Raw genomic sequence first — 72089 nt, forward strand, 5'->3', positions numbered from 1 at the left:
TACCTCTGACATAACCATAGATAGGATTTCTTGGCTCTTTTCTAGATAGTTTGCCTTCATGAAACATTGTCATGAAGCCATAGGCACCTCTGTCCTAACAGCCTTTTCATGTAGGGTCCTGTTTTAAATTTGAAGCTTCTCTGTCAAAAGACTCTTCACACACACACACACACACACACACACACACCACAGTAATCAAATACCAAAATATGTCAGTCCCGGTTTGCTTTTCTGTTACTGTGACAAAATGCTGACCAAAACCAGCTTGGGGAGGAAAAAATTTTATTTTAGCTTACAGATTACATACAGTCTAGCATCGAAGGAAACCAAAGTGGGAGGTAAAGACAGAAACTTGACTTCGTGATTGGAAGCATAGACTACAGAAGGGCCGCTTACTAGCTCGTGGCTCCCTGACTTGCTCAGCCAGCCTATCTGTCCAGGGAAGGTACACATCTACAATGGCTGGGACCTCCTATTTCAATTAGCAACTAAGAAAATGCTCACAGACATGCCCACAGGCCAATCTGATGAAGGCAATTCCCCAATTGAGATGTCCTCTTCCCTAGTATATGTCAAATTGGCATAAACTGTGATGCCTTTCTACAAGGATCTGCCTATCCCCCACTTCCCATGATGAAAGTAGTTCACTGGGCAATGTAACTGCCCGCAGTTACATCGAACGGGTTACCTGGAAGGAAAGCTGGGGATGAGAGAGAATAAGGAGCCAAGACAAAATGGTTTTTTGATCAAGGCTCGAAGTTTAATGGGGGTCTCCAAATATAAAGGTGGGGGAGGGGGGTCCTTTCCCCAAAGGCTGGAAACTTGTCTGCAGAACCATTGCTCAGCAGGTGGCTAGTGCCTCTTTGGAAACTGCAGGTCCTTGAAGAACAATGGGCTAGAGCTCCACCCTAGGTGGGAAATAGTGGTTAGCATTGAGGTCTGAAGTTCCTGCTCAAAGACTGGGGAGAGGGCACAGGGCAACACTATGAAATTTGATAAAGAGATAATTTAAGCATTGCCAATATACATGTCCCCACCACTTAGTTATTACTATAATTATATAAGTTAGGCTATCCATAAAATGCATACACTGACGCTTCTCAAATTACAATAGGGTTACTTCCCAATAAACCTATCATAGGTTGGAAATATGTGACAAAATGCACTTACCAGATCCAGCCTACTGAATCTTGTCACACCTTGGCAACATACCACACTGCAGAGCGACAAGCATTTCCATGTGATCATGACTGACTGGGAGCTGTGACTGCTGCTGTCTAGCATCCTAGGAGGACATTGCACCATGCATGTCACTTCTGAAATCTTTATAGAGTTAAAGGAAATCCTTATATTAAACTAACAATATATGGGGAATCTATAAAATTTACGTGCCAGGTAGTATATATTGTATGTGGCTTATAGTATGTGTGTACATTTGTACACTTGTGTGTAGTAAGAATCAATATGAACCTATGTTTAATCTATGGTGGTCTCTTAGATCTCCCAATTAAAACAGTCCCTCTGGAAAAAGAAGAGAGGCCAACATAATACAGGAAATAAATGAAACTCAACAAGCTCCTGAAAGTTACAAGATTTACAAAGCCCCTCTCCAAGGTTGTGAAGCCTGTAGGTACTGGCGGGGGAGAGAATGCTCCCCAACCAGATCTGACGCCTTCAGGCTGTGTAAAGAACTCAAGGTGTACAGAGTTCAGTGATCATCATCCATACTGGGTGGACCTCAGTTATGCAGGTGCCTCTGAGTCACCCATGCTCCTGCTACCACATAAACTCACAGGTTCACTGGACTAGACTTGAATGGAATCATTCCTTTGGTCTGCTGTCCAGCACTTACCTGGGGTGAATAGACACTGACTCATGTCTACCCAGGAAAAGCCTCATAAAAACTATTGAGTACTTTATATGTATTGTTTTATTTAATTCTCACAATCACTGATTAAATTAACACTGTTATACATCCCATCTGTGGCAGATTAAACCAGACCACAAATTCTCTGGCATTCCTTCCTGGAGAGTATGAGAGAGAGGTCACCCCACCCTGACTCTCTGCAGGCTCTAGGTTTGCTTTGGTGACTAGCTTTATAAGGAAGTGATGTACTGCTATTGCCAGGCCCAAGCCTTAAGAGCATCCTCCTCTGGTACCCTCACTTTTGGACCCTGAACCTCTACAAAGGGGTTCTCAACCAACAAAGGGGATCAAATGGCCCTTTCACAGGGGTTGCTTAAGACCATTGGAAAACACAGATACTTACATTACTATTCATAACAGTAGCAAAATTGCAGTTATGAAGTTGCAACAAAATAATTGTATGGTTGGGGGGGTCACCACAATGTGAGGAACTGTATTAAAGGGTTGCATACTGCTCTACTGTAAGACAACCTGCTTATGACTCCCCAAGAAAGGTGCCCAGCCCAGCTTCTAATCAATCTCCATCAAAGCACCAGACAATGAGGGAACTCGTCCCTGATTCTTTAGAACTAATAGCTGCTACCTGAGTGCCACCAAGTATGAGTACCAGCGAGTGTCTGCCCAAATGCCTGACATACAAACTCATGCAATTCAGTACGGTGGGTGGGTATTTTGTTATTCCATTTAGTGTTTAAGTAATTGTTACACTGCAGCGCGTAACTGGAATTCCCATCTCCCAGATGTAAATCACAGTGAGTAAAGTAACTCTTACTGGATCAAACACCTAATTAACAGCGCAGCTAATATTCCAACCAAGGCAGCCTGACTCAGAAGTCTATAATCTTACTACTCCATTGAATTCTTTTAAAATGATAATGAACTTTCAGAGAGAGGGGCAGAGATAACAACTTGATTCTCCTTAGCAGCTACTCTAATACCTGACTAATGAAGAATCTGTGCCTAAGGCCTATGTTCCCCCTCTCCCGCCCCCTTCTATTCAGCTGCCTACCTATTCATGCATATTTTCACATCCTTCTGAATTTTAAAATGTGATGAGTTCCTTCAATGGATTTGCCTGCATTTAGGACAGCGAAGGAGAAATTCCCGTTTCTCCTCTGTCCTTGGTGTTGATCATATCAGCTAATACTGGGTAGTACCAAAAGGGCAGACTAATTCTGGGCTTCAGGAAGTTGATTTCCATGGCATTAAATTCAGCTTAGCAATTTTTCAAGGAAGCAAAGGCCCTAGGGGCTTGGAAGTTTCTATGATAAGCTATCATCCCATCTATTTCATATTAGAATGAATTATTTCCTAGAAAGGGAAAAGGGGTGGGCAAAGAGGAGACTTGATGACCTTCTTTTCAGACAATAGATCTGTACCTATAACCTTTCTGGAGCCAAAAAGGTCAGGGGTCAAGGACCCAAAGGAACAGATCAAATCAAGGGATATAGACTAATTAAAGACTACAGCAATGTGCATGCTGTATAGAGACTATTGTTTCCAAGACATAATAAACAGCATTATATGTGACATCAAAGGAAGCCAAATTTCTGTGCATTATTTTGTTGCTGAAGAACATTTTCCAAACAAAAGGATAACAGCCACATGGCCCAGCCTAATTTTCTGAGGGTTGCTTCTAAAACATTATCTCTGACCCAGACTAATTTTTTTTAGGGTTGCTTTTAAAACGTTTATGTCTGCCTATAAAGAATCATCATATTAAAGAAAAGGATCCAAATGACAGACAGACAACATATAGTTCATGAGCAAAACATTCCTAGATATGGTCATGTAATTAATTCTTAAGTTTTGTGAAATCTCTGCATAAAACACAGATTCTGAGACTTTAGAGATTAACCAGTCAAATGATTCTTAAATAGTAATGCTCAAATTCTTTTCCACTAAAAATAAAAACATACATCAATTGTGATGCCAACATTTATGAGGCCCTAGGTTCAATCTCAAACAGGTGAAGGATTAATCCTCTAAAAGCCTCAGGTGAACAGAAACATTCTGGACAGGAAAGTTGACTTCTCTGGTGACATCCGTAGGCTGTTGATGTCTTAGTTACTCTTCCATTGCTGTGAAGAAACATCTTGACCAAGATAACTCTTATAAAAGAAAACATTTAATTGTGGGCTTGCTCAAACTTTTAGAGGACTAATCCATGACCATTAAGGTGAGAGGCAGACAGGAATGGTGCTGGATCAATAGCTGAGAGCCTTACATCCTGATCTGCAGGCAGCAGGGAGGGAAAGAGAGAGGAGGAAAGGAAAGGAGAGGAGGGAGAGAGAGGGAAAGGAAGAAAGCAACAGAGAGACTGAGGCACAGTAAGCTTTTGAAAGCTCAAAGCCCACCCCACCCCCACACCAGGTAACACACCGCCTCCAAGGCCACACCTATTAATCCGTTCTAAACAGTTCACTAATAGGACTGAGCATTCAAATAGATGAGCCTATGGAGGCCCGTCTGTAGAGAGCCTCATTGAGGTGCCACGCCACGTGGCAGGAACTTGACATCAACCCATGTGAAGTTCCTCTCCCAGCCTTTGAGCAGGAACTCCTGTGTTAGCCATAATCCCCTCCACCTAGGGTGGAGTGCTCAGACCAAGGTGAAGCCTATTGTTCTTCAAGGACCTGTAGTTTCCTGAGAAACACTAGCCGCCTGTGAAGCAACTGAACCAGTTCTACTGAGAATCTTCCAGCCTTTGCAGAAGGGTTTTCCTCTGCCTATATATATTGGGAAATCTTCATTAAACTTTGAGACCTTGAATAGCAGGTGTTATCTTGGTCTCCGTCTCTTTTTGACACCTTCCCATACATCTCCAGCTTCCCTTCTAGGTAAGCCGTTGATGTAACTGCGGGCACCTACCCGCAGTTAGGTTCTGGGACCCTCGTGATAAGAATTCCAACATCCCTCTTTGAGTAGCATTTACCTTTGAGACTATAGGAGAAGTGACCTGTAGGTAGAATCTCTATCCCCAGAGTTCCCCTTCTTTCCATTCTATGTCATTCCAAGTCTTCTGTACCCCTGTATTTGCAGCCTCCACTTCTTTGGAGAAACTGTGGTCCTTCAGTCACTCTGATGAACAATTCTGCTTCTGGAGATGTGCCTGACTGTCTCATTTCCATGTCACCTCTATCAGATCCCATCTAATATTTGGTGCCAAAAACCAGGAAGGCTTTGAGGGTGCTATACCTCAGCTTCTCACTTTCTTTCAGGGCAACCATTCCTTTCTCTCTTTACCCACCTCCTTCTCTTTCCTGAGACCCAAATCATTGAGATCAGGAGTACTAGGCAAGCTCACTGCCGCTTACTGGCTACCAGTCAAGACTTGAAACCTTTGGGTTTGGTGGGCCATGGAAACTCAATTTGGGTCTTTCCCCCCTCCTCTGCCTTCCTCTGAGTGTCTTTCTGTTTTTCTGTTTGTTTTTGTGTCTTTCTGCCCTTTGTCTTTCTGTCTTCTGACTTCCAGAGCAGACACTCTCTCTCCCCAACTCTGAGAGCCTGCCCCTTTTCTTAACTGATTTCTACCCTCTTCTGTGAATTAGGCTCTCTGAGCCTGCCTCTGTTCAATCCTAGGTGGTGACTTAGGGAAGAGCCATAGCCTCCCTCTCCCCTGCCTTCCTAGATGGGTTCCAGACAGCTTGTGCCCTTTGGCATGCCTAAAATTAAACTTCAAAGCTTTGGGTCTCTCTGCCCTCAGACCCACCAGTCCCATTTCACTCCCCATTAATATCTGGTCCGTATATCAATTAGACAGCAGGCACACGTGGCCGGAATTCAGTACTTTTGACTTCCAAATACTCACAGCCTTAGAAATATCACTAGACAAAAGGCCTGAGGTCCCACCTTCAAGTGTCTTTTCAGACCTCACCAGACTCTTCCCCACATCCCTTCATGGCTGCACTTCAGGCATTGTCAACTCAAACTTCTAAACCCAATTCCCTGAACTGTCCTTCAGATAACCTCCCTCCCTAGCAAAATCAGAGCACATTAAATTATGTTAAGAAATTTTCCGGCACTTTTTAAGCTGAGATACTGGCTCTGTCTGGGACTTGGCTTTTCCACTCCACACTCAATGTCCTCCACACCCCTGACCTCAGGTCTGCCCTCTGACACTGTGACTGGGAAAGAAAGGCAAACAGCCTGTTCTCTCCCTGTCCTGGATGGAACTGGGTCAGTACCATTCCTTAGGAAGTTACTCTTCTGAAATTCTGGGAGAAGCCTCCTGCTGTGGTTCTAATTAATTTATCACCTTCTTATGGGATCAACTTCTTAAGCTGAGAATTCCTTCTTGTTTCTTTATTTTTGCATTTTAGCTATACTTGCCTAGGCCATTAGTACCATTTTGTCGTATATCCATAGTAACCTGCCTAACTAAAGTGTCTTTTTAAAGAAAAAGATATAACAATCCCCATTTGGTTTATAAAATAGTAGATTCCCCCCAGGGATTCATGCCTACAGGGAGGATGGGTTCATGTTACCATGTAGCTGAGCTCCCCTTGAACAGTGAGCAACCATGTGGTTTGCTGCCATCTTGGCTGGGGGACTTTATCAAGGTAGGAGCAACCACGTGACTTGGATGCCAGTGATATCATAAAGAAGGAAAATGCCATGTGACTTCACCACCATCTTGGTTAATGTTGCTATATGCACAAGCCAAAATGGCAGCATCCTTAAAACTTCATGGTCCCAATGAGTTTCTCTGGGGATCTCTTTTATATTACTAAGGAGAACATATGTGACCTCCAAAGTATTTATTCTGTGACCCTTTGTTAGGTATTGGTTCTAATGCTGTCTCAATTCAATTTGTCTCCCAAAAGGCCAGGTTCCCAGACTCTGAGCATCTCCACCCCCAGCTGGATTTGATTGGCAATAAAGAATTGCCATACAGCCAATGGCTGGGGAGGGAAACTGAGGCAGGACCTGGAGATTTGTGCGGGCTGGAGAAGGAAGAGGGAAAAATCGCCATGACTCAGAGGAGAAGGATAGGACATAAGAACTGCAGGAGAGAGAGCCAACCAGCCACGTAAGAATTCGGGTAAGTGACTACTGGCCACTTCCCAGATGGGGCCTGGGGTAGCAGGGCAAGGTTTAGGAATGTCCAACGAGCCTTTCATTCTCAAATCCAGATTGCTCCTGGACGGGTGCGCACGTGCAACCCACCGTGAGCCAAAGCAGTGTAGCCCTTTACCGCTGCAACCCTAATGCTTTGTTTAGTTTTAATTTTGATCTAGATGCTGCATTTATTCATAGGTGTCTGAAGAGTACCTAAAAGGCTCCCCCTGGCCACACGCCTACACCACTTGCATACTGACAAAGAAAGTTTACACTTTGAGATGCACAGGTCCCAAAAGAGACTCAAAGAGCAAAGCGGCAAGCGTTAAGACAGGATTCTGCCAGCCAGGGGCTGCTATCTAGGCTCCTCTGAGTCTCAGCGGCTGGTATTTCTGTCTGGGATCTCCAGGTTCATTTTCCTCTAACTGAGATTAAAATGTTCTTTTGCCCCTAAATATTCATTTGTTCTATACATCTCTGCTTTTGCTTCTGGCCAATCTAACAAGATGTTTACTAAAGATCTCTGTGTTGTTTCCCTGTCACAATTTTAAATATATATAACATAATCCCAACAAGCAATAATGTACAAAAGCTTGGTTTATTAAAATATATAGCATAGATAATTATGTATATACAGACTGTCTACATCTGATTATGGTTTGTTTAGGTTTTTTTTTAACATCATGTATTTCGTACACCAAACTGATATACAAATGATTATGTAAACTTAAGTTGCTAACTTAGCCCAACTTCATTTTGTTCAAAGCAAAATTAAAATTAAAATAATAATAATAAAAATAATGGCTAACTACTGAATTTTTCCTTATAAAAATTATCAGGAGTTTTTAAATTTAAATTTTTTAAATCTGCTTTTAAGATCAAGACATATGTAACTATACAATCCTGACCAAAATGTTATCTCCTTGATCTTTATCCCAAATCTGGTTCTACAGAATAGTCCTTACAGCTCGAGGGTATAAACCAACCTCAATGGATGATAGCTTCTACTACAGATACACTTTTCCTATTGGACAATTGCTTCCCCCTTTAGATAACAATAACTTATATCTGTACTTTTAAGTGTGTTTCATACAGAAATGAATGTATACAGAAACACAAACATTTTAAGGGTTTTGAGGTGCACTTTTGACCACAATGGCCTCTTTAAAAATAAGTGATCAAATGGTGGTGGGGGGTGGGGGTTCAAGATCCTTGCCTTATTTAGGCCTATGTAAAAAGAAAAACTAACAACCCTTAGTATCTGTCCCTTAGAACACAGGGTCTCTGTTCTTTCATAAGTTAAACAACCTCGCCATCATACCTTCAGCTATAGCAGATTATAATGATCCCAGCGGGACCTACTAAATGTTAATATGTCAGAAAAGAGATAAACAGGTCATCCCAGCCAGTTTTCTACAGAGACAAAAAAGGCAGAGAGAGAGAGGGAGAGAGAGAGGGGGAGAGAGAGAGAGAGAGAGAGAGATCTATGACACTATATAATGTCCTCATACCTACCGAGGAAAGGCTTGTCAGTGTTACTGCTTCTGGGGCGCCCACACCCCCATCAGCACCCCCTTACCAACCTCCTGTAATAACCCCAGTAAGCTCACTGGTCCCCAGGGTGAGCTTTTCTTTGTCACTGGGACCTTATGAAGACAGAATACATGTTGCCTAGAAAAGCCAATGCTAAGAAAACCTGCCACAAAAAAATTATATGAACTAGTCAAGGTCTTCTCTGAGGTTTGGTAAGCTAGGCTACAGAAAATTTCATACTTTTCCTTTGAAACGTTGGGCTTCTTAGAACATATATTCAGACTAGTTCTAAGGGCACACATCTGTGAGAAAGAAACATAATACAGTTGACCAGAAAATGAGCATGGAATCCACTTTATCAGCATTTTTAATATAGCTCTTAAAATAATATCTAAATATAGGCTTTCCGTACCAAATTGGAGACAGATGTGTTTCCACATAACATCCTGATGTTTGTCTATTTCCTGATGACCCTTAGACTTCTGGGGTGGACTTTTATTTTTCTTCCCCTCCACAGAATTCTGATCTACACAAAATTTAACCAGCTTTTTCTTCATTCTCTCAAGATTTTTTTTTGGGGGGGGGCAGGGGGAGATGTTTGGGTTTGTTGTTGTTGTTTTCCAGTGGTAAATATAGACCACTCTCAAAAAGTAAAAAATCCCTTACTGGTTTGGAATGAGAGCCCATATTTCAAACACTGAGGTATATGTGGTAACCTAAACCCAGTGCCAGAGGCAGCTCAAGGGCAGTGCAAGTGTCCATTTTATCTTCCCAAACTGGATGGTCAGCAAACACGCTTCATGTGGCTGGACACCCACAGTGACTGAGCTGGCCGAAGGTTGCCTAAGGAAAAGCTTAGAAGACATGAATCAATAAGAAGGTGAGAAGTTAGCACAAGATAGCTTCAGTGTGAGCAATATTAGCCTAGGCCTGACTCCCCTCAAATGACTTTTTCTCAAATACTTGAGAAAAGGCTTTGGCTTTCTTCACTGGGTAATCGCTGTCCTTTGGCATCCTGTTTATAGTCTGTTAACAGGCTTTCATTTTCCCTCAGACATCTTTTGAAAATAAAAAAGAAGGAGAAAAAAAGAAGAGGCCATCTTCATGACCCCTGTACAAATATCACAAATTCTAATTATGCAACTACAAACCAAGGAATTTTGCTGTAACATCTTTATGATGCCTTCTTAGAAAACCATTAATAAATCAGACCCTTTGAGGGAGAATGCATTAGGAAGGTTGTTAAAAGAAACCTTTGATCAATCTAAGAATTTTTGACAACACAGATAATCATCTTCTAATGGACTTCTTTTCGAAATTCACGTCTTTAGGATGGATTGCTTTTAAAAGGGAACACCTATAATTTTAGTTCATCAAGATCTCAGATACCCTATTTTGTTTTAAAGCAGACTTCAGGAATATCAAATACAATGTACTCTATTAAAAGTAATATTAGTATTAGAGTGAATTTGGTTTTTAAATAACAATGGGAAAATAAAGTTGTGTTCTTATAGATCAAGTGTGATTATAAGAAAATAAACTATAGCTTGTCATTCTTCACGGTTAACTTGATGGTGATTTTTTTCCTTGCACTATGATTAACCAACATGTTTGCACCTTCACAAACTGAAAACAAAGTCAGAAATTACAAGAAATTACAAAATCCTGATGAGATTGTGACCAGATGAAACAATCAATTCACAGACAGAGCCATGGGTTTTCCTTTTTTTTTTTTATTATTCGATATATTTTTTATTTACATTTCAAATGATTTCCCCTTTTCTAGCCCCCCACTCCCCAAAAGTCCCGTAAGCCCCCTTCTCTCCCCCTGTCCTCCCACCCACCCCTTCCCACTTCCCCGTTCTGGTTTTGCCGAATACTGCTTCACTGAGTCTTCCTTTAATGACTAGAATTACCATGTGATCCGCTACTCTGCTTGCTAATTGTCAGAAGAGATGAAATCAGGGACTGAGCAGAGATTTGCCTGCCAGTGGTCAAAACAGTGTTATTCAAAAGAGCCAACAGCTAAGAACAACCCAAAGTCTATCAACATTTGAAAAAGGAAATCAAACAGATATAGCACACACACACACACAGTCATAGTATTTTTAGCCTTAAGAAGAAAAGTTCTAGCCAGAAGAAAGTTCAGCCGGAAGAAAGTTCTAGACAAGGAAGGTATCTGAGAAGTAAATTGTCAGTGTAAGAGTTTGCTCTCCGGTGCAAGAAATTCTGACTCAGGCTACAACAGGAATGAATTTTTAAAACGTTGTATTGATCAAAATAAACCAGATACCAAAGGACATTGTTTAATTCAACTCATTTGAGTTACCCATAGTAGAGTTTAGGTAGACAAACAGACAGAGAGACAGACAGACAGCACATAGATGCATACCAAGTGCTGGGGGAAGGAACAATGAGGTAGGTGTTCCTATTTAATGGTCCCAGAATTTTGGTTTTTCAAAAATAAGAGTTCTGGAGCCAGATGTTTAATAGGGACCTAATAGTGTGTATTCACTTGACGTCACTGTGTACGGTAAAATAGTTCAAATGGAAATTTTTATATTATGTGTATTTTACTACAATATTTTAGAAAATGTGGCATTTTTAAATGATAATCAGTGAGTTTTAAATTAGAGCTTATGTAAAGGAAGCTCACATCCCCAAGAGTGGTGCCAGCCCCGCCCCACACAGCTAGCTCCTAATCACAGGCACTCATGCTGTCTGGTGCAGCTGGAGTCTCCAACTCAGGAAATGGCCTCATTTTCTTTTATCCTGGTGGTTTTGGTCTAGATCTACTTATAAATGACTGCTTTGGAGTAATAAGAATTTAAGAGAACTTCCTGATTTTTTTTTCACCATGACTTGGTCAGAACAAGAAACAAGACCATTTGAGGAAAAACAAGAAAGAAAGTTTTAAAAGGCCAAGAGCATCATCTCCACCCGGAGTGGACAGTCTAAACCAAGGGAGAGATCTTGAATGGACACATGATCCTAGGCTAACACCAGAGAAAAGAAAAGAAGGTATCATTGTGTAAAGTATCACAACACCTACACCTTTAATATCAGAGCCGAACCCACATCTACTTAAAACTGTGTCATGTAGTGAGAATTTTGCTTTCTTTAAAAACAGAAATCTTGTAAGACTCTATTTTCATTCTAATCCCAGGTGGGGCACATGGAGCTACTTCTGACTGTCCATAGAAGCACACCTTGTTTGCCTCGTGCTCTGGCAGGGGCATGATTTCGCCGGCTGTGGATAGCATCTGCAGCTGTTCCGGGGACTTTTCAGACAGTATATACATGCTAGGGCCCCGAGAGGCACGATCGTTGTTGGTGGTGGTCATGGTTTGTTAAGTAGTCATGTACAAAGAAGGAAGAAGAGGAGGAGAAAGAAGGAGGAGGAAGAGAAGGGGGAGAAAGAGGAGGAGGAGGAAGGAAGAAAGGAAGGAAGGAAGGAAGGAAGGAAGGAAGGAAGGAAGGAAGGAAGGAAGGAAGGAAGGCATAATTAGATATCCTGACAGTGAAGATCAAATTTGCTCCAAGGAATTCTAGACTCCTCTAATCAGCAGGAGGAAGTCTAACTATAATGCATCCCTTTTCCCCTCTATTCTTTTTTTCTCTCCTATCTAGTGTTAGGGAGTTGAAAGGGTGAAAGAAAAGGGGTGGAAGAAAGAAGAACCCACAAAGTAGCCAAAATACAGTGGCTACAGTGTAAGAACATGGGGGTACTCAAGAACCGCAAAGTGCATGGAAAACGAAAGTGCCAAGTCCTATGTTCTCATAGAGAAAAGATATGAAGCCTTCTGCAGCTGAGCACAGAGCTGACACTGACACAGCGGCCGAGCGCCTCAAAGGGATGTTGAGAGAGTGCCTCGTAAATATGTCATCAGTCTACATTAGAATTGTAAAGCTACAGACGGAAAAGAAATTGAAAGACGGCGTCACATGTGGGATAATAGTGTAGCAACAGGACGCATTGTCAGCGCTATACATTTGCACCTAAGTATATAAAGACTGTGATTTCCCAAGTGGTTACAGGTTGTTTGGATAAATTCTAAGAAGAACAATCTCTAATAGAAGAGAATAGTAGAAATGCAGCTGAAAACAGAGAAGGCAAATTGCAGTGCATGCTGATTCTAAACCCCCAGAGGTCAGAGAAAAATGGAGCCGGCTGTAAGATGGTGTGGGCCTCGGGATGTTATATGAACGGACAGGTTCAACTGTTCACAAACTATCACTCGGCACCAAAAGTCCTGAATTATGTAAAAAGCAATATTGAACCAGTGAGCATAAAAATAAGCTGAAAAAAAAATCCTGTGCCTGGTGATCACATTAGGCCTGGAATTGACAAAAGCCACCTAGGAGGTCCTAGCTTTAATAAACACAGCAGAAAATAGCCATTCCAGGAGCTACACACAAAATAAGCAAGGGCAGGTATGCAGTGACTGACGCAGGCTTAGAAGCTTCCACATTTTGAAATCTGCTTTAAAAATAATCTTTCAGGACATAAATTTGACATATATTGTAACTAGAGAAAGCACAGCAAGAACAAAAACAGTCCTCTGTCTTACAGTTGCTGGACATGGCTGGAAAGAGATTGGTGCCTTGGCAAGAGCCATTTCCAAAAGAATAACCTAATTTTTAAATTTGACATTGAGAACTGTGAAGGTATAGAACTCGTGTGTGTGTGTGTGTGTGTGTGTGTGTGTGTGTGTACATGTGCACGCATTAACTCAGACTGATCTTGAACTCAATACATTGAGTGTGACTTTGGACATCTGATCTTTCCTCTTCCCATACTGGAATTACAGGTGTGTACCAGCCTGCCCAGTTTTATGGTGTGCTGGGGATCAAACCCAAGCTTTATGGATTCCGGGTAAACTCTACTAATCGAGTCACATTCCAGTCCCACGTACTATTAGAAAGTAAAAGCAAAAGTATAACCTTCAAATTTCACCCTAAATGCAATTATTAACTTAAAGCAATTGCTTTGAGGAAAAGCAATTTTAAAACGTGGAACAATAACAAAGCAGCATTAACCATTTATTTTAACAAGTTGTCCCAGATAAAAATAACATAGCTACTCCTGAAAAAAATTATGAAAATATCCCATTTAGGAAACAATATGAAATTATGGAGGAGAGCATTAGCAAACATTATTTGAAGCTAATTTTAATTTTCTTGGAGATAAACATTGTTACACAAATTTCAAATGGGCTAAACTATTTAAACAAAGGAAATTGATAAATTACCCAGTATCCAATTGAGTAGAGATATTTGGCAGAAGTTCTTTTCGCTCTGGTCTCCATAAAAATCTTATTAATAACTTGGACTAGAGAGCAAGCAGTCAGTTATGGATATCAGAAGTTCTACTTTAAATAGACAAACATTGTGCTCAGATACACAAAGAGCTGCAGGGATTGGATCTAAAGCCAGAAAATTATAAGCTAGAGTCAGCCTTGAAAAATGCAAGCTACCATAGCATGAGAAAATAATTTGAAACTAATTTAATTCCATGAGAAAGTATGGCCGTTGGAAATGCCAAAGAGACTCTATAAGAAATAATAGGCGGAATATTAAGTGACTACTTTGTAAGATAGGAAGGAAGAGAGAGCCAAAGCCTCCAAGCACCATTTCCATTTGCCACTTAGGGCAGCCAGCCATAAGTAGATGCAAGCGATTAGATAAGGTGAGATTGACAGGCTTTTCCTCAGCCCCAGCCCAGCCATTTACAGCTCAAGCAGCAGGAAGAGAAACACACACACACATACACACACACATATGCACCCATGCATGCACACACGTACGTAAGTATGCATACACGCACGCATGCACGCACGCGCGCTCACGCACATACATATGCATGCACGCACGCACGCACGCACGCACGCACGCACGCACGCACTCGCGCGCACGATAGAATGCTAAGGCTGTTGAGCTGTTTCCAAGAAGCTTTTACATTCAATTTGCCTTAGTAGCCAAGAGACCGAATTATGAGATCCCTAACCCGCACTCAGCTCTCAGCCTCCATGTGGTTTCTTGGTCCTTAGAAAATAAGCTGCATTTAAACCAAAGAGCTTGCTGTAAACTTATGGAATACATTACTCTTTGTGGCAGAGGCTGAATCGATGTGTGTTTGGGGGGAGAAAATCTTAAACTCTTTGGGTTATTATTAATTAACATGGTCTTGGTGTTTTCAATTGTTAGACATTGTGCTAAGTACTTTACATAGATTATCTTTTTTAATACTTAGAAGAATTCCTCACAAGAGGCATAATCATTATCACCCCTTTATAGCCAGTCAGGGTTCTACGAGAACCTTGCATCTAGGGAGAGAGCTCAGTTGGTAAGGTACTTGCCTTACAAACAAGAAGACTTGAGCTCAATGTCCCAGAGCCAAATTGAGTTTTAACTAAAAGCCAGACACAGAGTCATGCATTAGACGTCATGCATCATGTCCCTGAGGAGGCAGAGACAGGTGGGCCCCTGCACCTCAGTAGCCAGCCTAAGCTACTTGGCAAGCTCCAGGCCAAAAACCAAGGTGGCACACACCTGTGTCCTCAGCATCTAGGGAGTAGAGGCAGGAGGATCAGAACTTCAAAATCATCATTGGTTATATACAAATCTGAGACCAGCCTGAGCTACACAAGACTGTCACCAAGGAAGAAAAAAAAAATGTCACCTGAGGAACAAGAGCTAAGAGTACCCTATGGCCCACACTTGAACATGCATACATGTGCACACACACCATTGCACAGAGGTGTGTCTCATGTTCATACAGAGACAAGGACACACAACTACTAAGTGGGATAATTCCTAGACAAAGTTCTGTGCTGACTATGTTCATGCCAACTTTTTTTGACAGTCATTTTGGGAAAGAAAAATAATAATAAATAATAATAATAATAATAGGAAATCTCAATTGAGAAAATGCCCACACCAGATTGGCTAGTAGGCAGCCCTGTGGTGCATTCCCTTTATTGATGATTAATGGGACTGGGCTCTAGTGCATTGTCATCCCTCAGCAGGTAATCCTGCATGGTATCAGAACAGGCTAGCAAGCTGTGAGTTGCACGCCAGTAAGCTGCACTCCTCCATGGCCTTGCATTAGCTCCAGCCTCCAGATCCCTACCTTGAGTCCCTGCCCTGCCCTCCCTTCATGACAGATTGTGATTGGCATGTATAAGCTAAAATAAACCTTTTTTTCCCTCGAGTTGCTTTTGGTTGTGGTGTTTTATCACAGCAATAGAAAGCCTAAGACAGTGTGCAACAGTCCTGGCCTGAGGACAACAGCACACTGTCCTTTGAGAAAGAACATGTCAGGGGATGTGGCATCACAGCTGTTATCATTACTGAACACCAGGTCGGTCAGGCACTTCACAAACAGCCCGCTCAGCCTTCAGTGGCGCTCTGAGACAGATGTTGCCTTATCCTCATTTTGCAGATGAACAAGCACACCAGCTTCTCAGTGCTGTGACCACATCTGGATTGCTGTCACCAGAAATGTGGCATTTGAGTCTAATCCTTAACACACAGGAAGGAAGAAACACAACCAGAAAGTGTGCATATGTTCATATCCTTGTGTCTTGTAGCTAACCACAGGTCAATGGTTCTCTTGGGTTGCTCTTTAGTTTAACAGTCCTCAGCTCCCTACCATTAACCTGCTCATGCTGTGACCTCCCTTGGGGATGGAGGGAGGCATGGAGGAGGAAACACTACCTCCTACACCACAGATGCCAAAGAGGCCTCCTTGTTTCTGTGCCATCTTCTGGTGGTGCACAGGGAGGGCAGGCTGAGAGCTAGGCTCAGCCCAAGAAACTTTTCTCTCAAAGCTCTGAATTCTGAGCATGTGAGGAAGGAAAGGATGGTTGCAGCTACATTCCACACATCTGGGCAGATGTGTATGTGGCTGCTTGTGCTGTAGCTCTGTCCCTTGATCTTGAGATTGTTGTTGCTTTGCATTTTCCAAGCATCTCCTTCTTTCCAGAAGAAATTTCAGCCCCAACGATTCTTACAATGAATATTCTCCTTTATTTAAAATAGACAGACTGCTTCTGTTGCTTGCAACTCGCAAGCCTGTGTGAAACTGGCCTGAGGGCAGAAAAAGACAGATATTAATTCAGCATTTAAAAACCATCCTTGTCAGAAGGTTCTTTCAAATGACAGGCCTGTCTTCCAGCCTCCCAGGCACTCAAGCACCGTGGCTTGGAGTCTCTACCAAGTCACACCTTCGTCCCCAAAATTCCTCCAGACCTTCCTTTCTTTCCACTAGCTTTAAACACAGATGTTCAGAGTCACGGTGTGGTCACTGATTTCTACACCCTTTTCTGTTTGCCTTGTTTGTCTTCTTCCAAGAGGAAGTCTTCTGAGGGACAAGGTAATAAATGTCTTTCAGATATTGCACATACAGGTACAACAGATATTTTCTACTCTACCCATAGCTGCCTGAATGAAAAGAGCTCATGAACAGCTGCACTGCCTTCCCTCCTCACCTCTCTGCCCTTCTAGATGCAGACTTGGAGCCGCACATAGCTGTGCACACACTGTCTGCTCTGTACCTGTTTTTCACTCACACCAAAAGACAACCATGAGTCATTGTTTGCCAGAAGTCAATGCTTTCCTAAAAGGAATAAAAAAAAAAAGGGCCCGTTAGCGGGATGGTGGTGGCGCACGCCTTTAATCCCAGCACTTGGGAGGCAGAGGCAGGTAGATTTCTAAGTTTGAGGCTAGCCTGGTCTACAGAGTGAGTTCCAGGACAGCCAGGGCTACACAGAGAAACCTTGTCTTTAAAAAAAGGGCCCGTTTGCAGAACTTCACACCCTGGAAGGAGATAGAGCAGGACTTATGAGCCTCGAAGAGAGCTGGGCAAAGTCTAATGGATGCCCCGTGCAACTGCTGCAGGAGGGTGGGGAGAGAAACCCCGGGCCTTCTCAACATGTCAGTTGTCAGTGATATGACTGTCCATGGTAAGCTGGGTGGAACACCTGTGTGTCTGAATCAAAACTGGGATGAAGACATCATCTGCATTAGAATGTCCCATGTTTCCTGGAAGTATGTAGTTCCATGTTCCTGGTAGTGAACAGGAAATATGACTCAGTTTCTTTCTTGACATCTTAGTCCTAAAAATGTCATTGGAACATGAAAATGTTCTCTGATATTATATAAATTCTAAAACATGTCAATAGAAAGATGCTTATATAACAAGAGTAGAATAGCATCTTGTTCTACATGGAACCAATCCCTTAGAATTAAAACAATAATAACATCAGTCACCTAATTGCAACAGAAAATTTTCTCCTTGCTTTGCCTTTTGTCTCACTACCATTTATTTTATTTTTTGCAACAATGATGACAAAGCATTGTATTTGTATTGTGGCCCATTGGGTAACTCATACAACCCAGTCAGTAGAAAGTTTTCCTCATTGATGGAGGTCCATGAGGAAAAAGCTCAGTACGGGAGACTCTGTGGCCTATGGTCTAGATCTCTCCCCTAAGATTTCCACACCTCCAGACTGTACTCTTGGGCTGATCTCCTGATGATAGGTTGGCTGTCTTTCTGTGTGTGCGACACTAGTCACTGCGTGGGTCCATGTGTGGCAGGAGCTCCTCAGAGCTGCTCTCTCTCAGAGTTGTGGATGGGAAATCTGGAGTTAGTGTTGTTAAGTGTGCTTCAGCATCTCCAGTGCCATTCCTCCTGGGGTCCTCCAGCCCACAGTCCCAGCCTGCATGCCCTCTTGGGCTGTCTGTCTTGTCTGTCCTATCTGGAGTCATGGCTCGCTTGGTTTTGAACAGAGCTGCCTTGCTTTACCTGATACAAAGCATCGATGCCAGCCTGCCCTCAACCCTCATGGCTCACGTTCAGCCTAGAGTTGTCACCGTCATTGTGATGGAATGCTTTCCCTAGCAGGTATCTCTGTAATGAGGAATTCTTGGGACAAACCTTAGGAAGATAACATTTTCTTTCCTTTATTAGAGGGAAGAAAGGAGAATAAAAAAAAGCAGTATAAAACGAAACAATTGTAATGATATAATTATATAACAATGTAACAATAAAATTGCAACATTACTGCCCTTGCACTTTGTTAGCCCTCTTAAAAATAGAGTGCCTTAGACAGCACTTGATAACCGTGATGGCTACTCAGGGACTGATGGCTGGTCATTCCACAGGGCGGATACATTGGACAAATGAATGACCTACAAGCCAAGGAAGATAGACCTCAGTGGGGTCAGATGCCACAAGAGTTTATCACACGACTCAGGATAATAGGTAATTTACAATGTATAAATTGGTATGGTGGTTTGAGTGAGAATGGCCCCATTGATTCATTTATCTGCATGCTTAGTGCCCAGTTGACTGGGAAGAATCACACGGTGAGGCCATAGGTCCTTGTTGGAGGAGGTCTGTCTCTGGGAAAAGGCTTTGAACTTTCAAAAGCCTATGCCAGACTCTCTCTGTCTCTGTCTCTGTCTCTGTCTCTCTGTCTGTCTCTCTCTCTCTGCGTGTGTGTGTGTGTGTGTGTGTGTGTGTGTGTGTGTGTGTGAAGCTCTTAGCTACTGCTTCAACACCAAGCCTACCTGCATGCAGCCATGCTCCTTGGCATAGCAATGGACTGACCCCTGAAACTGCAAGCAAGCACTCAACTAAATGCTTTCTTGTATAAGACTTGCCTTGGTCACGGTGCCCCTTTAAGGCTAAGACACTTGGTTACTTCTGGGATTTTCCATTTACTAATTTCAGACCATAATTGACCATGCACAAGTAAACTCAGAAAGCAGACACAGACAAGAGGATGAACTGCATTAGAAAATGAAGGAAAGCGGTCGTGGGAGTTAAGGGACTTTTACCATTTCTGGGTGTGGTGTGGCTCTATACTCTCAAAGGGCCTGATTACCGAGACCCCCAAATTATTTACTTTTATTTTACAGAGGGGGGACTGCCATAGGCTTTTGAAACTGAGCTTGAATTTGCTATAGTTAAGAATGCCCTCCCCTACAGTCATTTCTTCCCCTACCCCCACCTCTCCCAGTGCTGAGATTACAGGTATGCAGCGTTATGCCCAGCTAATTCCGTGCTGAGGACAGAACCCATGGCTTTGCACATATTAGGAAAGCACTCTACCAATGGGGCTATATCCTCAACCCTAAATTATTTATGTGTGCATTTTATTTATTTTTATTGATACAGTACATATGTATTTATGAGATACAATGTGATATTTTTGACTTACACAGTAAGCAATGACCAACTCAGAATAGTTAAACTTTTATAATTTCTTGATAGCAGAAACATTAAAAATCCTCTATTGTAAGTATTATGATATAGTTAATATATGATTCTTCACTATGCATACTCTGCTGTCCCACACAGTGCCATTTTTAACATAACTGTAACATTGTACCCATTAATTAAACTTTCTCCTTCTCCCTCCCCACTGTCTTACCACCCCTCACAATTACCACCCCATTCTCCATTTCCGTGAGGTCAGCCCCGATGATCACCCATGTGAGTGAGAGAGAGGGATGTGTTTGTCATTCTGCACCAGACTCACTTCCAGAGGGCAGGGGACCTGGGTTTGTTCACCAGCACCCACGGCAGGTGGCTTACAGCTACTAGCAGCTCCAGTTCCAGAGGAACCAACACCTTCTTCTGGCCTCCAGGGGCACTGCATGCACATGGTGCACATATGAACAAGCAGGCACACGTACAGACATACAAAGGAGTAAATTAATCTCCTACGAGCCAAGGCCTGAAGGTGTCTTTAACTGGAATACATACCCACAGCTTTCACTTAAACCCACTAGACACAGCCTTGCCTCGTGTCTAGTGACCTGTTCAAGGAGTGTTGTGTTGTTTCCAATACAAAACAAAGTTTTCAGATCTATTCGACTATATATTGAATTCTCTGGCTTTCTGTGTACAGCTATTGCTCTCCTGGTATTGTAAGCACACCATTGTGCTTGTCATTGTGAAGCATAATTTTGAAAGCATTATGGGAACAATTTATTAGGAAATTGAAAGGTGGTAAATTTCCAAAAAATGTAGGCGTGCACATGTGCATTCTCTCTCTCTCTCTCTCTCTCTCACACACACACACACACACACACACACAAAGCAGGGAACAGAAAGATAATCTCCTCAAGACAATAGCACTTAGGCTTTAAATAGCAGCACGCTGCCTTCTAATTTCAGTGTGATGTGTGCAGAATTCCTTCTCTTCCAGTGCCAAATCCTGAATGAAACACGGAATAAAAATCACGGCCTGAAACATGGTGATAGCATTCAATGCCCTGGCCACACGCTAGAAAGGCTTTCAGCTTTAAACCCAAAACTGCCACACTGCTGCTCTGCTCATGAAATTATTTATTCATGCCTTGGTTTATAAAGTCCTTTTTATAAGCTTTCTATCGGCTAATAACGGGCTGGAGCACTAATGTTCTCAGCCTGACAGATCCCACATTTACGAGCCTGAAGTCCGATCTTGGCAGAGTGGCTGCCTGGGGGGAGTGAGTCGAGCCAGCAGCTCTTGGTGCAGGGAGGAGGCTGTGGGGGGTCTGAGGTTGGAATGCTGCTGTGACCAGAGGGATAGCATGGGGGCTTGTAGGGAGGCTGGTGAGACTGTGGAGTGAGGAAGGGAGAGGGGGAGCCAGCACAGAGAGAATAAATCTGTCCACCACATACCAGCCATCATTCGTTAGCAGTACACACGACAGCAGGGCTGGTGTCCCTTGTGACAATGAAGAACTGAGAGGGGAGAGGGTGGGGGCTAACTGAACAAATTAGAAATAGAAGCAGATCAACACTGTACGTTATATACTTAGACCAAAGTAATTTGGGGGACTTTAATATGTATTTATTCACACGTAATTTATCTCCTAGCAAGGATAAAGCTAGGATGAGGAGAGTGGGTTATTACACCCATTCTAAGTCAATCACCAAAGCAGGACTGCCAGCTCCTAACCCCTGAATAGACCAACCCTTCCCTAGCTGTCTGACTTGACTAGTTCCTACTGTGAATGCTCAACACAGCACTGAACAGTCATGCATTTCTATAGCTTGCTGCTGGGGAGGCTGAGGCAGGCCTTCAGTTCAAGGCCAACCCCACAGTGAGACTTCATCACAAAAAAATGAATTCTCATAGTGCCAAACAACCTCTCTCTCCTCCCACTCACCAGTTATAGATTGGAATGGTGTGTGCATTATGTGGGGGTATATGTGGTGTATGTGTATGGCGAGTGTGGGAGTAAATGGTAAACGGTAGAGGTGGTGTGCAGGAGAATGCAGTAGGAGTATGGTATGATGTATGCGTGTATACATGTGTGTACATGTGTGCATGTGTGTACATGTGTATGCATGTTTGTGCATGTGTGTATGCATGGCGTGTGTGTGATGATGGTGCAGTGGTGGTGTATGTGATATATGTGGTGTGCATGTCATGTGTGTCAGTATGTGTATGTGAAGAGATGTATGGGTATAGTGTGGATGTGGTATATGTGTATAAGGGAGTGTGGGTTATATGTCGTATGTGTGTATAAAGATGTGCGTGTGGTGAGGGCATGTGGTGTGAGATGTACATGGTATATAGAGGGGTTTAAGGTATGTATTTGACAATATATGGTGTACAGATGTGTGTGTGTGTGTGTGTGTGTGTCTGAAGTATGTGGTATGTATGCTAAGGTGTATATCTAGGGTGTGTATGTGCATGTGCTCTGTGTGTGGATGTGAATAGTATATATGGGTGTATGTATATTATATATATGTATATGCATTCCATAGAGATTAAAGGTTTATTTATTTGTTTTTATCCCCTTTAATTAGTGTGTACAAAAAGCCTGATGCTGGAAAAACACTATGAATGCCATGAGAATATCTTCTTAACATTTAATATTAAAATCAACACTCCATATTGCTTATACAACAGTAAAGGAGGCAGCATTATGATAAAATATTGACAGTTGCGGGTTCCATTTGCTTTTAGTAATATTAAAATAATTTTAAAGTCTTACTGATAAAATTCCCTTACCATATGATAGGATGAGCATAAGTGTCCTACGACATTACTCAGCATAGCAGTTCCTCACCAGCGTGATACCAGCCTTAAACAGCCTGATCTTTGCTGCTGAGGAAAATGTTTATCTTGTTCTTAATGTTTCTGTGCAGTTAGATCAGTTCTCTGCCGTCTAATGGTCGCCCCTTGGCTGTGGTCCACTGGTCTTCTCTTATTCCAGATCAGTCCCGCCTTGAGCATCTATACTTGCTGCCCTCATCTTTCCTGTCTTTGGCGACCACTCTAATGATAGCTGCTCCCTCCAGGACAGTCCTTGCTTTCTTTGCTTTGGGAACATAGCCTCATCTAAGGTTGTCTAATTTCTAGGCTCATTAGCTTGTAGGCCTGTCTGTTTAGGGCTCCCTACCAAAACGCAGAGCCTTTTTGAGCAGGGGACTCTGTGGTGGTTTGAATATGCTTGGACAATGGAAAGTGGAGCTATTAGCAGGTGTGGCCTTGTTGGAGGAAGTGTGTCACTGTGTAGGTGGACTTTGAGGACTCCTAGTGCTCCAGCCCCACCCAGGATGGAAGGGACCCTCCCTCCTCCTGGCTGACCACAGAAGGAAGTCTCTTCCCTGCTGCCTTTGGACCAAGATGTAGAACTCCTCCAGCACCTCCAGCACCATGCCTGCCTAGACACTGCCGTGCTTCATGCCATCATTATAATGGACTGAACCTCTGAAACTGTAAGCCAGCCCCAATGAAATGTCGCCCTTTATAAGAGTTGCCTTGGTCATGGTGTTTCTTCACAGCAATAAAACCCCAATTAAGACAGATTCTTCAGTCTTTTCATATGCGTGGTCCCAGTGCCTAGCTCAATGCCTCAACAGCAGCAGAAACTCATCAAATATTTACTGAATCAAAAAGTCAGTCAATCAATGAGTAAGAGAGAAACAGAAAAAAGGGAGTGAATGAAAAACTAGGGCTTATGGAGACTAAGAAGCTTCACAAAATCACTCTAACAATCATGAGAGAGAAAGAGAGAAGAGAAAGCAGGGGAGGCAGAAAGACAGACAGACAGACAGGAAGCAAGCAGGATCCAATATTAAACTACACTGTTGTATTTTGTTTGCTGCACAGCCTCTATAACATATAGCATCTCACAGACCTTGTAAGACCCTTCCTTTTCTCTGGAATAATGACTTATAAATATTGTGGCATACAAAAATAGCTGAAACAGTATGGCATGTGCTGGATGAAATTTAAGAGGTCTAACAAAGGAATGGAAGGAAAGGGCGTGGTGCGAGATGACGCTCCTGTAAATAAACAGAGGTAAAGACTGTTCCCCCACCCCCACCCCCTGGTTCCCCCCTCCCCCCTCCCCGAGTCGCTGCCGATGCCTACTTATACCCAGCTACCCAGCACTGGTATAAATAAAAGAGAAAATGGATCCTCAGTGTGTTATGGTTAAAATATTTGTATACTACTATTATCATCACATTAAAAGCAACATAATAATTTCAGTGCCACCAAGGCAAACTGAAAATGACTTACTCATCATCGGATGAGTGGTAGAAGCAAAAATTCGCAACAGGAATAAAAATATTATCAAATAGCAAAGCAAGCCTGAAAAAAAATTGTAAAGGGAGTTTAATTGTTCCTTCATGAAGAGTCTTTACAATAGATAATTAAGGCTGTGAAATCTTCACTCTATTTCATTCAGCCTTGGGTCACCTTTGCAACCTATAATGGATATTTTGTGGGTGGCATGATTTAGCTCAATAAGGCTTCCATCCTCCACTAGGGTGTTGGGACACCAGCTGAGCAGGGTATTTCAGTGCTATGGAATTAGGCTACCTCCCTGGGAGAGGGCTGGGCTGACAGCTAAGAAGCCAGGCATGAGTTTCCAGTCCCTGCCCACCATTTACTAACTGGGCTAGATGGCAGATAGTAGCTAACTCTCTAAGCTATGGTTTTTCATCTGTGTGGAAATGACACTAATAGAATGTCCCCCAAGGAGTTGCAAAGATTTGGGAAGAAAACACGTGCTCGAAGATCTCGTTTCAGTGCCCAGCCGGAAAAAACCTTCAATAAGCAGTCATGGATGCTGACTGTAAGATGCAAAGGCAGAGCAATGGAGCAGAAAGACTTGGACGTGGACAGACCTGGGATAGCACGCACAAGGCCCCGTCTCATTACTTGTTGTTTATGGACTATGAGAATGCAAAGCTGTCATCCAGGAAGGAGTCCTGTAAACACAGTTTCTTCACAGGCTAGAGAGAGAGTTGGAAGACTAAAACCAGGATGGAACTCGTGAGAGGAATGTAGACTGTTCTTTGCTTCCAGGAAAACTACTGTAATGTATTTTGTCATAAGGAATCTTTAACTACATAGCAAACGTATTTAAATTCTAAACGGAAAAAAAAAAAGTTTCCCAGTGACAAACACAGACCAGAAGGCAAGCAGAAATAAAGATGTTTTCATGCATGTAACTGTGTGACATGAGAGTCACATGTAATTGTATGTGTTGCTGACATACCATGACATGGTCCATGATCTCAATAAACATGGCAGAAATGCTCATCAGAGTTGCAAAGGGGGTGGTAACTTATCTCAGTGGTTAGAGCACTTGCCTAGCAAATACTCTCTTTGGCCCTGCACTTGAGGGTCAAGGAAAACAAACATCACCCCCCCAAAAAAATTACAAATGACTTGAGATTTTGAGGTTTTTTTTTTTTTTTAACCTTACTTGAAAGTTAATCAGTAAGCCTTTACTAGATGCTGGAGAAGGAAACCTGACACCTGAGTCAGAGATCGGAGAAACTTTATTGATCACAGCAAGAGCAGTGGGCAGAATACTGGTAAGGTGGTCAGCAGTTAGTTCCTCGAGCCCCAATTCTAAGGGCATTTCAAGAGGATAAGATCTTTAGCCTGTTCTTAGAAGTTGCATCCCAGGACTAAGTCTGTTCTGGGCAAAGCAGTTTCTGCAGGTAGTGCCCTGTCCAGCCCAGCCTGTTCCCCAGAGATAGGCCCTATCTTTGTTACTATAAACAGTATGCATGCCTGTGTTAGCTCATGAGGGAGATGATATCTGCTAGACCGATCGCTGTGCAAACATCCTCAGAAACATCATCTAGAACAAAGTTCCCGGTGGTCTAAGTAAATGATCACCTCCGGAGGCAGAGCCAACAATCTACTGAAAGTCATCTTTCTTGAGACAGAAAATAGCCCTCCCGATCTGCCAGATGGCGTGGGACCTGAAGGCTTACACGGCTCAGCTGCATCAGCCGAGGTCTTCAAAAAGGGTGAATGATGATAACACGGACGAGGAGAAACGACTGGCAGTTTACCTTACGTCCACTAGATTGTCTACCAACATGCAGTGAAAATCAGAAGCCTGTTCGTGGCAGTTCCATCCTCGCTGTATTGGTCCATTCTAGAGAGCAGTGTTGTGGCTGGGACATCCCCACAGAGCCACCATATTAACCACATCTGCTTCCAGCCTTCTGGGAGGATAACAAATGTTATGCATCCCTTCCTTTGAAGGAACAACCCTGTATATTTAACATTCCTGGTTCCCTAGCACTTATCTCTGAGCACAAAGACATCCACATGTAGGAGGCTGGGCCCTCCCGTATCAATCACTAATTAAGAAACCACCCTAAAGGCTTACCTACAGCCTGGTCTTATGAAAGCATTTTCTTACTTGCAGTTCTCTCAGGTTCCCTCCTCCCAGACTACTTTAGCTTGTGTCAAGTTGACATAAAATCATTCAGTACCCTCACACTCCAGAAATTTGAACCAGCACCAGCTACTTAGTTGAACAGAGCAACTTTCTCATCTCCTGTGCATCATTACTCTGCAGAGAACTCCTTTGCAGACAGAAGTGTCTTATGGGATTTTAAGGTTGTGGCAATAGGAACCAGAAAAGAGGCCACATTCTAGACCTGCTTGCCATAGGCAACTTGGAAATCCAAGGGTCACAGGAAGTAACAGTGTATGGCGATTCTGTGACCTGAGACTTCTCTCTCTAACTCCTGACCTTTCCCTGGGTGTTTCCTTTCAACATTAGACACTTCAGTCCACCCTGTCAAGGCTATTCTTAAAGCAGGATCAAATATTTTAAATTTTTCCCACAGTCTCTCTTTAGAGAGCTTTTAGTGTGTGTGTGTGTGTGTGTGTGTGTGTGTGTGTGTGTGTGTGTGTGTGTGTGTTTAAACTGTCATAGCCTACTTACTTTTTTCCCAGACAGTCTTGCTTGCTAAATTGCCCAGACTGGCCTTGAATTGTTTTCTTCTTGCCTCAAATAGAATTCTGGATATGCACCACCATATCTATCTAAGAAGACTTAATTTTTAAGTCCTTTCTCTAATACGGAAATGGTACCATCTCCAATTTAAAAATGATCATAGAAGCCACTGCATGGTATCTGCAGGTCCCAGCACTATCCCAAATGAGCTGATTGCCTTCATATTAAAAATAACAAAATGCTAAGTGACTTATCCAAATTACTGTTGTCCAAAGTCATACAAAAGATCTGGGACAGAGCTAGGATTTGGTCCTAGGAAACCCAATGACCATCTGGGCTCTGGAGCACCAGACTGTGAAAGAGTAGGGGTGCCTCATAGGCAACTGGCCACACCCTGTATATTAAACTTAAGTAGCACTTACCGACAACATAATGGCCTTTTGATGTGTGTGGCAGGGAGAAGAAAACTGAATTATGTTAGGAAGGATGAAAAGTTAACTCCAAAATGCACCATCATCTGCTCTTTCAAACCTTTTATGCAAAGCTACAAGAAATCCTTTGTCTAGAGTGATTGACACCAAGAAGTCTTACAAAGAAATAGGTGATAAGAAAGGGTTGATTCTTGAATATTTGGATGTATATGCCCTAAAATCCAAACAAAGGACTTCTGCATCAAGTGAATGTAAGTAAGCCCAAGCATTGTAAAGAATCATCAGAAAGCCAGAGTGCATCTTGCACCTGCTACTTTGCCTTCTGAAGGGACAGCTGCAGGGTGTTAGTTATCTTTGTACCACTGTGATCAAACATCATGACTCAGGAAGCTTAGAGAAAGAGGGAGAGGTTCGAGTCCTACCATTGCAGAGGGATAGGGTCCATCCCCATCAAGTCAGGGAAGCATGGCAACCGCAGCCATGGCAACCAGAGCTGCTCAGAGCTCACATCTCAGACCACAAGCAAAAAGATGACTGAGGAGAGTAGTGGACTTTGAAACTACAGAGCCTGTCCTCAGGGACACATATCCTCCAGGCCACACCTCCTAAACCTCCCCAAACAGTGTTACCAACTAGGGACCAAGTATTTAAATGTCAGAGAGCATGGAGGACATCCCATCCAGACCACAACACCATCATTTCCATTCCCCAAACAGGATGCTATCTCTTAGAGAAGAACCACCCTGGGTTCAGCACGCCAACCTGCACCATGCTGCTGATGTCATGTCCCTTCAGATCCCTGTGACTGCTGATTTCTACTCCTTCTGCTTGTTTTGTTGGAGGAAGGCTTGAAAATCTCCTCCTGCCTCAGTTATACCTGTGCTCGTTAACATTCAGGGTTGAGAAGTCAGCCCAAGGCCAGACAGGGTGGATAATTCACATAATCCCAACACTCGGGTGGCAAAGGCAGACAGATCCAAGGAACTTCAGTGTCAGCCTGTCCTATGTGTTAACTTGCAGACCAACCAGAACTCTGTCCAGAGAAAAATAGAAGGAAGATGAAAAGGAAAAAAGGAAGGAAGGAAGGAAGGAAGGAAGGAAGGAAGGAAGGAAGGAAGGAAGGAACCTGATCAAGGATGTAACTTGTAACCCCCTCAAAGCATTTACCATGCACAAAAATGAAGCCTCTTGTTCCACTTACTTATGAACCATTCCACAGATGCAGAACTTCATGATCTCCCATGTTCCTGACAGTACCTATGTTATAGGCATGTCATGCACACACATACACAGACACACACACACAAGATCTCATGGGTTAAAGGAGCCTTACAGATAATCCAGTTAGCATTGTTCATTCTACAGGAAGAAAAGCAGAGGTTCTGAATTATGTCCTAACTAATCATTGTATTAGATTTCTGCCTGAGGCTCTTTATGCTACTACAATAAAATATCAGAGACTGGAAATCTATTTCTCCCAGTTCTGGAGGCTGGGAAATCCATGATCAAGTCACCCACCAGTAGTTCTGTGTCTAGTCACTGGCTGGTCTGCTTCCAAGAGCATGTGGAACACTTCTCCAACACTCCCTCCAGAATGAGCAAACAGTGGGTTCTTGTGAGAAATAAACAGAAGCCCAAAGGGTCTCACTAGTTACCTCTAACTCTTTCTAAAGCAAATTCCATCCATGAAGGTGGAGCCTATGGCCTAATCACTCCTGAAGATCCCACCTCTTAATTCTATCAGGAGCACTACAAGCTCCCATCAACATTGGAAGAGATATGGGCACTCAAACCAGAATGGACTCTGTCACAGGAAGAAGTTTGGCATCTTGGTCTAAGAAAAAGGAAGACCAACTGTTTACTAGAGGGATCTTCAGCAAAGCAATTTATTTTTCTTTAGGATTGCCTCAAGAACACTGAGGGAGAAATGGAACCAAATATTCAATTTGACCAAAATTCCAACCTCTGCCCATCTCCTACCACCCCCTTCACCTCTACTCCAGCTGCTCCTGTTCTATCAGCATACCTCCACATTCCTGATGACTTTGTTTTTAAATGAGGAAAGGATTTGCTAGCCTGACTTAGTTTACATGCCCATCCTTTGACCAAATCACCTATATCCCAGAGACACGGTCACAGGCTAATATGACTATGGCCACCGCAACAGTGTGACTGCAGAGGAAATGGACAGACACTGGCTGTGGTAGTTAATTTTTACTACTAACCTGACTGAATTTTAGGATGACATGAAGGCACATCACTGGGCATGTCTGGGAGGGTGTTCCTGAGATTTAACAGAGGAGAGAGGACCACAGAGTGGCCAAACAGGACAGAATCAGGAAGGGGACAGGAATGGATGATGGACAATGGAACTCATGCCATTCTGCCTCCTGACCGTGGGTCCACGTGACTTGCTGCGGAAAGCCCCTGCAGCCATCCCTTGCCCAGCATGAGGTACCTTGGTACTGTGAACCACAGGAAACCCATCCTTCCTCAAGTTCCCTTTACCAGGGTATTTTATCATAGCAACAGAAAAAAGTAGCTAATTCAGCATCCTGCCCTCTGATGTCTCACACACACACATACACACACTTTTGGGTCTTTGCATCTTCATAATGCTGAATCCCCCCTCCCTACCACACTTCCTCTTCTATTTGTATCAGCTTGCCTCGGTCTACCTCAGTCTATTTTTTAACGGTCCTGTTGACACAATCCCCCACCCCCACCCCTGCCCTACTGTGCTAGCTTCTGAACAACCACGTGGCTTCACTCACAATGTATGCTTACAGTTCATGTGCTCCCTGGCTCCCCACGCTGGGCACTCCCTTCCTCACTCTGCCCCTGCAAAGGTTGACGGTTGCTATGCTCCAGGCAGAAGGTACATAACTGCATAAATATTTATTCTGCCAAATATAATCCCGAAACACAAATGTGTGTGTTTTAAAGCCAACTTTAAAAAAAACTTTAAAATTAAGAAATACCATATGCGAGTAATTTCATAAATTTTGTAAGTCATTTGTTTCCAAAGTTTAGTGCCTTCTATAAAGAAATTCAAAATAATAAAAATTACAGTGTCACTATCTTCCCCCCTGAGAATTGTGGGCATTTTCATATAGTATTTCCAACTTTAGAAAAGTCCAAAAATGCTAATTCTCCAGAATTTTCCTTTTGAACAGGCTGCATTCCTTATAAATCACATCAACTACCATAGGGCTCTATTTTAATGAGCATTCAAGTAGAAGAGAATTATTAGATTTAAAGAAGCAGTGTAGAGTGACTGAAGAGATGGCTCTGTCGTTAAGAGCCGTGGCTGCTCTGTCACAGGACCCGGATTTGGTCCCCAGCACCCAAACAGTGGCTCACAGCTGTCTCTAACCCCAATTCCAGGAAATCCGATGCCCTCTTCTGGGACCAAGCACCCACCCAGGACACATACATATATGCAGGCAGAACTCATACATGCACAATTCTTTTTCTTTTTAAGTAGTAAGAGATAGATTAAAGATCCACATCCTCGCCTGACTTCCCGGACAATGTTTGGGCTCACAGTTTACTGTGAGCACAAAATATCTCCTTGTTCTCAATGGAACTGAGAACACATAAAACCTAAAGTTAATTAAAACTTGACTAACTGAAGGAGTTAAAGCACTATCCACGTCAACATATCATCCTTTACCTGGAACATTTATGGACCGCACAGCTTTTCTAAAGCAAACACACTTGTGAGGAAAATATAAATAATGGAACCCAACTATTGGTTCATACCAAAGAGGTGGGGGAAATGTTAGCTTCTTGGAAAATGTCAGCCTACAAAAATATTCCAATCAAGATATTCTTTCAGATATGTTAATCTCCAAAAACACAAGTTTTGCATAATTATTTGATGAGTGGGCAATCCACTTGTCTTAAACTAAAGTCTTTGGGGCTGTGTTTTGTTTTGTTTTGTTTTGTTTTGTTTTGTTTTGTTTTGTTTTGTTTGAGACAGGGTTTCTCTGTGTAGCCTTGGCTGTCCTGCCAAGAACTCACTCTGTAGACCAGGCTAGACCCAAACTTAAGAGATTCACCTACTTCAGCCTCTTGAGTGGACCTGCGCCACCACTGCTGGGCTCTAAACAAATGTCATAATTATCACTTAGCAATTTGGCTGGGAATAGAGAGCAAACAAGGAGCTAGCATCAAGTAGAGAACAGGCCCACAGTTCATGGCGGAACATGAGAGGAAAGGACTGGAAGGATCGAGGGCTGTGTGCAGTGTGGTACCACTATCCCAAGTAGAAAGAACCCTGAGGCTCTGAGGCTGTGGCTCTGGAGCGGATCGTCTGAGAGCTGAGAGCCCCCCTAAGAACTTAAACAACTTTGAAGTGGGCAGAGATCGGCTCACTTGAGAACCTTTCATAGTACCATTCTGTCATCCTGCTCTGAGTCCTGAAATTATACATTCTCAGACAGTGAGTATCTAAGATGTGGCCACAGCTATTTAGAAACACTTCAGAGCATGTGAGCACAATTTCATACTATATTATCAAGGATTCTTATGAAATTATATGATTCATCTCTCTGAACCCCAGGCAGTCCGTCCAAAATGAAGATAGTCCTCTGAAACTTATCAGTAAGCCCTGATTATTCGGGCTTTCAGATTGCTTTTAACAAAGGCTCCCAAAATTAAAAGTATCCCTTAAGACGACATTAATTGGCTGAAACAGACAGTTTGCAAATGGAATAGAGGTGTTGTGTCATTGAATGGCTGACTTCACTAAGCACCTTTTTTTTTTCCAGTGCTTTCTTCTCTATCTGGTGTTTTTCTGTCTTAGAGATACAATATCTCCAAATTCTTCTGGTTTTTCTCTTCAGTGACTCCACCGAAGCAGGAAGTCACAGAAGTTGATTCCCTGAAAAGAAACTTCCTCACTGACCAGCAGGCTGTCGACTATTGAAAAGCTGCTCAAGTTGGATGCGTCAGCTCCACTTCAACGTAACACTACTTGCATTCCTGCTTCAAGCTTGGACCAGGATGCTGGGATCCCATAGGAAATCCAGAAGCCATTCCTACGGAACACGGCTTTAGGCTCTTGGCAAAGGGTTTGATTGCAGAATACACACGGAACAAGGAAATGACCACCCAAGATGGATCACCTAATTCATGGGTAAGAGAAGGACGAATGTGTCTCGTGCATCCATTCAGGAATATTCTAAGGGGTCCTGGATACTCTTGAGGATCACCATCCTGAGCTAGCTGGGGACTGCTGCTCAGGAGGTACAAGCAGCAGGCATGTGCTAGGGGACCACTGGGCAGACTTACACCCCCTGTTGCCCCAGGCACTGAAATCCCCCAGTGGGAGAAGGGCTCCCTCTGTGTCTGGCACGTGAGTCTCCAGACAGCATGTCACTGAAGACCAATTTATCCCAGCAAGGTGGCCTGGTTTTCACTTAAGGCCTTCCCTTCCCTTGCTCTCTTCTGGAGCCTCCTTTCCTCTTTTTTCTTCTTCCCACTCCCTCTGACTTCCAGCTTTCTTCCCTCTCTCCTCCTCAGGATGTTTGTTTATGGGAGTTAATTCAATAATTCAAGTCTCCTAACAGTTCAGTCAGGGCCTCTCTTCCACTCTCACAGGTAAAACTTGGATATGAAAGTTCTTCCTCCCAAGGGACAGACCTCACCTTCCTTAGGGTTCTGGAAAATGATCATCCTCAGGTCTACCCCTTGTGCATAAGCTGAGGTCCCTGTTGAGACCCTTGTTCTCCTTGGTGGAGACTCAACCCTAACAAAGGCTCCTCCCTTCCCTTGGAACTGATCAGACATCGGCTTAAAAATAAAGTCATGTTGATCAGAACACATCGTAAAGAACAAAGAGAATTTGATTCAGGAGATGGAAGACCACCCAGGGCAGGCAAACAATGAAAGGCCACGAGAACAGAAAAGAGGAAAACACGGGAAGGAAGTCTAGAGCCATAGGTTCTGACTAGCACAGGGCGTCCAAGGAAGCACTGGCAAGAAGAGTCAAAGCAGCTTTTATACCTCACAAGGCCACATCAGTCACTCCTAGTGAGAACAGGACCCAGACTCCACTCCAGAGCCCTTGCACAAAAAAACATGAGAGGGCTTGCTTTTTACTGCAATCCAGGCAAGTCACAGGAGGGAGAAGGGTGAGGTATATTCATTACACTGCCCCACCCCCTCAGACGCAAAGCCCCAGCAGTTTGATTTCACTGATCATAACAGGCTGTTGTGTGGTGATGCGGATGGTTGTGGCCTGCCAGCATTTGGTCCTTTCTGTGGGTTTAATTATTCCCTGGTAATAACTTCTCCCTATTTCTATGAAGAACAGATGACCAACAATACCAGCTCAAGGCCCTGTGTGCCACGCAGGAGGCGGTTACGGCTTCTTCCAAACGCGGTTTATGAATGTCATGTCCATATTATTACATTCTCACTGCAAAGCTCTAATATCAATAATAACAGCCTTTCCATTACAAATATTTAAATAAATGCTTTCCATGTGAAGCAGGAGTCATTATTATCAATATTTGGGTGAACAGGAATCCTGGTGACAGCTCCAACAGCTGCGTTCAGCTTTGGCTCAAAAACAAAACACAGAAAGGCTCCCCAGTGAGAAACAAGGCAGGGTTTGATGAGTTCCACTCGGCTCTTCAGTTACAGATTATTAAAAGATGAATTATAAAATTGGCACAATAGCAGCCATACACATTCTTTCTAGACAGCATCATCTCCAAGGCTCCGATAGTCACTGAGGAATCTTCAAATCAAAGAACAACTCGGCTCTCTAACTCAAACAGACAGTGTTTGTAAAGCCACCACATACCATTAGCACGTGAGCTTTCCTGAGCAAGGGTGTCATTACTTACCACAGACATCCACGCACAGTCACTGTTGGCACCAAGACAATATAGATGACATAAAGGTCTGAGCATCACCCTGTTCTGATCCGTGAACTAGGACTTGAGATGAAGACAGGTAGGCAGTACGTTCAGAACATCTAACAAGTGGCTTTGGACTAAGGTGTTTTCCTAGCCAGACACAAGATTTGGTGGTGTATGATCATGAATTCTTGGTAAAATTCAATAATATATGCTGATTATATTAGGATGGAGACTATTTCCAGTACAAAACACCAAGCAGTTATTCATTTTCAGAGTGCCTACCTTAGTCAGTATTTATCAGAAACACACACACACACAGGGGTGTGTATTATATTTATTTTTGAGAAATTTGCTCATATAATTATGGGGCTAGCAAGTCAGAAACCACTGAAGCAAAGTGGGAGGCCAGGCAGTCACTGACAGTGGATGGTGTGGTCTTGACATTGAAGTCTACAGGCCAGGCTGGGGGATAGGAGCCTGGCTCAGGCCAGGCTTGTGTGTGGTATTCTTGGAGGAGAATGGATCCTTCAGAAGGCCTCAGCCTTTGCTCTAAGGCCTTTCATTGATTGGATGAGCCCACCCATGTTGTAGAAGATAATCTGCTTTACCCAAAGTCTATCGATGGCAAGCATCAGCTATTTCTAAAAATAGCAGCACAGAAAAAATCTAGACTGTTGATGGATTCATGAAGTATATATAGTACAGCCTAATCAAGTTGGCATGTAAAACTGACCGTTACTCTACCATTTCTGTAAATATATCGGCTGGAAATTGGATGTGTATATTATGAAGGTTGGCTTCATTGCACAGCTCAGCTGAGGAGAACTGAGGTCTCCTGACTCATTTGTTCACAAGCCATGGTGTCCTCCAGGGCATAAAGTTGTCAGATGTCCTTCAGAGTGGAAGGGGGTGGGTGCACAGGATTCCCATAAGACCCTGCCTCCCTTCGTCCTATATAATACTTTGCCTGATAGCCTCTTGTTCACCAAGCTACTTTTCCATCAGTGTAGTTCCCAGAAAACCACAGCCTCCACCACCCCCACCACCCCACCTCTTGTAATTAGAAGCATGGCCTCCCTCCCCCCATGGATATAGTGGCAGAGAGGACAGTAGGAACAGGGCTCTCTGCACCTCCTCACTCAGTTCCTCGGTCAGCATTGCAGAGCATGGATGTAACAGACTTTAACAGGCTTTGCTGAAGGTTTGGAGCTAGCTCCAGGATTGCCCCCACCACCACCCCCCCGCCCCCCACTCCTCCCCACCACCACCCCCCACCCCACATAGAAATAAGAGCACTGCTGAGCAGGCTGGCCGCTGTCACAACTTATGGGGATAACCCTTCTAAAGGACGGTCCCTAGGACACAGCTCAGTGGCAAATCCTGATCCCTTGCCTTCAAATCTATCCTTTTCATACTCCTCACACAGGATATTAACTACGTTCGTGTAGCGCTTTGACCAAACTATCCCAGAGAACAGTTGAAAGGTGGAAGGCCTAATTACAGTCTCACAGGGTTCAGGTGACAGTTTCTTGGTTTCCTGTGCTTGGGCAGAGCATGGCAGGAAGGAGGACTGTCCACTTCATAGTGGACAGAGAGCAAAGAAGGGACTAGGAATCATCTATCGCTCACCCCCTCCAGCCAGATCCCACCTCCCGACCTCCCAAAATAGCGCCAGCAGGAGGGGACCCAGCTTTAAAACATGAGCCCCTGGGAGACCTTTCATATTCAAACCCTGACAGAGAAAAGCCCTTCTGGCCTTCCCCACAGTGAATTGCCATTCCTCTAGGACTTAGCCCTTCCAGGGAGAAATGTGGTCTTCCATGGCCTTCAGCAACACTCCGTTGGTTCAGCGTTCCAGGGCAGTGTTGCTCAGTAGCCCGGGCTAGGCTTCCCTAGTTCAAGTATACCTCCCACAGTGGGATCTGACAACAGTCTGCCTTCCCAGCTCCTCCTCTAACTAACCCCTGAGAAGACATGCATACATGGCACAGACATACTTTATCCCAAGAACAAAAATAGTTCTGAAAGCAGGATGGTCCAAATCTACATTAAGAAACAAAAATATTTTCTTCAAACAGATATCAATCTGCCAAGATTTCCTCTGCCCACAATAGTGAGAGTACTTTATATTACAGAGTCTAGAGACTTCAGTTCCCTTTTCCATAGTCTCTCCATTCCTGATTGCCCCTGGGAACGACAGAGGCTGCCTCATCTCACAAGAGCAGAGGCCTTTTAACACACAGGCCTTTTAACAGCAAGGCCTCTTTCTCTGAGTCATTGTCTAAGAGTCTTCCCCAGTTGTGATCATGGTACATGAAAAATTCATGGCATGAAAAGTCACACACTACAATAGGATAAATGGGGGATTATAAAAGAGGCTGCTACAGGCTCTGCCATCCCAGGAAGTAGTTGCTATAATATCTCAGCAGGTGTGTTGCCTACAGGCTGTACCCCAGGAATCGCAGCAAACCTAGCAGGAAGCTCTCTTTCCATGATGCAAAGGACCAGCCCAATACCCATTACCCATCCCCATGTGTGTGTTGCATGAGTGCATATGTGTGCATGCACATGTGTGTATGTGTATATGCATGTATATATGTGTGTATGTATGTATGTATGTGCGTATGTGTGTATGCACACATGTGCATGCCTGTGTGTATATGTGTGTATGTGCATGTGTATATATGCATGCATGAGTATGTGTGTGTTCATCTTTAGAATGATGAAACTATGCTCTCCCAATATCTCTGGCAAAGAGAAAGAGAATAAAAATCAAGAAAGATTTTTGTCACCATCATTAGCAATGTCCAAAAATCTGGGCTGGAAAGCTGGTTTATTAGACACGTATTCTTCATAAACCAAAGATATTTGTCCTCTGACCTCTTTCCAAATAGAGGAGTTATAGACCAAAGTAGCTGCCTGGGGAGCTTGACTACCCTTTTGGTAGAAAGAGTGGAGAGCCATCTCTAGTCTACTGCTCTGAACACTTCCGAAGGCTGAAGCAACCTTGGGCCCTGTTAGCGCTCGGATGGAAATGGGGGCAATTTATGATAAATCTACTAATATGGTCCCTTTTGTTTCACCTGCAAAGATGAAGAACAACAACAACAAAAAAGCAGTATATTAGTCACAAAGTTCTTGATAAACATGAAAAATCCTGTTACCTAAGCACATTTCCCCCAAATCTTAGCTTGTGGTTAGCAATGAAGAGACTAGCATCTTTATTGTTTCCTATTGAATCCTGGTGCCCAGCAAAATGTCTGGCACACAATAAATGCTCAATAAATATTTATTGAAACAATGTGTTCTGCAGACTGAAAGGCTGGATAACTTTGACTGTATTCATCCCAAATTTAGGGAAATGAAATGCATCCTACTTGTCAATTACGGTTTAAGGCGATTAGCTAGCAGGAGACAGATTTCCTGAAATAAGATTCCAGGCAGCGATCAATCCATCTGTCAGCTAGTGATACAGATATTAAGAAATAAAAAGTATCTGACAAGATCGCTAAGTCCTACCTCCCGCCTGTGTGGAGAAGCAGCTGAAGTGTCATTATCTGCTTACACCACAGGACAAGAGTCCTTCAGCCCTTCAGTTCTCCCCTTCCAGAGTCTGTTGAGAAAAGAGATACCCCCACCATAAAGCAAACAGACCCTCGTGCTGTTTATACTGGAAGATACCCTGCTGGTCAAATTCCTCTCCCAGCATTCAAAATGTCTTAAGACTTATTCACTATTCTCTGGATACGAGTCAATAGTTCACAGGACACAAGTAGATGAGTTAGAATAAATCCACCACTGTTAAAAGCTTGGTCTTTTAAGTAACTGGTCCCTCTTCATTCTTAATAATTAGAGTAGAATTGAGCTGAGGCTTATATGTTTAAAATCTATGACAAAAGAAATCATTTGAGCAAATACGTAGAGTAAATAAGTACAAGTGTTCTATTAAGATTGTAATAAGCCACATTAATCCCATTGGTGAGAACTAAACATGCAAATACCTTTATAGTGATTATTTGTGAATAAAGCAGTTAGGCTCCTAAAGAATGCAAGTTATTCCTATCAAAGCGTGCCGAAGCGGATTCTCTGTCCATGCTTTGGCGTGTTCTTTCAATGTTGCTTCCTTCCTTTAATGATGCACAAAGGATGCTAGTGCCAAATTGTTTTTTAAAATATTCTCTGACATTTTGTTTTAGCTGCAGTTTCACTGAAGCCAAGTGAATACATTGCTTTTCTGAGGAAATACTGAATTAAAAGTGCTTGTGGGGCTGGAGAGATGGCTCAGTGGTTAAGAGCACTGACTACTCATCCAGAGGTCCTGAGTTCAAATCCCAGCAACCACATGGTAGCTCACAACCATCTGTAACGGGCATCTGATGCCTTCTTCTGGTGTGTCTGAAGACAGTGACAGTGTACCCACATACATTAAATAAATAAATCTTTTTAAAAAAAAAGTGCTTGTGAACACAGATAATCTTTCAACACGTAAAAAACATGATCTTTAGAAAGATGAAACTCCCCTTAACCGAAACATATGACCCTTTAACAGTGTTTGTTTGGGGGCTTTTTCTCCTTGGTGAGGACCGTGTGGGAAGCCTGTGACTGAGCGACACAGAGCACAGAGTGCAAAGTGGAGAAGGCATCGCTGTCTCTCAGCATCAGCATCCTGACGTTCCTCGGGTTGACGGGCTGTTCACTTTGTACACTCTAAATCACAAAATCATAGCAAAAGAAGCAGACTGCCTCTGTCCAAAGGGGCAGCTGGATTTCTACACTCCCACCTGTGCTAGCTAACCTTTAGAGAACACTAACTGTCCCCAGCTCGGTGGGACTTGAGAATTTTCTACTTTACAGTGGTAGGAAAGTGACATGCATTCAGTATTTTGCATTCAAAACTTTGCGTGCTTAATATGTTATCAGGCCTAGTGGCTCACACCTATAATTACAGTATTTGAGGGGCTGATGCAGGAAGATGGCAAACTCCAGGTCAGCATACGCTACTCAGCAAAAGTCTCTCTCAAAAGAAAGAAGAGGAGGAGGGGGCAAAGGGGAAGGAGGGGGGAGAGGACACAGAAGTTTGCATGCTGAGTTCTGTGTATTTATTTTGCCTATTTGTCCCCAACCTCAGATTGACTAGAGGTGCCCTCAAGGGAGATAACTCAAGGGAAATCAACTCAGAGATCTAAACAGGACCATGTTTTTATGTTTTGTTTTATTTAAATCAAGAAATGGTTCTTTAATGGTCTCACATAGAAGCAAACAAAGGAACATTAAGTTGAACAAAAAATGAGCTTACTTGGCAAGAGACAGACTAAACCCACCTTGGATGCAAGATTAACAGTATTCGTCCAGGAAGCTCAATAGCAAAGAGTGGAATCAAAAGCAAAATCGTATTGAGCCTTCACACGTGTTTCCAACAGATGCCAGGCAGCCGCCTCTACTCAGCTGACCCTTCCTTACACATTCTCTGTGGAGTCTGTTTTACTTCGCTGGTACAGCTCTCCTGGGCTTATGACCAAGAGAGTCCTAAGCATCTCGTTCTAGAAATTCCTCATTGCTGCAGGGGCAAGGCTGGCCGTAGGGTCAGATCACAGAGCCCACAGAACATTAGCATGAACCTTACATGGGAAGAGCTCAGACTTCTTCTTTTTTCTTTCTTTCTTTTTTTATTTTATTTTATTTTTATTTTTTATTTTTTTGGTTTTTCAAGACAAGGTTTCTCTGTGTATCCCTGGCTGTCCTGGAACTCACTTTATAGATCAGGCTGGCCTCAAACTAAAAAATCTGCCTGTCTCTGCTTCCCAAGTGCTGGGATTAAAGGCGTGCGCCACCACTGCCCATCCAGAGCTCTGACTTCTTCTCTCAGGTAACTCCATAGAACAGCATCTCTTGGTTACTTCTTAAAACTTTAGAAGGGAAATTTGGCACTGAGAAATATCAAGCAATCTGTACACTTCCTGCATTCGTATCAGTAAAAGTGGCTGAGTCAAAACTTCACTGAAGGACTGACAAATAAGAAAGCCTCAGTAGAGTAAGGAGAGGATTAAAGTCAGTTTGCTCCAGGAGTTCAACCTTCAGGGTGATTTTGAGACCACAGAACAAGGCAAGCACAGGGCAGGGAACACTGCTGTAATGATAGTCTAGCGGTCAAATTTCTTCTGGAGTCATTTCTAGGAATGAAAACAGATCTTCTGCATTTGCCTAAGAGAAAAAGAAAAACTAGTGGAAGATTTGTGAGTTTAATAAAGAGGTGACTCAGAATAAAGATTTTTCCAATGGTGACCTAAGTTAAGTCCAAATGAACACAGGCACACTAGAGAATAAGAGATGAGCTGTCCCGTAGGCCTGCTTAGAGATGTTTTAGCTATTGCATCAGGACTGATGGGTTGCAGCGCCTACTGGTTAATCTCGGGCTTTTTGTTTTGTTTTTAAGGATTGGGCTTCTGACAGGTTTTCAATGAGGCATGATAGAACTGTAGCTTGGGATGTTAAGACCTAAGAATGAGATGAGTTTCCAGTGGAAACCTCTGACCTTATTTTCTTTGAATTTTAAAATATGTTTATCATTTGAAGTGAAGGCATTCACCCTCATTACTTTTATGATACGGCTTCAGTTGGTAAATATCGAAACTCTCCCCCAAAAAATTAGGTCCATTTGTGTCCCTTAAAGAGAGCACAACCCAACCCTTCCACTGAGGCATGGAGATCAACATAGCCAGGCTCAGTCCCCAGACCGCTTCTCCTCAAGGAATACTACTAGAGGTGATCAAATAACTTAGCACAAGTTGTAACAGTTCACAAAATCACCAATTCCAATGATAGACCTCTACCCTACAACTGGAATGCTCACAAATATGTGAGGGCGGTTTTGTTTTGTTTTTTCATTCATCATTTCTTTTTTATAATTTTATCTAATCTTTTTTTTTTTTTTTTTGGTTTTTTGAGTCAGGGTTTCTCTGTGTAGTCCTGGCTGTCCTGGAACTCACTCTGTAGACCAGGCTGGCCTTGAACTCAGAAATCTGCCTGCCTCTCCCTCCCAAGTGCTGGGATTACAGGCATGTGCCACCATGCCCGGCCTAATCTTTTTTTTATGATCCAGATTTTATCCCCCTCCCAGTCCATTTTCCGACTGTTCTACATCCCATACCACATCTGCAGGAGGATGTCCCCACCCCCTACCCCTACCTCACCAGACCTTCCTACTCCCTAGGGCCTCCAGTCTCTTGAGGGTTAGGTCATCTTCTCTGACTGAGCCCAGACCGGGCAGTCTTCTGCTGTATATGCGTTGGGGACCTCATAGCTGCTGGTGTATGCTGCCTGGTTGATTGTCCAGTGTGTGAGAGATTCCAGGGGTCTAGGTTAGTTGAGACTGCTGGTCCTCCTACAGGGTTGCCCTCTTCCTCAGCTTTTTCCAGCTTTTCCCTAATTCAACCACAGGGGTCAGCAGCTTCTGTCCATTGGTTGGGTGTAAATATCTGCATCTGACTCTTTCAGCTGCTTGTTGGGTCTTTCTGAGGGCGGTCACAATAGGTCCTTTTTTGTGAGCATTCCATAGCCTCAGTAATGGTGTCAGGCCTTGGGGTCTCCCCTTGATCTGGATACCAATTTGGACCTGTCACCAGACCTCCTTTTGTGACAACAGTTTTAATGACCTCTCACTTAGTAAAACTTTTGAAAACTTGCTTCTTTCACGAAAAATACAAACAACAAATACCCTTTAGATTTTGACACCAAATGGTTGATCTACTATCATTTATGAAAGGCACAGTCAGGATCGTTTAAAGGCAAATTCCCATAGGTCCCATGCATTGCTTGTCATAGGTGTATGGAAATTAATATAATAAACAGTTACCTTTTTTAATGAGCAGTATAAATAAAAAAAAAAGAATATGTGACAACAGTGATTAGTGAGCTAGTCATGGGCTAAAGACTAGAATTTTTTTAAAATTCACTTTAAATCCCGATTGCTGTGCCTTGTCTCAGTCCTCCCTCACACAGTCCCTCCCTCACCCCCTTCTCCTCTGAGAGGGTGGAGGCTCCCCTGGGTACCCCTCACTCTGGCACACTGAGTCTCTGCAGAGCTAGGCACATCCTCTCGCTAAGGCCAGACCAGGCAGCAAGTTAGGAGGAACATATTCAACAGACAAGTAACAGCATTAAGGATAACCCCAGCTCCAGTTGTTGGGGAAGACTGAGCTGTACATCAGCTACATATGAGCAGGGAGGCCTAGGTCAAGCCGGTGTATGCTCTTTGGTTGATGGTTCAGGCTTTGATTCTTTTGGTCTTCTTGTGGAGTACCTATCTCCTTCAGGGCCCTCAACTCTTTTTGTAGCTCTTCCATAAGAATCCCTGAGCTCCATCTAATCTTTGGCTGTGGATCTCTGTATCCGCTTCAGTTAGCCGATGGGTGAAGGCTGTCAGAGGGTAGTTATGTAGACTCTTGAAAACATAACAAAGCATCATTAATAGTGTCAGGGATTGGTGCTTGCTCCTGGGATAGGTCGCTAGTTGGACCAGTCATTTGGGGGGCCATTCCCTCAGTCTCTGCTCATTCCCCCATCCCTGCATTTCTTGTAGACAGGATAAATTTGGGGTCCAAAGTTTTGTGAGTGGGTTGGTGTGCCTATTGCTCCAGGCCAGAAACTGGAAACAACCTAGATGTCCCTCAGCTGAAGAATGGATAAAGAAAATGCGGTACATTTTCTTTACTACTCACAATGGAATACTACACAGCCATTAGAAACAAAGACATCATGATTTTTGCAGGCAAATGGATGGAGCTTGAGAATATCATCCTGAGTGAGGTAACCCAGATCCAAAAGCACATGCAAGGTATGTATGTGCTCACGTATAACTGAACATTAGCCATAAAGTACAGGATGCCCACAGTACACGCCACAGACCTGAAGAGTCTGAGCAAGAAGGAAGGTGCAAGCAAGGATGCTTGAATCTCACGTGAAAGGGGGAATAAAATAGTCACAAGGGGCAGACGGAGGGAGGGAACTGGGTGAGAGAGGGGAGTGAACAGGGGAATAGGGTTCAGATCAGGTGTGGGGAGGGCCAGGAGAGAGGGCCAGAGGGCCAGAGGGCCAGGGGGCCAGGAGAATGAAGGGAAATCTGCAGCTGCTGGTGGTGTGAGAGGTGGGGGGGAGGGGAGGGGGGAGTGTGGGGGAAATCTTGAGGAGGTGCCAGAGACCTGAGATGGAGGAGGCTCCCAGGAATCAATGGGGGTGACCTTAGCAGAGGGTCACAGCAGTGGGCATATGGAACCTGAAGAGGCCACCTCCTGGAGTCAGTCAAGACTAGAACTTTTAAGAAATTTAAATTCCTTATGTTGTTTGATATCAAGAATTAAGCTTTTATATTATTTATTTTTGAAAATCTAAAGTTAAACTATGAACTGTCATCAAAATTTTATCAAACACACACACACACACACACATCTTTAATCCTAGCATTCAGGAGGCAGAGGCTGGCAAATCACTGTGAGGCTCAGCCTGATTTTCATAGGACTTTCATCTCTGCCAAGGTTACAAAGTGAGACTATGTCTCAGAAAAGAGAAAGGAGGGAGGGAGGGAGAGAGGGAGGAAGGAAGGAAGGGAGGGAGAGAGGGAAGAAGGGAGGGAGGGAAGGGGGGAGGGAGGGAAGAAGAACATTTTATAGACCCAAGTATAGAGGAACACGGAGTCAGGAAGGCTATCTAGGAATTCACAGTGAGTTCTAGGCTAGCTAAGGCTACACAAGCATTCAGAGTCTATGGGTCTGTACCTATTAAAACCACCATGGGCTCCATTCAGATTATACTTAGGTTTTTTTCTTCAAAAAATGTTTGTGTTTTTAATTTTTTAAGCCAATCTTGTCTGTATTTTGATTAGAGAATGTGACCATTAACATTAAGTTATTATTGAAAATTTTAAGAGAGAGAGAGAGGGGGGGGAGGGAGGGAGAGAAGAAAGGAAGTATAGAAAGAGAGAAAGTTAATTCACTGCATTGTGGGTTTGTTCACATTGTGCAGTTGCCCATGGAGGGTGGAAGAGGGCACAGGACTCCTGGATCTGGAGTTACAGAAGGCTGTGAGCTATCAAATGTAGGTGCTGGGAGCCAAATTCATGTCTTTGGTACAGCAGAAAGCTCTCTAACATGAGTCACCACAACGGCCCCCACCATTGTCTTCTTACAAATTGATTATTGTAGTAATGGTCTCTAGGACACAACATCTGCACAAACTCTGTAAGGCAAAGAAGTAAGGCAGGTTACAACTTGAAATGAGCATTATCATGCCTCCAGCTCCACAGCTCTCCTGTCAATACACACTGCAGTTTCACTAGGCACGGAGAGATGCCTGTCTGCTGCAGTTCCACTGAAAGCTTTCGCAGAGAATAGCAAGTTCAGTCCTCATTATTCCCAGAGGTCCTAGCTTCTAATAGGAATTCAGATACTGACTCAGTAAATGAGAATTGCAGAATTCATTTCCTTTTTTTACCTACAGTAAACGTGACCACAATTAAAAACATACAAATGAATTAAACACACATTTTCTATCTAGAAACAAGGGGAATAAGAAAAATCCAAGGGGGGTTGGAGAGATGGCTCAGTGGTTAAGAGCACTGACTGCCCTGCCAGAGGTCCTGAGTTCAAATCCCAGCAACCACATGATGGCTCACAACCATCCGTAATGAGATCTGATGCCCTCTTCTGGTGTGTCTGAAGACAGCTACAGTGTATTCACATATAATAAATAAATAAATCTTTAAAAAAAAAAAGAAAAAAAAAGAAAAAAGAAAAATCCAAAAAAAAAGATCTTTAAACTAGCCCTTCATGATCAGGACATATTGATACAAATAACTTTAATAATCACCTTTCTTAATTCTCCCTCATACTTGAACATTCTAGATGCTAAGAAATAAATACAATATGTAAAATCAGTACCTTGAGGTTATAGGACTTCATTCTCTAGCACTCTGGTTTAAAAAGGCAGATTCTGTAGTCAGACAAATTTAAATGTGAAAAGGGCTTATATTAAAGTATAGTTTTACTTTATTAGAGTATAGTTTATAGTTTATAACACAATAGTTCAGGCTTGGTAAATTATATACAATAGAAGCTTATTTGGCTCATGATTTTGGAAGTCAAAGATCAAGAGGTTACATGAGGGCCGTCTCACTACAGTACAATGTGACAGAAAGGTAAGATTCATGTGGAAGCTGACTTTACAAGTTCACTTGAGATTACTAACCCATCTCCACACTAACATCAATAGGGTCATAAAAGCTCTGTCCTTATGATATAATTGCTCCTTAGTGATTCCTCCTCTTAACATCTCCATGACAATTGAATTTTGTGTTGACTAGTTTTATGTTAACTTGACACAAGTTGGAGTCATCTGAGAGGAGGAAACTTTCAAGAAAATGTCTCCATACAATGGATCTGTAGGAAAGCCATAGGACATTTTCTTAATTTGTGAATAATGGAGGATGGCCCAGCCTATGGGTGCTGCTCCTAGACTAGTCTTGTGTTCTATAAAAAAGCAGACTGAACAAGCCATGAGGAGCAAGCCAGTAAGAACCACTCCTCCATAGACTCTGCATCAGCTCCTGCCTCCAGGTTCCTGCCCTGTTTGAATTCCTGTCCTGGCTACCTTCAGTGATAGACTACAATATGGAAGTGTAAGACAGATAAACTCTTTTCTCCCCAGGTTGATTCAACCATTGTGGTGGTTTGAATACGCTTGGCCCAGGGAGTGGAACTATTAGATGTGGCATTGTTAGACTAGGTGTGGCCTTGTTGGAAAGAGTGTGTCACTATGGGTGTGGGCTTTATGACCCTCATACTAGGAAGCCAGTCTTTTATTTGCCTTCAGACCAAAATGCAGAATATTCTGCTCCTCCTGTGCCATGCCACACTTCCCACCATGCTGATAATGGACTGAACCTCAGAACCAGTAAGCCAGACCCAATTAAATGTTGTCCGTTATAAGAATTGCCTTGGCCTGGCGGTGGTGGCACACACCTGTAATCCAGCATTCTGGGAGGCAGAGGCAGGAGGATTTCTGAGTTCAAGGCCAGCCTGGTCTACAGAGTGGGCTCCAGGACAGCCAGGGCTATACAGAGAAACCCTGTCTTAAAAAAAAAAATCCAAAAAAAGAAAAAAAACAAAAAAGAAAGAAAGAAAAAGAAAGAATTGCCTTGGTCTTGGTTTTTCTTCACCATATTGGAAACCCTAACTAAGACAGGTCTTTATCACAGCAATAGAAATACTAAAATAAATTTCAACACTAATTTTGGATGGAGCTCTTAAAGCAAAACAGTGTAATTATAATTGTTCTATTAGGTAATCTAGGGAGTTAAAAAAGAATTTGGGGGTCTGACTCTGAACTGGGGAGATGTAAACCATAAGGAGCAGAAAGGAGAAATGAATGGAGTAACAGGGCGCTGATGACTGTGTTACAGCACCCCAAACACACATGGCCCGGGAAGAGAGCCAACACTTCACTCAACAGGCATGTTCTCATGACACAGGAACTTTATAAGAAGGGGTACAAGGTAGAAATTGACCTCCTGTTTGTCAAGGTCCACTCCAGGGAGGAACAAACACCCACTCAATTCCTTATTACATAATCAAGATTCGAAGGCATCCCTCAACTTCCGTGTCTCACATCAGTAAAGTTATGTTTCATCTAAACTGAAACAGAAATGGGAAATCCCATGAATGTGGGGCACCAACCAAGAAAGAAAGCAGAAAGCACAGTGATCCAAAAACCCATGTGAGTGTGTTACCCAGTGCAGTCCCTGCAAACTCATCCAGAGTTGAGCGAGCGCTTAGCATCCACTCTCTCCCTGAAGACCAGACATTTCAAAAGCCAGGGAGATTCCATTCAATACAGAAATATTCTCCCAAGACCCTGCCTTGCTTTACGTCTTCTGGGAGAATGGCTCTGGTCCAAGACATACATTCTCCTTTTACATTATCTTGAAGAGTTCTGGGCATCTGTCCAGGCTACTATTTTTCTGTCTCCCAAACCAAAATTGCTATTTCTGGGTATAGACAGGAACACTTTAGTGAATTGTTCAGCTCGGTTTGTTTTCAGAAGCCCTTATCTATCTTCCTGGTTGTACGTCTAATCAGGAAACTAGTGGTAAGATTGGGCATCATCGGCCTTTTGCACAGTCTCCCGATGGGCCATTACTAAGTATTTCAATCAGCTCTCGAGTCACGACAGATGAGCTAAGCTGCAAAAGCACTGGTGTGACCTAGCTTTTAAAACAAACAAATGCCACAGCGTTGCAATTACTTTCTCCCTCTGTTCTTCTATAATAAGGCTAAGTGTCTGAGAACTAGGGGCCTCACAATGTCCAGAAGCATCCATTTTTTCAACCAACATAAACTATATGGACCAAAGTTTTCCAGGATTTGGTCTAATATGATTATTATTGCATGTCAGTCATTTCCCAAGTGATGGTAACTGGCCACTTATGTGAAAGGCCCAGTGTTGACACCCATCTATCCCGATGGGATCTTCTAGCTCACATCCGTTCATAGAGGATGAGGCACAGACTAACAAGGGCATGAGGTTTGCCTGCCACTCCCACTGATCTACTGTCGTAATGGTAATTCTTTGAGCAATCATTAACCTTTGAAAGTTTTAAAGTTTTATTTTATATTATTTTTATTTATTTGTATTCTAGGGAAGCCTGTGTATGAAAGTATCCTTGGGGATCAGAAGAGGGAATGAGATCCCCTAGAGCTGGGGTTACAGACAGTTGTGATCTGCCTGACTTGGCTGCTGGGAACTGAACTCAGATCCTCTGAAAGATCAGCAAGTTCTCTTAACTGTCTTTCCAGCTACCCACCTTGGAAATTTTAAATTAAGAAACTACTTTCATGTATCAAACAGATGAAGAGACCCACAGCTAAATTGTAGGCAGAGCTTAGAGAATCCCATGGAAGCGGGGTAAGGAGTGTGTGTGTGTGTGGGGGGGCGGATTATAGGAGAAAGAAGAGCAAGGATATTACAAGAAGATGTAGAGTCAACTAACCTGGGCCCATGGAGGCTCACAGAGACTGAACCACCAACCAGGGAGCCTACATGGGTCTGACCTAGGCCTGCCACACATGTGTTACAGTTGTGTAGTTTGGTCTTCTTGTGGGACTCCTAACGATGAGCAGGAGTGGTCTGTCACTCCGTTGCTTTGGGACCCTTTCCTCCTACTGGGTTGCCTCATCTAGCCTTAATAGAAGACTCCCCTCTTCTATTAAGCACCCCGCCTGGTCTTACTGCAACTTGATATGCCATGGCTAGTTGATATCCAGGGGAGACCTGCCCTTTTCTGAAGAAACAGAGGAAGAATGAAGGAGTGGATGGAACAGGGGAAGGGGGAGGGGGTACTAGGAGGAGAGGAGGGAGGGAAAACTGCGGTTGGGATGTAAAAGTAAATAACATATATTCATGTTTCAAATCCTTTTGACAAGAAAGGTCCAGGAGCATCACGTGGACTGCTTTGGCTTTATCCTGTCTAAGGGGATTCCTTACAGAATCTCCTATGGCCTCGACTGGCCTCAAACCTGTGGTGATTCTGAACTTTTGGTCAACTTATTTTCACCTCAAGAGTTCCAGGATTACAGAATGCACTATTGCACCCAGTGTATGCTGGGATCAAAAGCTTTTCAAACGCTGGGCAAGTGTTCTCCCAACAGAGCTACATCCATCCCCAGCCCACACTTGGTGGGACAATGGCACTAAGTGCCTTAAGAAGATACCCTGCTCAGGGAGGAACCCCTCACGGAGTTTCCCAGTGAGGGTTTTGTTTTCTTTCCTTTCTTCTTGGCATCAGACTCTGCTTTTGATCCATTAGCTTTCACCTATGCACACTCACTGTGTTGAAAGCATCTTTCTGTGGACCATTTAGCTACCTCAAGTGGTTCATCAAAAGCACCTGGCCTCCGCCTACACCCTGGTTCTGTTTGCACTGCACCTTGAATTCTGCAGTCGCAAGGAGACAGACTTACTAAGTTTCCCTTGAAATGTCTATTTAGATGAGTGATTGACAACTAATGCTTCCCCATCCCACCCCCCCCTTTTCCCAGTAACTCCTCCTCCAATAAAAACTCTTTCTATGCAGTTCCACTGTACCTAATGTCTGATGATACAAATACAAGATGTGACCTACAGTGACAATTAACTAGAACCAAACTGTGGTCATAGGCAACATGATAGGTGTAGTTTTACAGCCAGAAAAAAACTTAAAGGAATTAGAAGCAGCCAAAAAACAAACAAACAAACAAACAAAAACCCCAGTATAGTCCTATTGGCTTTCAACTACTGAAATACCTGTATCCCTCTTCCTATGGTGCCACTATACAGAGCCCCTCACCCGGGCTCCACACTTTCCCCAACCCAGGTACCCTACCCTGCTTCCTGAATCTCTGAGACCTTCCCACAACCCAGTAACTACAGAAGTAAGCAGCATCCTGCTCCATCTTTCAAACTAGCATCCACCCTGGACTTCTTTGGCAGGTCCATACTGGTTTTAATGACATTTGATCAGTGCCACTAAGTACATGTATTTAGAAGCGACAGTCCAAAACCATGGAGGCCTGAGGAATATTGAGAATGCTCGGAATGGCTGCTCTCCAGCAGATCCTCTGTCCTTCTAAACATCTGTTTCCAGTTTTCCTTGTCACTTAGCCGAATACCATGGACTCTTTCTGGCTGCTATTTTGGATTAGTTCTCATTTCCACAGTGTCTATTGTGATTTCAATTAATCTTTCAGGCCAGCATGTGTAGCCATTCTTTGAATATAATTAAAGCAAAACAAAACCTTCTCTGATTTAATAGCCTGGAAAAAAAGGTCCATGAAATTTTCCAAAGCTTCCAATAGGAGTATGGAGTACAGGCAAAACAGAGCCAAGAAAAACTTGAAGGAGTGAGAATTGACCCAGAAAATAATTAAAAGCAATATGAAAGAAAGTCCTGAAGGTCTCTCTGAAACGTGGGCTTCGGCAAAAAGAAATGGACAAAGGCGAGATTAGCTCTCTCGGTAGTACAGATGCAGCAACTGTCTCAAATCTGAAACATCTCCAAGAATGTGGGTGGCTGAGCTACACAGCCCAACACATAGGGGGTGTTGCTAAAGAGAGCTGCCTTCTAGAGCAACAGAGACATTGCTGTGTCTCTAGTAACAGAAGCTACATCCATAAAGTCTCACGAACGTGACTGCCCGAGCATGAGCTAAACAAGGAAGACACCAAAGAACACATTCAACTGGATGGGAACAGCCCCAGGCGGCCTCAGCCCCACACAGAGAACCACAGGCTGGGGTAGGGGGAGGAGTGAAGTGAAGCTGGGGAGGAGGGAGAGGTGGCCTTCCCCAGGGAAGGGTGCGAACCAATTGGTCAGCCCTGAAAACATGCATGCAGGTAACATTATATGGACTCAACAGGTTTGGTAATATCCTGTAGGTAAAAATACACATAGCTTATTACCTGCTAGGGAATCCTCTGGGTATATGCCCAGGAGTGGTATAGCAGGATCCTCCGGAAGCGACGTGCCCAGTTTTCTGAGGAACCGCCAGACTGATTCCCAGAATGGTTGTACCAGTTTGCAACCCCACCAGCAGTGAAGGGGTGTTCCTCTTTCTTCACATCGTCGCCAACAACTGCTGTCTCCTGAATTTTTAATCTTAGTCATTCTGACTGGTATAAGGTGAAATCTCAGGGTTGTTTTGATTTGCATTTCCCTGATGACTAATGAAGTTGAGCATTTTTAAAGATGCTTCTCAGCCATCCGAAGTTCTTCAGGTAAAAATTCTTTGTTTAGCTCTGTACCCCATTTTTAATAGGGTTAATTGGTTTTCTGGGGTCTAACTACTTGAGTTCTTTGTATATATTGGATATTAGCCCTCTATCTGATATAGGGTTGGTGAAGATCTTTTCCCAATTTGTTGGTTGCTGATTTGTCCTTTTGATGGTGTCCTTTGCCTTACAGAAACTTTGTAATTTAATGAGGTCCCATTTGTCAATTCTTGATCTTAGAGCATACGTTATAGCAACCCTATTTATAATAGCCAGAAGCTGGAAAGAACCCAGGTATCCCTCAATGGAAGAATGGATACAAAAAATGTGGTATATATACACAATGGAGTACTATTCAGCCATTAGAAACAATGAATTCATGAAATTCTTAGACAAATGGATGGAGTTGGAGAACATCATACTAAGTGAGGTAACCCAGTCTCAAAAGATCAGTCATGGTATGCACTCACTAATAAGTAGATATTAGCCTAGAAAATTGGAATACTCAAAACATAATCCACAAATCAAATGAGGTACAAGAAGAACGGAGGAGTGGCCCCTGGTTCTGGAAAGACTCAATGTAGCAATATAAGGCAAAACCAGAACAGGGAAGTGGGAAGGGGTGGGTGGGAGAACAGGGGGAGGGAAGGGGGCTTATGTGACTTTTAGGAGTGGAGGTCCTGAAAGGGGAAAATCATTTGAAATGTAAATAAAAAATATATTTTATAAAAAATATATATAGCTATGAAATAGCAATTGATGAAGAAGAGACCATGAATCTGAAGAGGAGTGGATAGGGGTATAGGGGAGGGTTTGGAAGGAGGAAGGGGAAAGGACAAATGCTATAATTAAATTACAGTCTCAGACAGACAGACACACAGACAGACAGATAGATTTCTGGTCAGACACAAAACTTATATCATTGTTATTAAAGCAGTACTTCAGTAGGGTCTTGGTCTTTACCAAGCCTCTCTCTCTCTTTCAAGACAGACTCTCACTCTATAGTTAGATTGGCCTCAAACTCATGGTAAGCCTCCTGCCTCAGACTCCAAAGTGTTGGGATTCTGGGACTTTGGTTCTATGGATTAAACCCAGAGTTTCATGCATGCCAGACAAGTACTTTACCCACTGAGCTCCATCCCCAGCCCCAAAATAACTTAAAATTTTAATTTTTGAAGGTAGTTAAGGGGTGGAGGGGTGGCTTAATGGGTGATTACTGACTTTAGCATGTCCAAAGCCCTGGATTCGGTCCCTTGTATGGAAAAAGAAAAGAAAAGAAAATTTAAAAGATATACTAGCTACTTTTCCTGGTGTTGTGATAAAAATAGTTTGACAAGAAGGCGTTTTTAGGGGAAAGGGTTTCCTTGAGTCATTGCTCCAGGGTAAAGTCCAATGGGGCAGGAACCTCCTAGGGGCAGGAACCCGGGCAGCTGGGGATGCTATGCTCACAGTCAGGATGCAGAAAGAGTGAATCCTAGCGCTACCCCTCTTTCATTCGGTTCTAAACCCTGGCCTGTGGAATGGCTTCACTCACATTCAGTGTAAGTCCTCAGTCAACACAGCGTAGACGATCTCTCATAGGCCTGCACAGAAGCTAGCCTAGATGAACTAACCTAGATGAACTATCACAAGCCTGTCCAAACACTTGTCTCTTAGGTGGTCCTGGATCCTGTCATGATACTAACCTTCATGGAAGGCAGATTGAGTTAGAATATGTACTACAAATTAATGAGAGAGAAGTAGGTGGTGGAGGATGGCAACAGGAAGGAGGAGGGACCACCCCAGAGGTGGATGGTCTGGGACAGTCCCTCTGTGGCACTCACACTTGAGAGGTGAGTGTGAACCAGAGAAAGGACGAAGGCTCTCACAAAGAAAACTTGGAAACATAACCAAGTTCAACATACTTGTGCACCTGGAACCCAGTGGCAGGGAAGATGCTGGGAGATGCAGGCAGGAGCCGGCTCACACACAGCCAGAGAATGAATCTGGAATGAAATTAAGGATTATGCAAACACAAGCACTGGTTAATAGTTCAGATGGCGACCAAGTTACTACCAGGTAGGCAATGCATACACTGTGGATACACTGGATGAATGGAAAACTCCCAGCATGCACAAGGCAGAGTAAGGCAGCATAAGATTCCAAAAGACTATGCAGAAGTATAATTTAAACCCTGTGCTTTTTTTTTTCATTTCTGGAATTTTCCATTTTAATATTTCTAGGAGTACAGTTGACTATGAGGAACTAAAATCACAAAATATAAGCCTAGTTAAGGGGAGCACTACTGTCACCCTGAGTTCTTAAAACTTCCAGCACTCTCTTACCCGCCGAGCCCCATGAGCACCTCCACTTTCATTCCCACACATCTTTCCCATGCCTTTCCCATGCTAAAGCAAATCGCCTTCACTCTCTTACTGCATGCTCTCTCCACAGGTCCACACAGTGGCCTGCCTGCCAGCAATAGCAGTGTCAACCCAGCAGAAGTCACACTTACTATGCGTCAGAGAAAATCGCATCTGTCCAAAGTCAGTTCAGTGCTGGCTAAACTTGGAGACAGTCCCCTCTTACTAACTGCATCCCTACTAGGGCTTAGAAAAGACTTGGTTTCAAAAGCTCTGGTTCCCAGAACTCTAAAGGAAAGCTTGGAAGAAGCCAGACACAGCAGGAGATGTGGGCTCTGTAGGAGCAAACAAACAAACAAACAAAACCCATGGGTCCTTTTCACCATACCACAGTGGAGTGAGTAGTGGGCACCCCCAATGGAGAGAAACTGGCTGGGGACCAGTCACACTCTGATGATACGGGAGCAGCATCTTCCAATTTCCTAGATCTTTTGTCCAGAGAATTTGTCACAATAAATTGTGTATCACAAGTTTATAATACACAGAGATTCCCATGGATTGCCTGTCATGAAGTCACGCCGTGTTTTACATGTTCTCGCTCATGCAGAGCGTTGAGTACTAACGTAGACCTATATACCGTTTCAAGTTTTAATTTTTCCCCTACTTGGTAGTCTTAGAAAATATTTCACAAGAATTTTATTGGCTGTGGCTACTGTAATTTTAAAATGTGTCCATTTTGTTTTCCAACAAAATAAATTATCAACTAGCAATCATAGCCATAAAAACCAAACAATTTACAACTTCCGTTCTCCTGGTATATTCATCAAGCCTAATTTTTTTTTTTACTCACAAATGGCATGAAATATTCATTTTCTAAACTTTTTTTCTTTTTTATAAAATATGGAATTTCCATTTTCAGTCCCACGATTTAACTTCATTTAGTCATGGTACTTACATTTCACTAAATAAATCTAGAGCCTCAGTGGTCAAAGGTATGCCTAAATACACAGAACACGACATAAATATTTCCACAACCGTTTGATTTGCCTTATTCTCTCTTCCCTCGCCCTGTGCCCCCAACAATTCCTTCAAAAATCCCTGAATTTAATCCAGGAATACTGATTATTTCTAACATAGAGGCATGACTAAACAAAAGTAAACCAAAAGAAAAAAAAGCCACACAGAAAGTAACACTGAAGAAAGCAAGCAAATATTGGGAATGAGACGTTGCCTCTCGGGCACGTGGCGGTCAGAGGGCAGCCCCTGGGCTGTGGTGGTCAGAGAGCAACCCCTGGGTGTCAGTCCTCTCTCTATCCTGTGGGTTGACAGGCTTGGCAGCAAGCACCTTCACCTGCAAGGCCAAGTCACTGGCCCTGCTGTGTATTTTCGAAAGAATCTGCAAGTTGCTTTCCCAGAAGGTTTGCAACACCAGTATGGCATCATTAACACGCTATCTCCACATCCTTGCCTGCCTTTGAATTAGGGATCACTAATTCTAATTGTAGACATCCTCTTAGGTAGCTATTAATATCTCACTGAGACTTAATTTGCATTTTCCTGATAACCTGGCATACACTGCCTTACAGAGCAAGCGTGACTAAGCATCTTGAGGTGTGGAGATTTTCCAGCTGTGCTCGATATAATCAGAGGGGGTTTGAAGGATGAAGCAAGTGAGTCGGAGAAGACACGTATCAGGGGCTGGAGTGAAGCACTCTGCAGATGAGGGCAGGGCTGTGGGTCTGCACAGTGCTAACAACCATAGCAAGGAAACAGATCTTACCTAGGACACTGAAAGGAATGGGGGGCTCTGACGGTACATCGATTTAAAGATCTTAATAAACGTTCATATCTTCACATTCTCAAATCGATCTAAATGGGAAGAAGGAAGAAGAGAAGAAGGAGGTTGGAGGAAGAAGAGAAAGAGAGAGAGAGATGGGGAGAGACAAATACAGAGAAACAGAGACAGATAGAGAGACAGAGAGACAGAGACAGACAGAAACAGAGACAGAGAGAGACTCCTAGGTCTAACTTATCCTTCTAGAGGTCCCAATAATATCCCATGTGGATGTGTTGGGCATTAATCATTATTCTAAAACTATTTATGCTATAGCCGGTCCCCAGACCTTAGCACAACTGGGGCCATGACGGAAGCACCACGCAGGCCGTGCAACCCAGCATGCAGGCAGCAACCCCTGCCAACTGAGAACAGAGACCTAATCCATCACAGCCCAAGTTCCAGGAAAGTCCCTGGACGTACTAACGTTGTTTGTTAGAGTCTGTAGTTCAGCTCCTGGCTGACTTTTTTGCTAACTGAGGTGTGTCAATCCAGGATGTGTTTTTTGTGTTTAAAAGGCCATCCTAAGAAAAGCTGCAGGCTGTAGGGTCTGCAGGGTCCAAAACACCCAGTGTACTCACTGGCCAGGAAATAAAGACTTGCTATTGCCTTAAACCTGTATCCAAGTGGTCTTCTCTGGTGGGTATGAGATGATGATGTGCCTACTGTTTATGCAACAGGGACACCTCATTCCTAAAATAAAGAGAAACAATCTCATGGAGACAAAATTCAAGCCAAGCATTGTGGTTCACACCTTTAACCCCAGTATTAAGTCAAAAAGACTAAGAATTCAAGGTCAGTCTAAATTCTATAGTTAAGGGCGAGTAGAAACTATACAGCTAGATCTATCTTGTAACAAAAACAAAACAAAAAACAAAACAAAACAAAGCCCAGAGCTGGGAGGTGGTCTGTCTAAGTGTAGAGCCCGGGTTCTGTGCAGCTGTTCTTTGGCTGCTTCATTGGTTCTTATTTCTTTCACCATTCTCCACCCTTTTTCTGCTACCTTTTCAATCTCCTAATACTAAATAGGAGAGAAAAATGGATAGAAGGGAAAGGAAAGAAATCCCTGAATAAAGTGAGGGATAAGAAAGGGGGTGATGCTACGATTAGGCTACTTCCTGCTGACTAGTGGTGTTGAGCTCCTTGGAGTAAGTTAGATCTTCATCCTCAGGATATATAACTTCTTGTTGCTTTTTTTTCTTTGAGCGTGACTACTCAACAAACCAGGACCAACAACAGCCAACAATGCACCAACAACCAACCAAAAACTTACCCCCTCCACTCAAGGCCCTAGTATTTATATACTTCCAAAAAGTCCCCAGAATTCCAAACATCACACAGTCACAGAAACTGTCTGCCACTGGTAAGTCATGTCCCTCCTAGAGCATGAGGCCAACTATAGTCAGCTACTGTGAACAATCTGAAGCAGCCCCATATCCCACGCCTGGGATTAGAACAAAATCATATTCTAAAAATGTTTCTGTGCTTTTTTTTTTTAAAGAAGCCAAAATTCCAGAATTCTCACTATAGTTCAGACCCCCAGAACTCAAATAAAAGGTTGTCTAAAATCCCATCACTGCTATGTCATGATGGGAAACAGCAACAGGAAGATACCCAGAAGTTCATGAGCCTGGGTGTGCTGATGCCAACAAAAGATCCTGCCTCAAACAAGGTGGAAGGCAATGTCTTACACCTGAGGTTGCCCTCTGACCTCCACACGTAGGCTGCAGCACACATCTTGCAGAAGCACACACACATAGACACACATATATACATTCATACATACATGCATACTCATACAGACACACATACATACATACACATACATTAATTCACTCACAAGAGATTTTCAAAAACACAAGAACAAACTAAAGATGATAAAGTCTGGGGATTCAGTGAATAGGTTCCTGTAAAGCACTTGGCTCATGTGTGATACTAAAGGGAATGATGGACATCAGTGTTGCCCACAAACATAAATGTTATTAAGACAAACAGAGCAACTAGTAAGTGCCCATAACAGAAGTATGATGTGGTAAGATAAATCCAAAAGCAATATAACCCAGATCTTCCAGACTTCAACTATCCTGCCCTATTCAGGGACTTAGAATCCAATGCACATTTGATTATCTTATTCACTGAACATGATTTTCATAAAAGCAATAAAAATGTGACTAAATTAAGAGAGTACTGAAGAGGTAACAGAAACTCTTGGCTTTTCCTTATATAGTTTTGTTACTGAATTGTATGACCATGAAACCTCATCAAGCAAGATGAAATACCACAAAACCAGGCCCACCTGCTTCATCCAGGCAATCAGTGCTCTAAGAAAGGTCATGAGAATTCAGTGAGACATTGTATAGAAACTGGAGTACTTGTGCTTGGTCTTAAGTTGAATTTCACGGACAGGAATAAGTATATCAAGGAGACTGGGCATGATCATGTATGGAGAGGACAGTAACGCTTCTCATCCAACTTCAGGTTCTGAAATTGCTCTGTCAAACTTGAAAAGGCAGGTGTAGTAAGACAATGGGGAACAGATTTTCTACTCATATAGAATGATCAAAAACAATCATTGTTGAGAGCAACCATTATGATCCAGTGATTGAAAATGTTAAGTCTAAAGCCATGGTACCAACACCTAGCAAGGCATCTAACAGTATGCAGAATGAGAGAAGCAGCTGCAAGGCATGGTCAGACTAGACATGGTCAGACAAGACATGGTCAGACAAGACATGGTCAGACTAGACATGGTCAGACAAGACATGGTCAGACTAGACATGGTCAGACTAGACATGGTCAGACTAGGCATGGTCAGACTAGACATGGTCAGACTAGACATGGTCAGACTAGACATGGTCAGACAAGACATGGTCAGACTAGACATGGTCAGACAAGACATGGTCAGACAAGACATGGTCAGACAAGACATGGTCAGACTAGACATGGTCAGACTAGGCATGGTCAGACAAGACCTTTGGTCAGACAAGACATGGTCAGACTAGACATGGTCAGACAAGACCTTTGGTCAGACAAGTCTCCAAGGCATCTCTGTACCACAATGCTGCAGCAGGACCTCCTTGACCATCTTCAACAAGAGCTTTGTGTGAGTTCTCTTCAAAGGCTAAAACAAGATTGTATCCAAGTATGATCACCAGCCAGAAAAAAAAAAAATCTAAGCAAGTGCCCTAAAGGAGTCAGGCATATACGCTGGCATAACATCTAGCTTGGTCTAAACAATGGCTTTCTTTCATTCTCTGGGAAGTCATAATCTACAGCTAGGCTCTGGGAAGTCACTGGATCCTCACTAACCTGGCCTCAGTGGATTATTGGTGAGTTTATCAAAGCTACGCAGGCTTATTTTACAAAGCCACATGACACATTTGAAGCAAACAATATTATTTAGGATAGAAATGTGACTCAAGTTCAGACTATGCTGGTGACTCTAGTCGGTCTGGCTACAAGGATTTCTTCCAACCACTGACATTGGAGTTAAGTCTTTGAAGAAGTAAATAAGATGTTTGGATGGAGGAAGTTAAAGGCCGACCAATGTGTTGTTGGTTTGCAGATGGGAACTAACAGATGTGCTAGCCAAGCAGACATGGCAGCCCATGAGAGTAGGGAGCATGGTCATGGTCTCCAAATGCAAACTGGCAAATCGTCTGACCAACATGACTCATCTGTAAATGAATGACAAGGACCAGCGATGTTAACATAGGCTCCAGAGGAGACATCTACATGAGCACCGGGATCATTTCTCTATAGACAGCTTCCTAGAAGAAACAGGGTATTTTCAGGCGTGAGGTGTAAGTACATGGTTCCAAATATTGTGCCTCTCCCCTAGAATCTGTCATCACAACAGAAGACAGACAAAGGAAGAAACAAACCCCAAATCAATGCTAGGGATTGTCAGGAAGGATACCCAAACCAATAAATGTCATATTAAGCACCAAGATGATTACCACAGAGATTAGCACTATGGCAACCAAGCTTTGGTTGTTAGAGTCCCATAAAGGAACTCAGTATTTTGCCCATTGTTTAGATGCAGTGAGAACTAAGGTAGCATTAGGTCATTTTTTATCTTGTCTTTCTAAAATATCATTTTACAAGCACTCCTTTTTTCTTTTTTCTGCCTCTTCCCTCCTGGCTGCCTTTCAGAGCTGTAACTGTTCACTCCTAGGCTATAAGCAACAACCTGCATATGCAGGAAAAAAGAGATGCTCTGAAACAGGAGTGGTCTCGTATAGATAACTCTCTTATCGAATATCAATGCATTTTTATATTCCTATGCTTAAGGTGCTACTCTCAATATGAAACTGGCTTCTCAGTTGCTTGAGGAAGGAGGATTTTTCAGTTTAACATACGTGGCTTCTACATGGAAGATTCAGCTCAGACTTATTTGAAACGTGGTTTTGGCCAACTAAATCTAAGATACATTTAGAACATGGGTGTTAATGTCTATGCAGTATTTCTTGCCTGTCATCTTCCAACATGATTATGATCAATGTGCAGCTGGGATTATATGCACACGCATTTTCTTCCTTCGGTTGATAAAATCTTTCCGGAGTCGTATAGGACCATGAACAGAGATGGCCGCTCACATGTAGGTGTGGGTAGTGCAGCTGCGAAGCCTTCATCTGTGTAAATGTATCTGTGCAAACACTGTTTCCTTCAACTACATTTATTGCTGTGTTCCTCAACACAAATTATCCCATTGTATTTTTATGAAGAAATAGGTTTGAATGTTACAAAAGCTAAAGAGGGATTAAAGTACAAAAACCATTTCCTTTAGCTGCAAACCCCTTCAAGTCATTGACTCCTGTCACTCACTTCTGTGATATCCTTGAGGCCTCATGAGCCAGCGACTGAGTCTGAAGCCAGCTTCTCTCTGACCCTGGCTTGTTTCCATACTTCACTGCTCCCATTCCTAAAATGCAGACTTAGGAGGCAGTCCATACAGCCACCTTGCTGAGAACACAGTGTAGTTAATAGAGTGAGCCCCCTAAGAGATATAACACCTACTTTGATTTGGGAAAGATTTTGGCTAATGTTACATAATCACCAATGAACTGATCATTTTCTTCTAAATTTTGGATCTGATTTGAAAGCATTTGGAAGCTAAAACAAGGTTCCTATAGCAGACTCTCCCTCCTGTAATAAACAGCAGGTTTGGAGCTGGGCTCCAGAAGTCACCGGAGCAAAAGGACTGTAAAGCATTAGAGGGTTTTTTATTAGTCAATAGTATAAAATACCAGGGCTGTCTTCTGATTGTGGAAATAGATGGAGCATGTTAAATGCTGTTCTCCATGATGTCTCAGAGAAGTAGAGTGTCCACCTCTGCCAAGACCAGGAAATGTCTGGAAATGATGCATGGTGAACAAATTTATAGTATCCCCAACTGCTCTTCAGCATTTAGCCTGAAGTAGCTGCTCTTGGCAATCCCAGAAGTCTAGCTTTAAGTGGACTTAACAGCACCATATAGCCCCAGCACAGGCCTTCCCGCACCTTTCCCATCTGGCAGGGAGCACAATGCTTTCCATTTAAAGACCATCTTGATTCTGTTCTCTGCGAGTACATTTACAATTCAGTCATTGACTTTGTGTAAATCCCCCAGCTTCCTTACTGCTGCTTTTCCAGAAGGTCATTTAAATGCTTGCAGTTCAGTAATCTGCCCTGTATCGGCTGCCTGCCGAGCCAAGGTTGGACTAAAGCGGTCATTGTTAGGAGGCAGCGTAGAAAGGGGCTTAGAGCTGCGTCCTTAGAGAACAAAGTCGGTAAAAATGAATATGCAGTTGCGTTTGGACATCTATGGACACAGACAGCCCTGTGAAATCGTTTATAGGGAGGCCACCCCTGAAACCAGAGAGAGTAGCAAGTTCCCCGAGCAAAGGAACTGAAATGCAATTGATAGAAAGGAAAACTCCTTAAAAATGTAGCTGGAATTATGCAATGTGGCTCAGTGAAGTTTTTAAAGGTAATGGATCCAACCTAATGCCTGATACAAAGAAACCATTTCTCGGAGATCCCAACTTGTTGCTGGCATCTATCTTGAGCAAGAGATATTTTAGACTTTTAACTTAGTGCCTGCCTGGAGGAATTTACCAGAAAGAAAAACCCTGAGAATATGTATAGAGCTAAAGGGTATTCTATAACTTTGGGGCCAGTAGATAGTGCTCAGCAATTCTGTTTGGCCTGTTAGTGCCTTCTGAGTTTCCTTAGTAAGCCCTAATCTCCCGTGGGCTAGTCATCACTGTACAACTGACAAAACAAAGTATCTGAATGGGAGAAGTTTAAGACCCACTTATCACTGGTGATGGTCGGTGATGGACGACTTCTCCAGGATACCGACTCCCAGGGGATACTGCCGAGGCTGCCCAGAAGCCTCTGTCTACACCGGATCTTATGTCATCTTCCACACACTGTTCTAGACCAGTGTTTCTCAAGCTTTAGTGTGCTTTCAAATTAACTGGAGAATCCTGATAAAATGTGAGCATTTAAAGTCCTAAATGCATTGTTTGTGTTGCACAGAATCCAGATCATTCCACTTTCCTTATCTGTGAAATAAAGGAGTGAATGAGCTCATTGTGACGAGCAGGTTTGCTCTTGAGAGTCATTTCTGAGGTCTAGTTTATGACCGAGGCTGAAGCTGCCTAAGGAAGAGGTGATTGATTAATTATGTCTGCCATGTGTTGGAGATAAAAGAGACATGGCAGACACCATCAAAAACCCTATGCAGGGCCTGGAGAAGTGGCTGTGCGATTGAGAGCACTTGCTGTTATTCCGGGCACTAGAGTGTGCTTCCCAGCCCTCATGAACCAAGAGCTTCTAACTCAAGCTCCAGAGTATCCAACACCTTCTTCTGGCCTCCACAGGCACCCACACAGACAGACACAAATGTGTAAATTAAAAATAAATCTCCTTTTAAAGTCTTTTACAGAGACTTTCTGAACTTCTTAATTTTCATGAATCTTGGGATTTATAGAGGAACATTAGACATCTTGAAAAATCGAGACCCTGGCAAACAAGCCAGCCCTGATCCAGGATTAGCATCCACTTGCTCACATGATGGATATGACAGCAACCATTGTTACAAACAGACTTTGGATTTCAGGTTTTCTCTAGAGGAACTCTGAACATGACGCAGATCTCTGGCTTGCTGGCCCCCGCCAGTATATTACAGCTTTGTCTTTATGGTCAGGAGGAAAGGGATGTGTCTATCACATTGCCAGCGTCTCCAAAGGCTGCTGTGAAATAAATTAGTTGAATTTCGATGGGACATGGAAGAGATCCAGGCCAAACATGAGGAAGCTGTTGAAATATGTGACGAGTTCCTCCCTTCTGAATCCCCCCCCCCTTGTTCTTGTTCTTACTCAATTCAATTTAATGCCTGTTAAGATCCAGTGGAAACCAGTCACTTAAATGTCTAGTATTAAAGGACATCCATTTTTGATGGACTCTTTCACAGCCAAAAAATTGTCACTGTAAATGACATCAAATACCCATGATCTAAGATAGGAAGAAAATAGAGTGTGCACCCATGAAATGAGGATACTTTCTAAATGCTATCATTTTCAAAGAATTGGTCTATGTACAGATACAGTTTCTTACCTTTCCAAGTTTGCTATAATAATCAGATACTGATAAGTTACAAAGAAATTAATGGTATTTGATATAAGTGAATATCATCAATGACAGAATTAATGCAAACTAGAAACTTGGGCTCACCCGTAACCTTATTACTAGCATTTCACATGCTAACTTATCAGCAGAAGTACATTTCAAGCTTTGCAGTAGAAGGGAGAATATAAATGATGTGCTGGACTGAAAAACTCATGGAGATAGAAGGGTCTGCAGTTAAAGAGTATTCTGTTAAAACAGCTTCAGAATTTCAAAACACTACGATAAGGACTCAAACAAAAGTAAATATATCTCCACCACCACCACCACCACCAGAAAACTGGAGAAGAGGATTCCAAAGGTGTGGCCTTACAATTTCTAAGTATAAACATAATGGAAAAGTAAAATTTCCATTATGTATGCTCACATTTCCAAAATGGACGTCAGATGCAGTGGTGTGCTTGGGAGTTTGGGTGGAAATCTCATTCTGTGCAATCTTAGATAAGCCAGTGAATGTCTCTGTGCCTTGACCTGTAGACTGGGCACAACTACACCTTTCTGGGGTATTTGAGAAGAAGTTAACATCAGCTGAAAGTCCGTGGTAAGTGGGATAAGGGTCATGTGATTGTTCACTACACTGAGGTGCAGGGCACTGAATCTTCTGCACCATGCCATGACTGTCCTCTGTACTCCTGGGGTCACTGAAATCTCCATCAAACTGATGCTTGCAGACAATGTCAAGTAAGTTGTGTGATCTCTGTTGCCCTGTAAGGTGAGCATGCAGGACAGACCAGGGCATCTTTCATCTCATCCCTGCACACACGACTCCAGCATCCAGCTTCTGCCAGACAGCTCTTTATCCATAGCCAATTTGTAGGACATTTTGTATCAGTGCTGCCGGCCCAACCTCTTAAGTACCCCATGTAATACAGAGCAAACAGCTCTTGTAACTGTCCACTCATTAAACTGTCTTCAAACTCTCAACTGTGTGTGTCTATAAACTGGTAATACCTAACAACAGATAGAAAATTTCCTGCTTGTACCTGGTTATTCATATTTCTTTCAATCCTAATCAAAATCATCTTTAAATGGTGCTACTATGGCTAATATCAATGTATTCATATTTGACCAAAATGTTTATATTTTGTCCACAAGTGATTTAACCTAAATAATCCTCAAAGTTAATGTGGCTCAGCCTTGGCTATGAATTATATTCACATGAAATACAAATCTGACTACATAGACTTCAGGCACTACTGTGGATATCCATGTGTATTTTCAGATGGATTACTTAAGAGTTTTATATATGTACCAAGCAGAAATTCATCTAGATATTATCTTTAGGCATTAGCATTTGCCTTTGAAATTCTACATCTAGGATAACTGCTAAAATAGTCTGTCTGTCTTCTGTCTCTCTGTCTGTTTCTCTGTCTGTTTGTGTGCCTCATCATTGTAGGGCTATCTCATCATAATTCTGCTCTTTGCTGACTTTTTCTGTCTCTGAGCCCTTTCCCCAGATTCCCATGAAGATATGACCACCAAAACTTAGCCTCTCTATAGGTACTGGCTAGAGGAGTTTCTGTAGAGAACTGTTAACCCCATGTCTCCCAATCCTTTCTCAATCCCCTAGGAATAAAGCAAACACTGTCTAGGAACTTGTCTGGCTTTTTTCCATACATAAACATTGTGGAAAATTCTGATGAATACATTTTTTCTCTTCACCTTGGTAAGAACATTTTCTATTCTCAGGTATCCTTGCCTGAGGGGGAAAAAGCCCCAACCTTTGTACCTCAAGCCTCAAGTCTAAACAACTCTGAGGGAACATATTGCAAAACTAAACATTACCCAGGAGGAAGTGAGCCATCTCCCTTGAAGAGAGGACCCTGATCTGTAGACAGAGCAAAAGTCACACCAGATGCCACATCGGTGAATGGCATTGGTCTCCACGTTTATTTATTTTACAGAACAGTTTGTACACTAAGGGGAAATCAAGATGTTTTCTTTTCCTTTCTAGAAACAAAAAAGCAGACATAAACATTTTTTAAAGGACAGCAAACAATGTGCTAAATTAAGAAAATATGGCAAGCCCATAGCCAACTCTATGATGAAAGAACTAAAAGGAATATCAGAATCAGTCCAGTCCGGTTACTTTCCTTACGAAGTCCAGACTGCAAGTCATTACATCCTACATATTTACCCCCAAAGTTCAGTTCTATTACATAGAATCTGGAATAATTATATGAAATTGCAGGATAGACTCCAGCCAACAACAATCTCATCAATTTTCAATGTCACTCTCAGAGCACAAAGGGAAAGAGAGCCACAGAGTTGTACAGAGTTTTCTCAAGCTTTCAGTCCCCCACCTCCCTCACCATCTAACACATAAAAGATAGCCCGACATTACTTGCTCAGGGCAAACTCCATAATCAAGACAGTAAAGGTTCAGCAGGCCAGAGGAGCTTGGTAAGGCAACAGCCTCAGGAGCCAGGCACATGGGACCATGTCGGGAAACCCTCCTTTTAACCAGGAACCAGATCAGATGTTTATAGTTCCAGCTACAAGAGAGACTGAGCCAGGAGGATCACTGGAACTCTGAAGTTCAAAATCAGTCTGAGAAACAGAAAACCTTGTTTCCAAAGGGAAAAAACTGAAAATTATCCCTTTTTCTCTAAATCTGCATAAAATCCTAAGGCATCTTTTGTCTATTCAATGATGGATAGAGAAAAGATAGGTAATCCAGTTTGAGACATGTATGTGTGTAATGCTTAACAACTCATGGGGAATTCTCTTTGTGATCCAGTGTCTGGGCCATATGGTCACCCCCAGAAGACTTACCAGGCTAAGAATTTCTACCAGAGAACAATGCACAGAGGCTGCCTGCACCCCACATCTTCAAGTTATACAGAGTCTCAGGCAGGGCAACCCTACAAAAACCCTTCCAGTTCCCCAAGGCTTTAAGAGAGAAGTACAGGGAGCATGATATTAAATGTGATGGATGTGGTTAATAATAAGAGCTTTTATCAGGCTAAGGGAGGGATCAACACCACATATGGTACTAAGCTACTCACTGGAAATTGCAGAACACCACGGAAGTGGAGCAGGATTGAGGTGCCCATCTAAGTAAGCCTTTAAGGGCTCTCTGGCGGGAAGAGTGGTATTATGGTTAGTGGTCAGATCTCTGGCTTCACAAAGCTCCATGCTTGAAATTCCCTCACTTGGAATTGTCTTTATCCTTGCTAGATGGAGTCATCTCAGGTCAAAAATGGGATTGTGTGAGGACCCAATGAGATATAGCATATATAAAGGACTTAGCACACTGCCTGGCAAATCATTAGCCCTCAATAAATAGTGGCTTTGGGTGTATACTCAGAGACCAATGACAGCATGCAATGGAGATGCGTGTGCGCCCTTGCTCACTGGGGCACTTTTCACAATAGGCAAGCTAAGGGATCAGCCCAGGAGCCCATCAGTGGACCAGTGCGTAAAGCAAATGTGGTCCATACACACAGAAAAGTATTGTTCAGCCATTAAGAACAATGAAATCCCACAATTTGCAGGAAAGTAGATAGAAGTGGAGATACCACCTGAAGCAAAACAAGACAGACGTAGAGAGGCAAATATTGCATATTTTATCTCATTGGCATAAACTGGATTTTTTTAAGGCATAAAAGTAGAGAATAACCATTTGGGTAGAGGAGGAGGAGAGGGTACAAGAGAGATTAATGGAAGGAAAGTCATTCAAGGTACAGTAATGCCTGCATTAAAAGGCCATAACAAAGCCTGATGTTTTCTATAATAAATATATTAGTTTTTAAACATGGCTTTGGCATGACCCACACATCCCTCTATACCTTTCCCTACCCCCTTCCTTTTACATTCATAAGAGAATTGCCCTGGGAAAAGCCTGTCCAGTCCTCTCTGGAGCTATTTACTATTATGTTGGCTATGCAGGCAATGATTTACTGTCACCCACCCACTGCTTCTAAAAGCCACCTTCCCATTTTCCTTCCATAATAGGCCAAATTCAGACCAAACTGGAAAAAGCAAGGAAATGAAATGTGCTTTGTTCAATTATCAACATAATTAATGGCAAGTTATGCCTCTTGGACTGAGCTCCCACAGACCACCTAACAAAAACCTCAGTGTTGTGAATGAGAAACTGCTGTTCAAGTTGTTGTGTTGTTGTTAGGGTGGTGCATGTGACTCCCAAAACAATTTACGCTAATGGTCTTACCTTAGGTTGCTTCTTAAAGGTTTAAGATAAGTCTCTGTTGCTGAAGATACCAGAAGATACCATGCAATTCAGATACAGGACTCAGATGACTCAAGCTGAATCTAAATGGCAAGCCTCCTCCCTCTGGTACAGATAGCTTCCCCAGGACTAAAAAATACTATGCATGCTGCCAAGAGAAAGAAGCAATCAACATCCTATCCAGCTGTGATGCCTACAACCCCAGCAATGATCAGCATGCAAGGTATCCCTAAAGGCACAATAGTGGCACTCATATCTTGGTAGTAACCAACAATTGTCTCATTGGGCATTCAACCCAAGGGAAATTATGCCTGGTAGTAGCAACCTAGCCAACTATCTAGAGCTAGGAAAGTATGGGTCTTAGAAGAGAAGCTTCTACCACCACTCTGCTAGACCAACGTAATTCCTAACTACATTCTAAAACTCACCCTTATATCTACAGAAATTGTAGCTCTCACCTCTCATCAAAAGCTTTTCACATAAGGCTTCTCTTTCCAGCAAATAGAGATAATTACAGAAAACCACAGGAACAAACAGATCATGGGGGCCTTTCCCCATCTACACCCAACTCCTAAGTCTCAGTGAACACTGCAGAGGAGGGGGTGGAAAGATTGGAAGAGCCAGAGGATGAGAGGGTTTGTGGTAAGACTGTAGCTTCTAGGAATGATTACTAATCAAGTCCTGAAGAGTAACAATATTAACAGATACACTAACTCAGAGGGAGGAGAAATCTCACAGGATCTCACCCACAAACAAAGAATGACACACACTGTTTTTGTGACTGTTGAGAAAGGGAAAGTTAACGTCTCCCAGTGATGAGCTGGTTAAGTAGCTATACAACACAAAGTGGCCAGCTCTGAAATCATACACACACACAAAACCAAAAATGTGTGTGTGTGTGTGTGCATTCACTCATGAACATTTGTGTATCTGTGCATGCACACAAGCACACAAAATTAACTATAAGTAGCCCATCATTTTGAAAGGAGTGGAGGAATATTGGAGGAATATTGGAGTGACTTAGAGGTGGGAAGGGGGAGTAAGGAAATGATGTAATTGCATTTTAATTTTTAAGATGTATTTTAAGTGGTCTTGGCATGACTCACATACCCACTTGCACCTTTGCCTGCCCCTGCCACTTACATTTGTGAAGTGCTCTGAAAAATCCTCTTTCAGCTCCGAGAGTATTGCCTGTCTTCTCCTCTCTGGACTATTTACTCTCAGAGGCTACAAACGCTGTGCACCCACTCCCTTCTAAAAGCCATGCCCCCTCTACTTCTCATGATAAGCTGAAAACAGATCAAGCTGGAAAAATCAGGTAAAATTAAAAAAAAAAAAAACAAAAAAACAGCTGTTTTCAATTATCAACATAACACAGCAATCACACCCCAGCCTCTTTTATAGGGAGCAATGAACTCAAGGAGAAAATTGCATATGAAAATATTACAGCATGCAACAATAAGAATGAATTTTCATGCTCCATTTTTAAAGGAAAAATGAAAACAGAAGATGAAGGGGGAAATATATACCCCAGCCATGGAGACTGTGGTCTGAGCAAACCAACATTCGCTGGGGTGGAATTCTAAGATGGCAGTGCACGGCTTGTTTGGAAAACTGAGTGCTGTTCTGTAATCAAGAACAGCTGGAAGACTGGATCTGAAGCAGCTCTGGCCATGGGAAGGGGAAAATCTTAGGCTGCCTCAGAACTGGCTTCATCAAGCCTGGCCTTGACCTAACCAAAGACCTGGGGAGGACCCTTGCCCTTCAGTCCACTTTTACCTTTCTGGATGGGCTAACCTGTGCTTCGTAGAAAAATATAAAGCCTGTGGTTCCAGTTTTCCCCACATTTCTATGCAGCACTAATTGTTAGGTGGTGTGGCAAGAGTGGGGGCTTTGCCCTGACATCAGACAGAGGAGGCTGGTGTAGCTCTGGGTGGCTCGTCTCACTGGTTGCTTGCTTGGTTGCTTGCTTGCTTGCTTGCTTGGTTTCTAGAGCTCCTAGCTCTAAGCTCCAGTCCTTGCTGGGCTTAAATAACTTAATGCACAAAAGCTAGCTTTTGGTACCCAGTAAGCACTTAATAATAAATAATAAAGGTTAGCTATTATTATTCCAGATTCTTGTTCTCATTGGTTCCCTGACCACAGTGAGTACTTGTTTCTAATGAATAACCTTGCCAATGCTGCTGCAAAAGAGGGCCAAGGGCAGTGTTCTTTGGAAATGAAAAGTTTCCTTCTGTGTTCTCAAGTCTTGGCCAGTCTTGTTTCTGAGAATTCTCCTTGCCCTCTGAACTCTGGGGTGCTTTAGGCATTGCTCTGTTCCAAAGTGTCAGGGTGTGTCTTTCTTCAAACTCCAATGCAAATGATTAAAACATTTTTTTATCCATGGCTAAATTACAATTAGAAACAACCAGTAGAAAAGCAAGATATCCTCACAGCCAAACTGATTCATTTTCACTTATTTTTAGATTAAAAACTACCAGCGTGCTCCGGGGATTTACAGAAGCAGTCAACAAAATGTGTTATAAACACCCTCTTCACAGAAGCCCCCAGAGACAATCTGTAAAATTTCTCCCTCTGATAATCCTCTCCGTGCCAGTTTTGAATAATCTTGGAGACAGCCTGATGCAGAAAATATTTTCCCATCCTCCCACAGAGTGCAGATGGTGGGCTAATGTGGAGATGCGCCTGGAGTCTCTGACATGGAGTCTGTGTCAATTATTTGAAGACTTATTACAAATGCAACAGCAATTTGATAACAAGACATTGGAGTCATGAGGAGGACACACAGGGATCAAAACATGGCTCATGTGCTCCGGAAATCGGAACTTGATGTAAAGAAACATTCAAAATCTCTTCTTGTGTATGCAATTTTAAATGAGCAAAATGTGTGAGATTTGCTTTTTGCTTGCTCTCCCAAAGCAGACTCATCTCGGCAACCTCTCTTCCCTGCTGATGGGCTCTCCTGCCTTCCTTCCAACTGTTTCTTGCTTTTCAGTTGCTATACTCTCTGTCTTGCACCAAAACACTGCCTTCCATTCCTTTGTTCAGGCTGTTCACCATCATTCCAGAGGGACTGAATGTTGTGACTGTGTAGAATGGAACTGGTTTGTACACTGGGATGGGCAGGTTGTGGCAAGATTATGCCATTTCCAGAAAGTTCTATATCTTCAGCTTTGGCATGCCATAAGATAGGTCAACTCATAATTCCTTACCTAACCCACACACCTACCTGGGGCCTCTGAGAAACATCTGAGCTATCAGTTGGGCTTCATATTAAGAATGAAGCTGAAGAGGATACTCCCAGGTGCTCCTCAACTCATTAAGAGCTCATCATGGGGCTAGCAGTCCCAGCTTAGTTCCCATGAGTCTTTGAAAGGATGCAAGTGGGCTGAGATGAGGATGGGAAGAAAGAAGGGAGGGAGACAACAGAAAGGTAATGGCAGCGTTGGGATCCTCCTAATCTCCAAGGACCTTTGGAAAGGGGTGATGCATTAAGAGAATAGAAAGGAGAGGCAACACACACACACACACACACACAGCCATCAGGGCCTGGGACTGCACTGTAACCTCCCTTTGTAGAGGATGCTGTCTTGCCTCCTAACTACACTGACCAATAGGAACCAGCTCAAGTGTTAACTAGCCCTGGCTCTGGGTCTGTATGTACCCTAATGGGCAGTGATGTATTCTGGACAAGGTAACCTTTACCTTCCACAGGAATTCATGCGTTGGTGATAACATACAAAGATCCCAAAGCTATGTGCAACTGTATGGAGCCTCTAGATAAGGCCATTGCAATAGCTCAGACAAAAAGTGGGGTCATCTTACACTAAGACAGCAGTGGGAGATACACACATTCAAACAAGATGAACATCACTAGATCTTGTAATTTAGATTGATAGTAAAGAAAGGAAGGCACTGACGATGCATTCTGAGGTCTGCAGTTTGGCAAGTGGGGTGTGTTAGTTATGTTAGTACAGCCGTGGAGTGAAGAAGAATTGGCTTTGATGTATTAAAGGTTGAGAAAACTAACAGGTATCCAAAGGATGCTACATTGCTAAATAAATAGATGTGGATCTCAGAGAACCATCTTTCTCCAAATCCATCTTCCAAATTAGCATTCGAACTAGATGGTGACAGTGAGGGAATGGGTGCAGGGGACACCAAGGCCTGAAGACCATGTTCTCTGAATATGGAGTCCTAGCAAAAAGCCGGCATACCCACAGTCAAGTATCTGAAGCCGGAAACTATGCTCAGTTTCATTTTTCATTTTAGTAAATACTTACTATACGGGTTGTATTATGCTCATTGCTGAGGGTATAAAGTATTACATATGGGTTATAGCCCCAGATCTCATAGAACCTAGCTCAATGAAATAAAACAGAATAACAATTATTTAAGCATTGAAGTAGCACAATATCTGCAGTCACACAAGCAGAAGCCTGAATAGGCTGCTGTTGATCAGTGAAATATGAACAGGTCTCTTAGTTTGCCTGTGCTTTTGTGTCTTTATCTGTAAGTGGATTGTGATTCTTTTTACTTCACAGATGCAGAATTTAAGGAAACAGTTGGAAACAGTTCTTAGTATAGTCTGTAGTGTAAACACTTTATAGGTGTCAGTGGAGGTCATGGGTGTGACGGAAATCAGGGAAGGGTCTGTTGATAGACGGAAGTAACTAGTTCTGATACAGTTCCTTTGCCATCTTGCCCTGTCACTCTTCCAGACAATTATGTCATTCCAAGGCAGGAGGAGCTGGGAAGGGGCACAAACACTGTGACAGAAAAGTGAAGTTACACATGAAGTGCAAGAGAGGACCACTGGGGAGATCTGTGTGAGACCTGAGATAGTCTCAGGATGTGTTCTTGTGTCTGCCTCTCTTCTCCATCTGTACTTACCTGCTATGCTGACACACACACACACACACACCCCTAATAGTAATCTTGTCTTCCAGATAATTGTTTCCCAATCTGTGAAAATTTGACTTTCAGGATAAAGACGGACACACAGGAGCTAGAAACGTCTGCTTTGGTTAACGGGCCATTGTCTCTTCATAATTCCTTCTCAGCCTTGACCCTGAGGGAGGTAGACTTGCCCAACACAAAGCTAGCCAAGTACAGGAGCAGTTCAAGAGCACCCTAGCTTCAGAGAGGCCTCTGGGCTCCTCTGGGCTCTGAAAACATCCCCTTGCTATTCC

Source organism: Apodemus sylvaticus, chromosome 6, assembly GCF_947179515.1.
Source record: "Apodemus sylvaticus chromosome 6, mApoSyl1.1, whole genome shotgun sequence".
NCBI lineage: Eukaryota > Metazoa > Chordata > Mammalia > Rodentia > Muridae > Apodemus > Apodemus sylvaticus.